Raw genomic sequence first — 72,089 nt, 5'->3', positions numbered from 1 at the left:
ACTACCTCTAAGCTCCAGTACCTCCGACACACCGACTACCATTACAAAACGGACACAACAAATAGAAGCCCAAATCCATCAATTACCGGACACACACAACAATACCCTAGAACTCCAATCCATATCATTAAACACCCAGAATAACTCAAATGTCTCCACAATTAACCATGACACTATTTCCTCTTCCCCTTCTACACCCACAGGTGTTGCTGGTCCCCGGAATGGCGCAAAGGAACAGCGAGGAGCCCCGGTAACCACAACGGGAGGGTCATCAAACATGATGAGCGGGCAATTAAAGGCTAACAATGCCATTGAAACCGTATCTGAGACCTCCCTACCACCACTCCTCCTCGGAAGTCCACCTCCCACCGGTGCCATTCGGGGACCCAGCACACCTTCACTCCCCGACGATAGTCCCGCAGGACCCTCCTCCACCTCCTCCCCATTCAGCTTACCACTATACATTGCCACACCAGGTAATTATCACCCTACATCACACATTGCACGACACACCCGGAAACTCCAGGACTGGTCTTTCAAAGGCCGCAGACCAGTCCTGGTGTTGGGGGATTCAAACATCAACAGAATCCCCCCCCACAAAAACCCAGACTTACAACTTGACAGCTACCCGGGGGCCAACATGTACCACTTTTTAAAGATCTGTGAGAAAACTGTCCCCAACCCCAACACAAAAATAGTGGTCCTCTCCATTGGGATCAATAATAAAGACCAGGACCCCAGGCAGACTTCCTGCAAACAGCTAAAATCCCTTTACAAACAAGCTCAACTTGCCTTCCCTAATGCCGACATATACTTTCCTATCATAAACTTCTCAGACAATCTCAGCAATAAACAACAATACAATTTGAAATATATTAACAACACAATAGCCACCTACTTCCCGTTTTTAGCAGAGATCCCTCATGACACCTTTTTAACAGAAAAGGACAACATCCATTGGAAGCCGGCTACTGCCCAACTCATTTTCGATTATTGGTGTAAACAGTTAAATTTATAGTACCACCCAAACCCAAACCGGGCACAAACGCCACTTCAAACCCTGTGCCCCATACTGACTCTGTAGTCGACTTGGGGTGGAGCTCTACGGCAAATATTCTCAACTTATCCACATTATTTACTCCAACCTTAGATCAGATCCGGTTATTGGAAAGGGGTCTTTCATTCATCCCACGCCCGTTGCAGTTTGACTGGGAGGAATTTCATAGGGACTTACACCAATATAACAGAAGGTTAAAAATCATCAGTCATTTCTATGATAAACCGGACCACATCCAGACACCCTTCATTCACAAGTCTAATTGGGAACCCACCACGGCTCAATCACACATAGCCACAATAAACCTGTTGCAAAAGAACAAACAGGCCCTGCGTTACTACCGGCCCCCAGGGGACGTTGTAGACAACCTCTCGGGGCCGGAACGCAGGGCCTTAGAAGAACTTATCCAAAATCCTAATATCATCATTAAACCGGCGGACAAAGGTTCAAAAATAGTCATCATGGATAGACAGCAATATTTACTGGAGGCAAACAGACAACTCTCAAACACCACACATTATAAACCCATTCTGTCAGACCTACAAGGTCAAACTCAACCACTTCTTCGTAGCATTATACAATCTTTATATGACAATAAAACCATTAACCACAAGCAAAAAATCTACCTGTTTGGCCCCGACCAACCCCGCCCCCGACAGTTCTATCTTTTACCCAAAATCCACAAGGAACCCCCATCATGGACCATTCCCTATGAGGTTCCTCCCGGCAGACCAATAGTCTCAGATTGTAATAGTACATCATACCATATTTCAGAATACATCGAACACTTCCTAGGACCCCTTTCCAATAAACATCCAAGCTACATCAAGGACACTTATCATTTTATAGATACTATCCGGCCCATGGTTGTTCCAAATCAGTCTCATTTATTTACAATAGACATAGACAGTTTGTACACAAATATCAATACACAAATCGGTATCAAGGCTATCATATCCACTTTCAATAACAACCCCGACAACAATAGACCGGACAATGCAATTATTCAACTTCTTACCATCTGCCTCAACAATAACGACTTTTCATTCAATAACAAACAATTCCTGCAAATCCACGGAACAGCCATGGGCCAACGATACGCCCCGTCATACGCTAATATTTACCTGAGCGAGTGGGAGCGAGAGGCATTAGCCAAGTGCACCCATAAACCCCTCACCTACCTCAGATTCTTAGATGACATTTTTGGAATATGGCAACACGACATTTCTTTATTTTCTGATTTCATTGACACATTGAATAGCCACCACCCGTCCATTAAGGTTAAGTACATCATAGATCCATTACAAGTTAATTTTTTAGATACAACTGTTTTTTTTGACCGGTCAAATAATTTGTCATACTCAAAACTACTTACCAAGGTTTACTTTAAAACAACAGACACACACGCCCTTCTTCATAAAACTAGCTACCATCCGAAACATACATTTAAAGGCATTATTAAATCACAAATCATCCGTTTTTATAGAATATCATCCCGTGTAATAGACCTGCATTCTTCCATTTCCATCCTGTTTTTTAGTCTCAGATCTAGGGGCTATTCTAAACGCTTCCTCCGCCAAATCAAGACCAGCACTTTGGCGTCTCTCGCTCCTACTCGTTCCATTCCCCGTATTGCTCCACCCCAGGTCCCGGTACCATTCATATCTACCTTCTCACACAAAATCAAAGGACTACATAACATCATCAAACAGAACTTCATCCATACTCAAACCCTACAGCCGGCTTTCAAAAATCACATCACCATATCAGCGTACAGGAAAAACAAAAACCTCCACAGTTTACTAATACGGTCTAAATATTCAGATAACAAACCACCAACACAAACCCAATACCACACACACTATAAGAACAGAAAATTTATCTCAAACCTTCACAGCAATACAGCATTTCCCACATTAGGCACATTTACACTCCACACCACCAACGTCATTTACATCATTACATGCACCACCTGCAATAAACATTATATCGGCGAAACAAAACATTCCATACTCACCCGACTAAAACAACACATATATAACATTGGGGAAGGCAAGTTGACCACCCCCCTCATTAACCACTTTCAGCTCCACTCCGTCAATAACCTCATAATTTCCGGTCTGGAATCTGAAGACCATTGGACCATTGGGCAGAGAAAGAGGGCCGAAAAATTATGGATTTTTAAGTTAGGCACAATCACGCCAGCAGGCCTCAACGATAACTAATCATACTCATAGGACACCCACCCGACAATCCGTTCAAAGTTCTCGCTCATGTAGTCTTCCTTCTCAGCTCCCCCGTTCGTTTTTCCCCCCCCCTTTTTTTGGTTTTTCTCCCCTCTATGGCTACCCATGCTGCCTGGGTCCACTCAGGCCCCCCAAGGCACCACTTTAACACACATGCCTCGGGGGGAATCGATCAAGGGTTCTTTGGACCAGGGGCGTCATCTCTGCCACTACGCTACTATTCATTTTACATTTTTGGTTTCATAAATCCCCATTTTCTATTCTATTCACTAATATATGATATTACAGTATTAAATAAAATCACTTTCATAGTTAAAATTAATCCCTAACCGCGTCCACCTAGTCTTTTATTTTACTTTTATTTATTTGTCCTTCCATAAATTATTCAGACAGAATGACGCCCATTATTACTCCAACCCAGGCAGCAACTTTATTTACCCTTTCTCTGTCCCGTGGTCCTTGCAGACGTGCTCTGCCTGGGGATCATACCCTGGTCCCCCGTTAGAGGGAGCGGAGCTCTTCCAACCTTGTCACCACTACTCAACAGATCAATAGGCCAGTGCAAACAAATCATAATCATGAACCCTGAATCCAAACCCAAACCCAACCCTAACCCAGCCCGTGCCATTGATCTGGACACACAATCCGTTTTAAAACTACTTAAAAATAAATGTAAGAACTACTGTACATACAAAAACCTAAAGAATAATCCCCCAACCAGTCTAAATACAGGGGTCTGGGCATTTTTTAGCTCTAATGGGGGAGTTTTTAGGGGGGTTGAACCCGGGTCCTCCACATGAGAGACCGGGAGCTATCCTGGTAGGCCACAGATGGTCTTAAACATTCAACCAGAATACAGAGTTTTCTCTCTAAAACCGTCCAGCCACCGCCCCCTAAGGGAACCAATCGACAGGGACAACAACTTTCCCTCCAAAATTCAAAAATACTGGAGGGAAACCCTACAAAATGGCCGACCCTCCTAGCCCTATCACATCAGATCCACCCACACATACATTTACTGATTGGTGGCTTGAGCCTTGGGGGAGGGGCACACTTCCCTTCCTCCAACACTTTATAACCACCCGAGCTGTTAGTCCTATTACACAATCCTCTGAAGAAGCAGAATCCCTGCGAAACGTCAGGATTTTAACACTACTTAACGGTACGTCAGCTTCGACTTTTTGATCTTTTAAAAACTCTGGTTTTAAGCAACCTTGCTTTTAAACTATTTTAAATTTGTTTATAATTATTAAAGTTAGTATTTTTGGATTGTCCTGGGGGGCTGCTACTATAGGCCTGGTTAAGTCTTAAAACATTTGACTCCTTTGTTTTTTTTAAAAAAACTCTGGTTTTAAAGCAGCCTGGCTCTAAACCAGTGGGAGCCTTGTTTTTTCAAACTGAGGCTACAAATGTTTGTGGAAAACATCTGATAGTTATCGGCCTAGGCCTTTCCCCGGGTTTTTTTTTTTTAAACAGTTGACTCCCTCTCTAAAAACTCTGGTTTTAAAGCAGCCTGGCCTGGACCAGATGGGGTCTTGTTTGTTCTAAAAACTAACAGTTTTAAACACCTGAGGAAACACTACCTAGGCCGTCCTCCTGTTTTCCAACAGTAGACTCTGGCCTCAAACAAACAAAAAGGACGGTTTTTTCCTTTTTTGCACTTAAGATTACAAACCTCTTTTCTTGGGTTCCTCCTCCCGGCCGGGACGAGGACCCACATCAGAGACATATTTTTATATTTTCTTTTTAATCGTTTCTGGATAAAAAAATTTTTTTTAAAAAAAACTAACTATCTGGAAATCTCCCTCTCGCTCTTCTCTGCACTGAGACGTTTTTTTCGGAGTTCCCTTCTGTTATTAGGTGACCCACCTGGCTGCGGGACACCAAAGGCACCTGAAACCACATCCTTCTGGACTACTGCCTTAAAAACGCCACCCCAGCTCCACCTAGGGGGGACCCAGGAACAAGCAGTCAGCAGAGTACTACGGGACCTAGGAGACCTCCACCTACACCACCAGAGAGACCCACGTGGCAACAGGACACCAAGGCACCCAAACCTCACCCTACTGGACCACAGCCCAAACAACAGCCCAGCTCCAGCTAGGCGAGGCCTAGGCACAAGCTATCAAGCTACCACGCCATCTACGGGTCCAGGGAGATCTCCACCTACTAAACATCAGGGTAAGAGCTCCCTCCAGTGATTTTCCAAAATGTCTTTTAACAGAGTGAAGCCCGTACCGTCGAGTGGTTTAGGACACAGACCACAGCTCACACATGCACACACAAACACATCCCCACAACCCCTGATGTCTGTAGGCACGCACTTAGCATCATTATGCAAGCATGGCAAACCACGCAGGATAACAGGCATGGACACAACACCCACATACACTTTACATCAGGCACCAGACCCGGCAACCCGAACGGCGTCAAAACAAATATTCCAGCTAATACAGGCTGTACACCACAAACAGGTAACAGACTATGCAATTTCTAGCAACACTTTCCCACCCGGGATGATGCGCCAAGTAACCAGATTAACAGACTTCATCAAACCGGCTACACCATCAGACACCACACGTCATAAGGTTCGAAACAATACAGACAACTGGATGAGAACTAACATGGTGATACTACAGGAACATTACACAAATACAATACATACCCTCGGTCATACAGCACACAACCCCATAGCCTTTCAAATAGCTTCTGGATGGGCGAGGAAACGTTATGGCCAGAGACTCCGGCCAGATACCATAACAACAACAGAAGGTATTTTGAACAGGCATAGGCAACATAACAACAGCAATAACAATAATAAACCTTCTACCACAACAAAGACCAGGTTGGAGGGCTCCCTCTCCACCATCCCGGAACTATCGGATGAAGACGAATTCCCACCACTACCAGTCAGCAGTAAGTTACCCCCTACAATTCAACCTTATTTAATTCCACAGGCCCGGACACCACTTCTCCCCACCCCCACCCAGTGCCAGACAACACTGGATGGCATACAACCTCAACCCCAACGATTGAGACAGGACCGCCCATATCAGACCAGCAGACAGATGACACTTCCTGTACCCCAAACCAGGCCCCCCCTACAACCGACACTACCTGACCACCCCATACCCAAACCACGACGTAGAATACTGAATGGACTACCGACCCACCCTAACCCTAACCCTTACCCTAACCCTAACCCTAACCCTAACCCTAACCCTAACCCTTACCCTAACCCTTACCCTAACCCTAACCCTAACCCTAACCACTACAAGGGCCCTCGACAAACCCCGAGGGCACCTGTACCTGTACTACCGACTTCCAGACTAACCCCTCCAGACCCAAACACCTCCACCCCTCCCACAGTGAGGGGCAAGAAAGTAGTCTCCTGGGGACCCGAACCGGTCTCCCAGGAGACAGGAGCTATCTTAAAACTATACCCCAAACTCTCCCCTATCGTACCGGCAGTGACTAGACGGAACTCCCTTACCACACGACTACCTCTAAGCTCCAGTACCTCCGACACACCGACTACCATTACAAAACGGACACAACAAATAGAAGCCCAAATCCATCAATTACCGGACACACACAACAATACCCTAGAACTCCAATCCATATCATTAAACACCCAGAATAACTCAAATGTCTCCACAATTAACCATGACACTATTTCCTCTTCCCCTTCTACACCCACAGGTGTTGCTGGTCCCCGGAATGGCGCAAAGGAACAGCGAGGAGCCCCGGTAACCACAACGGGAGGGTCATCAAACATGATGAGCGGGCAATTAAAGGCTAACAATGCCATTGAAACCGTATCTGAGACCTCCCTACCACCACTCCTCCTCGGAAGTCCACCTCCCACCGGTGCCATTCGGGGACCCAGCACACCTTCACTCCCCGACGATAGTCCCGCAGGACCCTCCTCCACCTCCTCCCCATTCAGCTTACCACTATACATTGCCACACCAGGTAATTATCACCCTACATCACACATTGCACGACACACCCGGAAACTCCAGGACTGGTCTTTCAAAGGCCGCAGACCAGTCCTGGTGTTGGGGGATTCAAACATCAACAGAATCCCCCCCCACAAAAACCCAGACTTACAACTTGACAGCTACCCGGGGGCCAACATGTACCACTTTTTAAAGATCTGTGAGAAAACTGTCCCCAACCCCAACACAAAAATAGTGGTCCTCTCCATTGGGATCAATAATAAAGACCAGGACCCCAGGCAGACTTCCTGCAAACAGCTAAAATCCCTTTACAAACAAGCTCAACTTGCCTTCCCTAATGCCGACATATACTTTCCTATCATAAACTTCTCAGACAATCTCAGCAATAAACAACAATACAATTTGAAATATATTAACAACACAATAGCCACCTACTTCCCGTTTTTAGCAGAGATCCCTCATGACACCTTTTTAACAGAAAAGGACAACATCCATTGGAAGCCGGCTACTGCCCAACTCATTTTCGATTATTGGTGTAAACAGTTAAATTTATAGTACCACCCAAACCCAAACCGGGCACAAACGCCACTTCAAACCCTGTGCCCCATACTGACTCTGTAGTCGACTTGGGGTGGAGCTCTACGGCAAATATTCTCAACTTATCCACATTATTTACTCCAACCTTAGATCAGATCCGGTTATTGGAAAGGGGTCTTTCATTCATCCCACGCCCGTTGCAGTTTGACTGGGAGGAATTTCATAGGGACTTACACCAATATAACAGAAGGTTAAAAATCATCAGTCATTTCTATGATAAACCGGACCACATCCAGACACCCTTCATTCACAAGTCTAATTGGGAACCCACCACGGCTCAATCACACATAGCCACAATAAACCTGTTGCAAAAGAACAAACAGGCCCTGCGTTACTACCGGCCCCCAGGGGACGTTGTAGACAACCTCTCGGGGCCGGAACGCAGGGCCTTAGAAGAACTTATCCAAAATCCTAATATCATCATTAAACCGGCGGACAAAGGTTCAAAAATAGTCATCATGGATAGACAGCAATATTTACTGGAGGCAAACAGACAACTCTCAAACACCACACATTATAAACCCATTCTGTCAGACCTACAAGGTCAAACTCAACCACTTCTTCGTAGCATTATACAATCTTTATATGACAATAAAACCATTAACCACAAGCAAAAAATCTACCTGTTTGGCCCCGACCAACCCCGCCCCCGACAGTTCTATCTTTTACCCAAAATCCACAAGGAACCCCCATCATGGACCATTCCCTATGAGGTTCCTCCCGGCAGACCAATAGTCTCAGATTGTAATAGTACATCATACCATATTTCAGAATACATCGAACACTTCCTAGGACCCCTTTCCAATAAACATCCAAGCTACATCAAGGACACTTATCATTTTATAGATACTATCCGGCCCATGGTTGTTCCAAATCAGTCTCATTTATTTACAATAGACATAGACAGTTTGTACACAAATATCAATACACAAATCGGTATCAAGGCTATCATATCCACTTTCAATAACAACCCCGACAACAATAGACCGGACAATGCAATTATTCAACTTCTTACCATCTGCCTCAACAATAACGACTTTTCATTCAATAACAAACAATTCCTGCAAATCCACGGAACAGCCATGGGCCAACGATACGCCCCGTCATACGCTAATATTTACCTGAGCGAGTGGGAGCGAGAGGCATTAGCCAAGTGCACCCATAAACCCCTCACCTACCTCAGATTCTTAGATGACATTTTTGGAATATGGCAACACGACATTTCTTTATTTTCTGATTTCATTGACACATTGAATAGCCACCACCCGTCCATTAAGGTTAAGTACATCATAGATCCATTACAAGTTAATTTTTTAGATACAACTGTTTTTTTTGACCGGTCAAATAATTTGTCATACTCAAAACTACTTACCAAGGTTTACTTTAAAACAACAGACACACACGCCCTTCTTCATAAAACTAGCTACCATCCGAAACATACATTTAAAGGCATTATTAAATCACAAATCATCCGTTTTTATAGAATATCATCCCGTGTAATAGACCTGCATTCTTCCATTTCCATCCTGTTTTTTAGTCTCAGATCTAGGGGCTATTCTAAACGCTTCCTCCGCCAAATCAAGACCAGCACTTTGGCGTCTCTCGCTCCTACTCGTTCCATTCCCCGTATTGCTCCACCCCAGGTCCCGGTACCATTCATATCTACCTTCTCACACAAAATCAAAGGACTACATAACATCATCAAACAGAACTTCATCCATACTCAAACCCTACAGCCGGCTTTCAAAAATCACATCACCATATCAGCGTACAGGAAAAACAAAAACCTCCACAGTTTACTAATACGGTCTAAATATTCAGATAACAAACCACCAACACAAACCCAATACCACACACACTATAAGAACAGAAAATTTATCTCAAACCTTCACAGCAATACAGCATTTCCCACATTAGGCACATTTACACTCCACACCACCAACGTCATTTACATCATTACATGCACCACCTGCAATAAACATTATATCGGCGAAACAAAACATTCCATACTCACCCGACTAAAACAACACATATATAACATTGGGGAAGGCAAGTTGACCACCCCCCTCATTAACCACTTTCAGCTCCACTCCGTCAATAACCTCATAATTTCCGGTCTGGAATCTGAAGACCATTGGACCATTGGGCAGAGAAAGAGGGCCGAAAAATTATGGATTTTTAAGTTAGGCACAATCACGCCAGCAGGCCTCAACGATAACTAATCATACTCATAGGACACCCACCCGACAATCCGTTCAAAGTTCTCGCTCATGTAGTCTTCCTTCTCAGCTCCCCCGTTCGTTTTTCCCCCCCCCTTTTTTTGGTTTTTCTCCCCTCTATGGCTACCCATGCTGCCTGGGTCCACTCAGGCCCCCCAAGGCACCACTTTAACACACATGCCTCGGGGGGAATCGATCAAGGGTTCTTTGGACCAGGGGCGTCATCTCTGCCACTACGCTACTATTCATTTTACATTTTTGGTTTCATAAATCCCCATTTTCTATTCTATTCACTAATATATGATATTACAGTATTAAATAAAATCACTTTCATAGTTAAAATTAATCCCTAACCGCGTCCACCTAGTCTTTTATTTTACTTTTATTTATTTGTCCTTCCATAAATTATTCAGACAGAATGACGCCCATTATTACTCCAACCCAGGCAGCAACTTTATTTACCCTTTCTCTGTCCCGTGGTCCTTGCAGACGTGCTCTGCCTGGGGATCATACCCTGGTCCCCCGTTAGAGGGAGCGGAGCTCTTCCAACCTTGTCACCACTACTCAACAGATCAATAGGCCAGTGCAAACAAATCATAATCATGAACCCTGAATCCAAACCCAAACCCAACCCTAACCCTAACCCTAACCCTAACCCTAACCCTAACCCTAACCCTAACCCTAACCCTAACCCTAACCCTAACCCGGAACAGCCATGGGCCAACGATACGCCCCGTCATACGCTAATATTTACCTGAGCGAGTGGGAGCGAGAGGCATTAGCCAAGTGCACCCATAAACCCCTCACCTACCTCAGATTCTTAGATGACATTTTTGGAATATGGCAACACGACATTTCTTTATTTTCTGATTTCATTGACACATTGAATAGCCACCACCCGTCCATTAAGGTTAAGTACATCATAGATCCATTACAAGTTAATTTTTTAGATACAACTGTTTTTTTTGACCGGTCAAATAATTTGTCATACTCAAAACTACTTACCAAGGTTTACTTTAAAACAACAGACACACACGCCCTTCTTCATAAAACTAGCTACCATCCGAAACATACATTTAAAGGCATTATTAAATCACAAATCATCCGTTTTTATAGAATATCATCCCGTGTAATAGACCTGCATTCTTCCATTTCCATCCTGTTTTTTAGTCTCAGATCTAGGGGCTATTCTAAACGCTTCCTCCGCCAAATCAAGACCAGCACTTTGGCGTCTCTCGCTCCTACTCGTTCCATTCCCCGTATTGCTCCACCCCAGGTCCCGGTACCATTCATATCTACCTTCTCACACAAAATCAAAGGACTACATAACATCATCAAACAGAACTTCATCCATACTCAAACCCTACAGCCGGCTTTCAAAAATCACATCACCATATCAGCGTACAGGAAAAACAAAAACCTCCACAGTTTACTAATACGGTCTAAATATTCAGATAACAAACCACCAACACAAACCCAATACCACACACACTATAAGAACAGAAAATTTATCTCAAACCTTCACAGCAATACAGCATTTCCCACATTAGGCACATTTACACTCCACACCACCAACGTCATTTACATCATTACATGCACCACCTGCAATAAACATTATATCGGCGAAACAAAACATTCCATACTCACCCGACTAAAACAACACATATATAACATTGGGGAAGGCAAGTTGACCACCCCCCTCATTAACCACTTTCAGCTCCACTCCGTCAATAACCTCATAATTTCCGGTCTGGAATCTGAAGACCATTGGACCATTGGGCAGAGAAAGAGGGCCGAAAAATTATGGATTTTTAAGTTAGGCACAATCACGCCAGCAGGCCTCAACGATAACTAATCATACTCATAGGACACCCACCCGACAATCCGTTCAAAGTTCTCGCTCATGTAGTCTTCCTTCTCAGCTCCCCCGTTCGTTTTTCCCCCCCCCTTTTTGGTTTTTCTCCCCTCTATGGCTACCCATGCTGCCTGGGTCCACTCAGGCCCCCCAAGGCACCACTTTAACACACATGCCTCGGGGGGAATCGATCAAGGGTTCTTTGGACCAGGGGCGTCATCTCTGCCACTACGCTACTATTCATTTTACATTTTTGGTTTCATAAATCCCCATTTTCTATTCTATTCACTAATATATGATATTACAGTATTAAATAAAATCACTTTCATAGTTAAAATTAATCCCTAACCGCGTCCACCTAGTCTTTTATTTTACTTTTATTTATTTGTCCTTCCATAAATTATTCAGACAGAATGACGCCCATTATTACTCCAACCCAGGCAGCAACTTTATTTACCCTTTCTCTGTCCCGTGGTCCTTGCAGACGTGCTCTGCCTGGGGATCATACCCTGGTCCCCCGTTAGAGGGAGCGGAGCTCTTCCAACCTTGTCACCACTACTCAACAGATCAATAGGCCAGTGCAAACAAATCATAATCATGAACCCTGAATCCAAACCCAAACCCAACCCTAACCCTAACCCTAACCCTAACCCTAACCCTAACCCTAACCCTAACCCTAACCCTAACCCAACATCATTCCACTTGGACAGATATGGAACGGAAAAAAGTGGAGAGAAGATGGATCTTTCTCCTTGATACGAAGGAGCCAATTGGCTTAAATATGACTTATTAGACTAAATAAGGCCCTGACATGGCATATTGCCCTAACCCTAACCATTTTTTAATCTATGCCTAAACCTAAGTCCCAGTTACTATTGCCCTAACCCTAACCATTTTTTAATCTATGCCTAAACCTAAGTCCCAGTTACTATTGCCCTAACCCTAACCATTTTTTAACCCATGCCTAACCTTAACCAGGAATTCTAGCCCTAACCCTAACCACACTTGACCCTTGCCTAAACCTAAAATGTAATACTTTCTAACCAGAAAAAAATAGAAATCTTTTTTAAAAAAATCATAAAATTAAAACTCAATTAAGTTTTATGTATTAAAAAAATCTAATTACAAGTTATTACAGGGCTTATTACAATAACAACACATGGACAACTCAAATAAATAAAAAAATATGTAGTTAATGGCATAAATTTAAAAGCTCAATTTATTGTATATATTAAAACTCAATTCATAGTTATTACATGGTTTATTACAAATAACGACAATTAAAATAAAAAACATGTAGTTAATGGCATAAAGTCAAAAAGCTCAATTTATTTACAAAAAAATTTTTTTATATATAAAAAGTCAACTCAGAGTTATTACATGGTTTATTACAATAACGACAATTTAAATAAATCACATGCAGTTGATGAATAAGTTAAAACAAGTCCAGTTTGACTCTAAAGTACTCTGTTTAAAATCATAAGTTATAATTTAATTTTTAATTTTTTAATTTTGTATTTTTTATAAACAAATAAATATATACAGATATATATATATATATGATATGGATTCATAGATACACGGTATCATGAAGATTCACAGCCACAAGAAGTGAAGGATCACAGTGGAAGAAACAAGGGGGAGGAGTTTCTGAGGGGCAGCCTATAAATAGAGGAGCCCTCAGTCTCCTCTCTCATTCTTGCTCTGATCACCGTAGTGGAAGGACCTCACTGCTCAGACTTGAAGCCTTAACCTTTATAGAAAACGTGCCTCATTTGACCTGAAGAAGACCCAAGAGGGTCGAAACGTAGTCAGGCGGCACGTCACACAGTGACTCGGTCACGTGTTTTTCAATTTTGATTTTATTTTATTTTTGAGTTTTTTTTGAGTTTTGGATTTAAATCATAAATTTGACCCTTTATATACAAATTATTTCACTCTTTATTAAATATACCTACCTAATAAATAAAACACACTATTATTACTATATTATAAATTATAATTCATTATATAAAAATACCAAAGGCGATATCACAGACAACCCACAATGGGTTATGAACCGAATAATGGTGGATGGACGACTGTGGCATACGGGAGGCGACAAGGTCGTCCCCGTCAACGCAACTGGGTCCAGGGAGCCCCCTGGAGGAAGGACCGTGCACCTTCCGCCACCTTTAAAAGGAGGCGGATCATTTTCCCCTATCCTAACCGGCCAGTGCCTCCTCCAGGTCCTCGCTACCTGGGCCCTCAGTCCAGGACTTACGCGGCTGTAACCCGCCAGGAAAATAACAGGCCGGTTTTCAGATTCACGGCCCCTGGGGGCAACAGACCGCAAAATAATCACAATGCACACATACCCAGCGACCCAGCTTTTGGCAAACTGGTTCGAAAAATGCATTTGGTTATTAAACAAGTGCATCATCTGCAGAATGTGGCAGTAAAACCGGGGAAAGCGGAACCCCAAATGATTTCTCGAATGGTTGAAACCTTGACAACAATGATTAAACCAGCGGCACCCACTCCTAATACATTAGACTTGATAATGGGCAATGCCAAGAATTGGGGTTATAACACTCTTCTCATTCTTGAGCAGCATTACATAGATGGCCTGGAAACAGCCATCAAAGACATCTCTGGCGATCTGACCCCTGGTTGGAAAACAGCCTTCCAGGTGGCCACTAAATGGGCCCGCAGAAACCTATCAAGAATCACACAGGAGGTGATAGACCACGCAGAGGCGCTGCTCACGACTTACGAGAACGGGCAGGCTGTATCAGACACAGAACAGCCTGCACCGGTACGAATGATGCAACAAACACCGCAACGAACTGAACAAGTGGTGGCACAGGCCCCAAGACGACACATCCTACCTGACACAGTGACAGACAGGAATGACACAGGGACGGACTGGCCAGCGGTCACGGCTGTGCCGGCGGCCCAGCGGTCCCCCAGACAACGGAGGACAAAACACAGAGGTGTCAGAATAAATACCTGCGTTATGTCAGAAGATAGCTCGGCATTGGATATTGAAGAGAGTGATGACTCTTCAATACCTCTCCGTTCAAGACGGAGGACTCGACCATTGTTGGAGGACTCACCACTTGAGGCCAATGATGGGATCAGAGCAGACATAACCCCAAACCTGATTCCTGAAAGAGTGCCTAACACACAAACAGTTAGTAGGGACATACAGGTCTCAGCAATGGTCCACCGACTTCCGGTTCCCCAAGGTGACACATCACCAGAAAATAGTGATGTGGAAGATCTGTTACTAGATCTGACTCCATCACCCGACCCACCAACATTTATGGTGACGAGACACATGATTACGGACAGGAAATTAATGGATTGGGAGTTGACTGTGTCCAAGAAGTGGCTCATCCTGGGGGACTCAAATCTGTCTAGGATACCGCCCTTTTCAATTCCGGACCTGCAGATTGAGAGCTACCCAGGGGCCAACTTCCGCCATGCTCAGGCCATTATAGCAAAAGCTACGTGCAAAACTGTGGTGGAAAAAGTTATCTTAGCATTTGGACTGAATTGCAGGGGTCAGAAGGCCAAGAACACCTCTGTCAAACAGATGCAGTCGGCATTAAGATCCGCTAAATTGCAATTTCCCTTTTCGGAAATTTGGATTCCGCTTATAAATTTTTCTACAGCTCTGCCGGGTTCAGAGCTAAGCTGCCTACGTACGCTCAACGAACACATCCACAAGAACATGCCGTACCTCAGTAAACTGGAGGACAAATTGTTCTTCACAGAGAAGGACCATATTCACTGGACCAAGGCAACCGCTGAGGCGATGTTGGTCCACTGGTCCACCATTTTAAACTTCAAGGCCCCACGAGCCTTTTAAAGGAGGGGGTTAACAGTTTGGCATCTCGTACTTCACAAAATGTGTTAGTATTGGCAAAAGATTTTATCCTGTCAAAGCCACAACTGGATCTTTTAAACAAAGGCTTGACCTTTATACCCACGGTTAATATAAACAAAAATCAGAGGAGACAATTAGAAACAGATATCCAAAATTACCATAGGAAAATAAAGTTGGCCTCATATTTTAAAGAATCACAGCCCAAAAATCTTCTGCCTTACATGGCCCCTTCAATTTGGACACCACCACCTGACAAGGTTCCACCACAGGTGAACTTATTAATCCAAAAAGACCAAGACACTTTTAAAACACATTTTAAACATTTCAAAGAAAAGGGTAATTTATCATATGATGAAATAAAGGCTATTAGACAACTGAGTCAAAACAAAAGCATTATTATTAAACCCGCTGACAAGGGCAGTGTGGTAGTTATATTGGGAAGAGAGCAGTATATAATGGAGGCCCATAGGCAATTAGATAATACAACATATTATAAGAAACTGAAAGAACCCATATATTTGAAAACAATACCTGTGGTTCATAATATTTTAAATGAGTTACATAAGAAAAAATATATAAATAGTAGACAAAAACAGTATTTAAAAGGGGAGTGCCAGCCAAGAGCTAGGAGATTTTATATGCTCCCAAAAATTCATAAGGATCCACAAACGTGGACTGTACCACTCGAAGTGCCTCCAGGCAGGCCTATTGTTTCTGACTGTGGAAGCGAAACCTATAAAACAGCAGAATATATTGACTATCATCTCAATCCCTTGTCAATCAAACATCCATCATACATCAAAGACACATATCACTTTATAGACATTGTAAAAAATCTACAAATCCCTCAAAATTCATCATTTTTCACCATAGATATAGACAGCCTGTATACAAATATTGACACCCAGGCTGGATTATTGGCTGTAAGAAACATAATGACAAAGTATCCTAATATCAAAAGGCCGGATCAGGCGCTATTAAAACTACTGGAAATAAACCTTACCAAAAATGATTTTGAGTTTAACGGACAATTTTATTTACAAGTTAAAGGTACGGCAATGGGGAAAAAATTCGCACCGGCCTATGCCAACATTTTTATGGCGGATTGGGAGGAGAAAGCCCTGGCAAAATGCCCCAAAAAGCCACTCCATTATTATAGATATTTGGACGACATTTGGGGGATTTGGACCTACTCTAGGGAGAATTTTGATGAATTCATTAAAATATTGAATACACACGATGCTTCTATTACGTTGAAGTATGTTTCAAATGATCATTCGGTGGACTTTCTAGACACTACAACATTTAAAGGACCAACATTCACACACACACACAAATTGGACATCAAGGTTCATTTTAAGGACACGGACACACACGCACTGCTCTTTAAAACGAGCTTTCATCCTACACACACATACAGGGGATTAATAAAATCACAGCTGTTGAGATTCCGCAAAATATGTACACGTAGTTCGGATTTCATAACAGCAGTCAAACTACTGTTCAGTGCTTTAAGACATAGGGGATATTCCAGATCATTTCTAAGACACTGTTTAAAAAACTATGAAGAACAAAAACCAAAAATAGACACAAACATGATTCCTCTGATTACAACATTTTCTACCATAAGTAGAGTAATGAATAATAAACTTAAGGACAATTTTAAAACTATGATTCAAGACCAGGGACTACTGGAAAGTTTCCAAGTCATTTCGGCCTATAGGAGGAATAAAAACTTAAAAGATCTATTGGTTAAAGCAACACTTACACCATTACATCAGAAGACAAACAAGATTTTATTGCAAGTGTTTTGCAAGCTTAACTTTGTCAGAAACATGCACACCAAGACAAATTTTATTATTAAACAACAATTCACACCACAGACGTCTAATTGCGTGTACGTCATATTCTGTAAAAAATGTGGAAAACAATATGTAGGGGAAACCAAAAATTCAATTGCCACAAGAATGACACAGCATAGATATAATCTGAGACACAAGATAAACACAAATACTCCTCTGGTAAAACATTTTATATCACATGGACCAGAATCAGTTAGGATAGCTGGCCTCCAACATCATTCCACTTGGACAGATATGGAACGGAAAAAAGTGGAGAGAAGATGGATCTTTCTCCTTGATACGAAGGAGCCAATTGGCTTAAATATGACTTATTAGACTAAATAAGGCCCTGACATGGCATATTGCCCTAACCCTAACCATTTTTTAATCTATGCCTAAACCTAAGTCCCAGTTACTATTGCCCTAACCCTAACCATTTTTTAATCTATGCCTAAACCTAAGTCCCAGTTACTATTGCCCTAACCCTAACCATTTTTTAACCCATGCCTAACCTTAACCAGGAATTCTAGCCCTAACCCTAACCACACTTGACCCTTGCCTAAACCTAAAATGTAATACTTTCTAACCAGAAAAAAATAGAAATCTTTTTTAAAAAAATCATAAAATTAAAACTCAATTAAGTTTTATGTATTAAAAAAATCTAATTACAAGTTATTACAGGGCTTATTACAATAACAACACATGGACAACTCAAATAAATAAAAAAATATGTAGTTAATGGCATAAATTTAAAAGCTCAATTTATTGTATATATTAAAACTCAATTCATAGTTATTACATGGTTTATTACAAATAACGACAATTAAAATAAAAAACATGTAGTTAATGGCATAAAGTCAAAAAGCTCAATTTATTTACAAAAAAATTTTTTTATATATAAAAAGTCAACTCAGAGTTATTACATGGTTTATTACAATAACGACAATTTAAATAAATCACATGCAGTTGATGAATAAGTTAAAACAAGTCCAGTTTGACTCTAAAGTACTCTGTTTAAAATCATAAGTTATAATTTAATTTTTAATTTTTTAATTTTGTATTTTTTATAAACAAATAAATATATACAGATATATATATATATATGATATGGATTCATAGATACACGGTATCATGAAGATTCACAGCCACAAGAAGTGAAGGATCACAGTGGAAGAAACAAGGGGGAGGAGTTTCTGAGGGGCAGCCTATAAATAGAGGAGCCCTCAGTCTCCTCTCTCATTCTTGCTCTGATCACCGTAGTGGAAGGACCTCACTGCTCAGACTTGAAGCCTTAACCTTTATAGAAAACGTGCCTCATTTGACCTGAAGAAGACCCAAGAGGGTCGAAACGTAGTCAGGCGGCACGTCACACAGTGACTCGGTCACGTGTTTTTCAATTTTGATTTTATTTTATTTTTGAGTTTTTTTTGAGTTTTGGATTTAAATCATAAATTTGACCCTTTATATACAAATTATTTCACTCTTTATTAAATATACCTACCTAATAAATAAAACACACTATTATTACTATATTATAAATTATAATTCATTATATAAAAATACCAAAGGCGATATCACAGACAACCCACAATGGGTTATGAACCGAATAATGGTGGATGGACGACTGTGGCATACGGGAGGCGACAAGGTCGTCCCCGTCAACGCAACTGGGTCCAGGGAGCCCCCTGGAGGAAGGACCGTGCACCTTCCGCCACCTTTAAAAGGAGGCGGATCATTTTCCCCTATCCTAACCCTAACCCTAACCCTAACCCTAACCCTAACCCTAACCCTAACCCTAACCCTTACCCTAACCCTAACCCTAACCCTAACCCTAACCCTAACCCTTACCCTAACCCTTACCCTAACCCTAACCCTAACCCTAACCACTACAAGGGCCCTCGACAAACCCCGAGGGCACCTGTACCTGTACTACCGACTTCCAGACTAACCCCTCCAGACCCAAACACCTCCACCCCTCCCACAGTGAGGGGCAAGAAAGTAGTCTCCTGGGGACCCGAACCGGTCTCCCAGGAGACAGGAGCTATCTTAAAACTATACCCCAAACTCTCCCAAAAATTATGGATTTTTAAGTTAGGCACAATCACGCCAGCAGGCCTCAACGATAACTAATCATACTCATAGGACACCCACCCGACAATCCGTTCAAATTTCTCGCTCATGTAGTCTTCCTTCTCAGCTCCCCCGTTCGTTTTCCCCCCCCCTTTTTGGTTTTTCTCCCCTCTATGGCTACCCATGCTGCCTGGGTCCACTCAGGCCCCCCAAGGCACCACTTTAACACACATGCCTCGGGGGGAATCGATCAAGGGTTCTTTGGACCAGGGGCGTCATCTCTGCCACTACGCTACTATTCATTTTACATTTTTGGTTTCATAAATCCCCATTTTCTATTCTATTCACTAATATATGATATTACAGTATAAAATAAAATCACTTTCATAGTTAAAATTAATCCCTAACCGCGTCCACCTAGTCTTTTATTTTACTTTTATTTATTTGTCCTTCCATAAATTATTCAGACAGAATGACGCCCATTATTACTCCAACCCAGGCAGCAACTTTATTTACCCTTTCTCTGTCCCGTGGTCCTTGCAGACGTGCTCTGCCTGGGGATCATACCCTGGTCCCCCGTTAGAGGGAGCGGAGCTCTTCCAACCTTGTCACCACTACTCAACAGATCAATAGGCCAGTGCAAACAAATCATAATCATGAACCCTGAATCCAAACCCAAACCCAACCCTAACCCTAACCCTAACCCTTACCCTAACCCTTACCCTAACCCTAACCCTAACCCTAACCACTACAAGGGCCCTCGACAAACCCCGAGGGCACCTGTACCTGTACTACCGACTTCCAGACTAACCCCTCCAGACCCAAACACCTCCACCCCTCCCACAGTGAGGGGCAAGAAAGTAGTCTCCTGGGGACCCGAACCGGTCTCCCAGGAGACAGGAGCTATCTTAAAACTATACCCCAAACTCTCCCCTATCGTACCGGCAGTGACTAGACGGAACTCCCTTACCACACGACTACCTCTAAGCTCCAGTACCTCCGACACACCGACTACCATTACAAAACGGACACAACAAATAGAAGCCCAAATCCATCAATTACCGGACACACACAACAATACCCTAGAACTCCAATCCATATCATTAAACACCCAGAATAACTCAAATGTCTCCACAATTAACCATGACACTATTTCCTCTTCCCCTTCTACACCCACAGGTGTTGCTGGTCCCCGGAATGGCGCAAAGGAACAGCGAGGAGCCCCGGTAACCACAACGGGAGGGTCATCAAACATGATGAGCGGGCAATTAAAGGCTAACAATGCCATTGAAACCGTATCTGAGACCTCCCTACCACCACTCCTCCTCGGAAGTCCACCTCCCACCGGTGCCATTCGGGGACCCAGCACACCTTCACTCCCCGACGATAGTCCCGCAGGACCCTCCTCCACCTCCTCCCCATTCAGCTTACCACTATACATTGCCACACCAGGTAATTATCACCCTACATCACACATTGCACGACACACCCGGAAACTCCAGGACTGGTCTTTCAAAGGCCGCAGACCAGTCCTGGTGTTGGGGGATTCAAACATCAACAGAATCCCCCCCCACAAAAACCCAGACTTACAACTTGACAGCTACCCGGGGGCCAACATGTACCACTTTTTAAAGATCTGTGAGAAAACTGTCCCCAACCCCAACACAAAAATAGTGGTCCTCTCCATTGGGATCAATAATAAAGACCAGGACCCCAGGCAGACTTCCTGCAAACAGCTAAAATCCCTTTACAAACAAGCTCAACTTGCCTTCCCTAATGCCGACATATACTTTCCTATCATAAACTTCTCAGACAATCTCAGCAATAAACAACAATACAATTTGAAATATATTAACAACACAATAGCCACCTACTTCCCGTTTTTAGCAGAGATCCCTCATGACACCTTTTTAACAGAAAAGGACAACATCCATTGGAAGCCGGCTACTGCCCAACTCATTTTCGATTATTGGTGTAAACAGTTAAATTTATAGTACCACCCAAACCCAAACCGGGCACAAACGCCACTTCAAACCCTGTGCCCCATACTGACTCTGTAGTCGACTTGGGGTGGAGCTCTACGGCAAATATTCTCAACTTATCCACATTATTTACTCCAACCTTAGATCAGATCCGGTTATTGGAAAGGGGTCTTTCATTCATCCCACGCCCGTTGCAGTTTGACTGGGAGGAATTTCATAGGGACTTACACCAATATAACAGAAGGTTAAAAATCATCAGTCATTTCTATGATAAACCGGACCACATCCAGACACCCTTCATTCACAAGTCTAATTGGGAACCCACCACGGCTCAATCACACATAGCCACAATAAACCTGTTGCAAAAGAACAAACAGGCCCTGCGTTACTACCGGCCCCCAGGGGACGTTGTAGACAACCTCTCGGGGCCGGAACGCAGGGCCTTAGAAGAACTTATCCAAAATCCTAATATCATCATTAAACCGGCGGACAAAGGTTCAAAAATAGTCATCATGGATAGACAGCAATATTTACTGGAGGCAAACAGACAACTCTCAAACACCACACATTATAAACCCATTCTGTCAGACCTACAAGGTCAAACTCAACCACTTCTTCGTAGCATTATACAATCTTTATATGACAATAAAACCATTAACCACAAGCAAAAAATCTACCTGTTTGGCCCCGACCAACCCCGCCCCCGACAGTTCTATCTTTTACCCAAAATCCACAAGGAACCCCCATCATGGACCATTCCCTATGAGGTTCCTCCCGGCAGACCAATAGTCTCAGATTGTAATAGTACATCATACCATATTTCAGAATACATCGAACACTTCCTAGGACCCCTTTCCAATAAACATCCAAGCTACATCAAGGACACTTATCATTTTATAGATACTATCCGGCCCATGGTTGTTCCAAATCAGTCTCATTTATTTACAATAGACATAGACAGTTTGTACACAAATATCAATACACAAATCGGTATCAAGGCTATCATATCCACTTTCAATAACAACCCCGACAACAATAGACCGGACAATGCAATTATTCAACTTCTTACCATCTGCCTCAACAATAACGACTTTTCATTCAATAACAAACAATTCCTGCAAATCCACGGAACAGCCATGGGCCAACGATACGCCCCGTCATACGCTAATATTTACCTGAGCGAGTGGGAGCGAGAGGCATTAGCCAAGTGCACCCATAAACCCCTCACCTACCTCAGATTCTTAGATGACATTTTTGGAATATGGCAACACGACATTTCTTTATTTTCTGATTTCATTGACACATTGAATAGCCACCACCCGTCCATTAAGGTTAAGTACATCATAGATCCATTACAAGTTAATTTTTTAGATACAACTGTTTTTTTTGACCGGTCAAATAATTTGTCATACTCAAAACTACTTACCAAGGTTTACTTTAAAACAACAGACACACACGCCCTTCTTCATAAAACTAGCTACCATCCGAAACATACATTTAAAGGCATTATTAAATCACAAATCATCCGTTTTTATAGAATATCATCCCGTGTAATAGACCTGCATTCTTCCATTTCCATCCTGTTTTTTAGTCTCAGATCTAGGGGCTATTCTAAACGCTTCCTCCGCCAAATCAAGACCAGCACTTTGGCGTCTCTCGCTCCTACTCGTTCCATTCCCCGTATTGCTCCACCCCAGGTCCCGGTACCATTCATATCTACCTTCTCACACAAAATCAAAGGACTACATAACATCATCAAACAGAACTTCATCCATACTCAAACCCTACAGCCGGCTTTCAAAAATCACATCACCATATCAGCGTACAGGAAAAACAAAAACCTCCACAGTTTACTAATACGGTCTAAATATTCAGATAACAAACCACCAACACAAACCCAATACCACACACACTATAAGAACAGAAAATTTATCTCAAACCTTCACAGCAATACAGCATTTCCCACATTAGGCACATTTACACTCCACACCACCAACGTCATTTACATCATTACATGCACCACCTGCAATAAACATTATATCGGCGAAACAAAACATTCCATACTCACCCGACTAAAACAACACATATATAACATTGGGGAAGGCAAGTTGACCACCCCCCTCATTAACCACTTTCAGCTCCACTCCGTCAATAACCTCATAATTTCCGGTCTGGAATCTGAAGACCATTGGACCATTGGGCAGAGAAAGAGGGCCGAAAAATTATGGATTTTTAAGTTAGGCACAATCACGCCAGCAGGCCTCAACGATAACTAATCATACTCATAGGACACCCACCCGACAATCCGTTCAAAGTTCTCGCTCATGTAGTCTTCCTTCTCAGCTCCCCCGTTCGTTTTTCCCCCCCCCTTTTTGGTTTTTCTCCCCTCTATGGCTACCCATGCTGCCTGGGTCCACTCAGGCCCCCCAAGGCACCACTTTAACACACATGCCTCGGGGGGAATCGATCAAGGGTTCTTTGGACCAGGGGCGTCATCTCTGCCACTACGCTACTATTCATTTTACATTTTTGGTTTCATAAATCCCCATTTTCTATTCTATTCACTAATATATGATATTACAGTATTAAATAAAATCACTTTCATAGTTAAAATTAATCCCTAACCGCGTCCACCTAGTCTTTTATTTTACTTTTATTTATTTGTCCTTCCATAAATTATTCAGACAGAATGACGCCCATTATTACTCCAACCCAGGCAGCAACTTTATTTACCCTTTCTCTGTCCCGTGGTCCTTGCAGACGTGCTCTGCCTGGGGATCATACCCTGGTCCCCCGTTAGAGGGAGCGGAGCTCTTCCAACCTTGTCACCACTACTCAACAGATCAATAGGCCAGTGCAAACAAATCATAATCATGAACCCTGAATCCAAACCCAAACCCAACCCTAACCCTAACCCTAACCCTAACCCTAACCCTAACCCTAACCCTAACCCTAACCCTAACCCTAACCTCTAACCTAGGCCCCAATCCTAATCCTAACCCAAACCAGAACCCTAACCCTAACCCTAACCCTAACCTAGGCCCCAATCCTAACCCTAACCCTAACCCTAACCCTATTAACCCTACTAACCCTAACCCTAACCCTAACTCAACCCAGAACCTAAACCCTAATCCTAACCCTAACCCTAACCTAGGCCCTAACCCTAACCCTAACCCCAACCCTCTCTCCGAGACCACAACCAATCATCCTCCCAATAACCCTGAAATCAAACCCATATTAATTCCATTCATATCTACATTCTCTCATCAAACAACCAGACTCCATAACCTCATTAAACAAAACTTCTCCCATACCAAAACAATACATCCGGCCTTCCATAACCACCAGACAATTTCCGCATATAGAAAAAATCAAAGTCTCCATAGCCTTCTTATCAAATCCAAATATACAGACAATAGACCCCCCATTCAAATACAATATAATACACATTACAAAAATAGAAAATTCATATCCAACCCCCACAGCACAACAGCATTTCCGACACTCGGCACATTCTCCCTTAATACTAGTAACGTAATATACATTATCACATGCACCACCTGCCATAAACATTATATAGGAGAGACTAAACATTCAATACTTACACGCCTCAAGCAACATATGTATAACATTGGGGAAGGCAAATTAACCACCCACCTGGTAAAACATTTCCAGCAACACCCCACCAATAAACTAATAATCTCAGGTTTGGAGAGCAACGACCAATGGACTGTTGGGCAGAGAAAGAGGGCAGAAAAATTATGGATCCATAAAATGAACACCATTGTGCCTACGGGCCTGAATGATGACACCATCCAGTTGCGACAGGCCCGTAGAGTATCCTGACCTGCCCCTTTCTCTGCCCCATGGTCCTGACTGTTGTGCTCTGCCTGGGGATTGAACCCTGGTCCCCGGGATGGTGGAGCTGTACTCTACCAACCTGACTATCACCACACTATCAAATTTCCAACCGGTTTGAACGAAATAGGTCATTAGGCCAGTGCCACAAAAATCAAACCCCTGAATCCTAAACCCCAACCCTAACCCAAACCTAACCCTAACCCTAACCCTAACCCTAACCCTAACCCTAACCCTAACCCTAACCATAGGGACCCCCTACCTAAACCTAACCTTTGACCCCTGGACAGAACAAGTGACCTGAGACATCTCACCTAACTCCTTTGAGATTATTGACCAAAAACATAGTTTCCACAACCAGTTGGTTTGTAATTCTTTAATTTTGGGCAAGTACAGTACAGGAAGAAAGACCTAAAAAGGCAGTAAGACCTCAGAGAGAAGGCAATTAGTTCCCTGGTATACCCCACCCAACTGTGTTGAATATTTAGAGGACAAGAGATCCCTATAGGTGTGTGATTGGAACCTATTTTAATGGAATTGATGGAAAAGGAGTATGGGAATGAGTGCTTGTTGGAGTGCTGTGATTCGGAGGGACAAGGAAACTTCACCAGGGGGAGGAGCTAGATGGGCTATATAAATGATTGCAACTCCTCGGCCAGTCTCAGACAAGACAAAATGCCTCATGGAGCAAGATCAGGGACAAGCTCTCCCAGAGACCCACCATGGGGATGACTTACCTCTTAATTCGACCTGACCTACTTACCTGCCCTAGCCTGATGAAGATAAACAAATTTCGAAACGTCGCGACAGGGCCTCCGGACTTTAAGCAAAAATGACAAATTGTACTTACCTGACTAAGCCATTTACCCTCCCTCGGCTGAGCGGAGAGACTCAAGACATATTTGTAAATTTGTATATAGTTCATTGGATGTTTATTTAGCTGTAATGACAACATGTTTAACACAACTGTAAAAATCAGTGTGTTATTACGACATTATTAGACAATACTTACGGTTATTTTACCCCAGCATGCTTCACATACCTGTAAAAAATCAGTGTGTTGCTGCAACATGATTAGTGCATACTTATGGTTATTTTACCAAGTGAGGGGCACCCCAGTCCCAGGAGAGGCCCGTGCATAACGTTTGACCTGACTTGTCGGGTCAACGGATATTACCGTTTTCACCTAACCCTGGCCAGTGCCGCCTGGGACACTTAATGGGATGCCCCTCTAAACATCACTACTTACCTATTACTTCCAATATTGGAGAATCGACTCCCATAAAAGCAGCCAAAATGATATAGAAACCTGGAATGACAGGAATTAACGGGCCCAGGACCCGGTTTCTACACCCTCAACCCACCTCTTACCTTCACCCTTACCCCCATCCCATTTTGGTTCAGGGCACGATGCCATTGGAAAATAATAAATGCTGTTTGTAGTTGATATGGAGAGTAATTTAACTCAGGACCACACAAAATTTAATTTGAACCTATACAAACCACACCAATTTGGATTCCCTTAGTCAGTAGTTATGACCACTTAGTCATCAATATCCCTAATCAGGGTCCCACTACCCTAACCCTAACCATAGGGACCCCCTACCTAAACCTAACCTTTGACCCCTGGACAGAACAAGTGACCTGAGACATCTCACCTAACTCCTTTGAGATTATTGACCAAAAACATAGTTTCCACAACCAGTTGGTTTGTAATTCTTTAATTTTGGGCAAGTACAGTACAGGAAGAAAGACCTAAAAAGGCAGTAAGACCTCAGAGAGAAGGCAATTAGTTCCCTGGTATACCCCACCCAACTGTGTTGAATATTTAGAGGACAAGAGATCCCTATAGGTGTGTGATTGGAACCTATTTTAATGGAATTGATGGAAAAGGAGTATGGGAATGAGTGCTTGTTGGAGTGCTGTGATTCGGAGGGACAAGGAAACTTCACCAGGGGGAGGAGCTAGATGGGCTATATAAATGATTGCAACTCCTCGGCCAGTCTCAGACAAGACAAAATGCCTCATGGAGCAAGATCAGGGACAAGCTCTCCCAGAGACCCACCATGGGGATGACTTACCTCTTAATTCGACCTGACCTACTTACCTGCCCTAGCCTGATGAAGATAAACAAATTTCGAAACGTCGCGACAGGGCCTCCGGACTTTAAGCAAAAATGACAAATTGTACTTACCTGACTAAGCCATTTACCCTCCCTCGGCTGAGCGGAGAGACTCAAGACATATTTGTAAATTTGTATATAGTTCATTGGATGTTTATTTAGCTGTAATGACAACATGTTTAACACAACTGTAAAAATCAGTGTGTTATTACGACATTATTAGACAATACTTACGGTTATTTTACCCCAGCATGCTTCACATACCTGTAAAAAATCAGTGTGTTGCTGCAACATGATTAGTGCATACTTATGGTTATTTTACCAAGTGAGGGGCACCCCAGTCCCAGGAGAGGCCCGTGCATAACGTTTGACCTGACTTGTCGGGTCAACGGATATTACCGTTTTCACCTAACCCTGGCCAGTGCCGCCTGGGACACTTAATGGGATGCCCCTCTAAACATCACTACTTACCTATTACTTCCAATATTGGAGAATCGACTCCCATAAAAGCAGCCAAAATGATATAGAAACCTGGAATGACAGGAATTAACGGGCCCAGGACCCGGTTTCTACACCCTCAACCCACCTCTTACCTTCACCCTTACCCCCATCCCATTTTGGTTCAGGGCACGATGCCATTGGAAAATAATAAATGCTGTTTGTAGTTGATATGGAGAGTAATTTAACTCAGGACCACACAAAATTTAATTTGAACCTATACAAACCACACCAATTTGGATTCCCTTAGTCAGTAGTTATGACCACTTAGTCATCAATATCCCTAATCAGGGTCCCACTACCCTAACCCTAACCATAGGGACCCCCTACCTAAACCTAACCTTTGACCCCTGGACAGAACAAGTGACCTGAGACATCTCACCTAACTCCTTTGAGATTATTGACCAAAAACATAGTTTCCACAACCAGTTGGTTTGTAATTCTTTAATTTTGGGCAAGTACAGTACAGGAAGAAAGACCTAAAAAGGCAGTAAGACCTCAGAGAGAAGGCAATTAGTTCCCTGGTATACCCCACCCAACTGTGTTGAATATTTAGAGGACAAGAGATCCCTATAGGTGTGTGATTGGAACCTATTTTAATGGAATTGATGGAAAAGGAGTATGGGAATGAGTGCTTGTTGGAGTGCTGTGATTCGGAGGGACAAGGAAACTTCACCAGGGGGAGGAGCTAGATGGGCTATATAAATGATTGCAACTCCTCGGCCAGTCTCAGACAAGACAAAATGCCTCATGGAGCAAGATCAGGGACAAGCTCTCCCAGAGACCCACCATGGGGATGACTTACCTCTTAATTCGACCTGACCTACTTACCTGCCCTAGCCTGATGAAGATAAACAAATTTCGAAACGTCGCGACAGGGCCTCCGGACTTTAAGCAAAAATGACAAATTGTACTTACCTGACTAAGCCATTTACCCTCCCTCGGCTGAGCGGAGAGACTCAAGACATATTTGTAAATTTGTATATAGTTCATTGGATGTTTATTTAGCTGTAATGACAACATGTTTAACACAACTGTAAAAATCAGTGTGTTATTACGACATTATTAGACAATACTTACGGTTATTTTACCCCAGCATGCTTCACATACCTGTAAAAAATCAGTGTGTTGCTGCAACATGATTAGTGCATACTTATGGTTATTTTACCAAGTGAGGGGCACCCCAGTCCCAGGAGAGGCCCGTGCATAACGTTTGACCTGACTTGTCGGGTCAACGGATATTACCGTTTTCACCTAACCCTGGCCAGTGCCGCCTGGGACACTTAATGGGATGCCCCTCTAAACATCACTACTTACCTATTACTTCCAATATTGGAGAATCGACTCCCATAAAAGCAGCCAAAATGATATAGAAACCTGGAATGACAGGAATTAACGGGCCCAGGACCCGGTTTCTACACCCTCAACCCACCTCTTACCTTCACCCTTACCCCCATCCCATTTTGGTTCAGGGCACGATGCCATTGGAAAATAATAAATGCTGTTTGTAGTTGATATGGAGAGTAATTTAACTCAGGACCACACAAAATTTAATTTGAACCTATACAAACCACACCAATTTGGATTCCCTTAGTCAGTAGTTATGACCACTTAGTCATCAATATCCCTAATCAGGGTCCCACTACCCTAACCCTAACCATAGGGACCCCCTACCTAAACCTAACCTTTGACCCCTGGACAGAACAAGTGACCTGAGACATCTCACCTAACTCCTTTGAGATTATTGACCAAAAACATAGTTTCCACAACCAGTTGGTTTGTAATTCTTTAATTTTGGGCAAGTACAGTACAGGAAGAAAGACCTAAAAAGGCAGTAAGACCTCAGAGAGAAGGCAATTAGTTCCCTGGTATACCCCACCCAACTGTGTTGAATATTTAGAGGACAAGAGATCCCTATAGGTGTGTGATTGGAACCTATTTTAATGGAATTGATGGAAAAGGAGTATGGGAATGAGTGCTTGTTGGAGTGCTGTGATTCGGAGGGACAAGGAAACTTCACCAGGGGGAGGAGCTAGATGGGCTATATAAATGATTGCAACTCCTCGGCCAGTCTCAGACAAGACAAAATGCCTCATGGAGCAAGATCAGGGACAAGCTCTCCCAGAGACCCACCATGGGGATGACTTACCTCTTAATTCGACCTGACCTACTTACCTGCCCTAGCCTGATGAAGATAAACAAATTTCGAAACGTCGCGACAGGGCCTCCGGACTTTAAGCAAAAATGACAAATTGTACTTACCTGACTAAGCCATTTACCCTCCCTCGGCTGAGCGGAGAGACTCAAGACATATTTGTAAATTTGTATATAGTTCATTGGATGTTTATTTAGCTGTAATGACAACATGTTTAACACAACTGTAAAAATCAGTGTGTTATTACGACATTATTAGACAATACTTACGGTTATTTTACCCCAGCATGCTTCACATACCTGTAAAAAATCAGTGTGTTGCTGCAACATGATTAGTGCATACTTATGGTTATTTTACCAAGTGAGGGGCACCCCAGTCCCAGGAGAGGCCCGTGCATAACGTTTGACCTGACTTGTCGGGTCAACGGATATTACCGTTTTCACCTAACCCTGGCCAGTGCCGCCTGGGACACTTAATGGGATGCCCCTCTAAACATCACTACTTACCTATTACTTCCAATATTGGAGAATCGACTCCCATAAAAGCAGAAAAAATGATATAGAAACCTGGAATGACAGGAATTAACGGGCCCAGGACCCGGTTTCTACACCCTCAACCCACCTCTTACCTTCACCCTTACCCCCATCCCATTTTGGTTCAGGGCACGATGCCATTGGAAAATAATAAATGCTGTTTGTAGTTGATATGGAGAGTAATTTAACTCAGGACCACACAAAATTTAATTTGAACCTATACAAACCACACCAATTTGGATTCCCTTAGTCAGTAGTTATGACCACTTAGTCATCAATATCCCTAATCAGGGTCCCACTACCCTAACCCTAACCATAGGGACCCCCTACCTAAACCTAACCTTTGACCCCTGGACAGAACAAGTGACCTGAGACATCTCACCTAACTCCTTTGAGATTATTGACCAAAAACATAGTTTCCACAACCAGTTGGTTTGTAATTCTTTAATTTTGGGCAAGTACAGTACAGGAAGAAAGACCTAAAAAGGCAGTAAGACCTCAGAGAGAAGGCAATTAGTTCCCTGGTATACCCCACCCAACTGTGTTGAATATTTAGAGGACAAGAGATCCCTATAGGTGTGTGATTGGAACCTATTTTAATGGAATTGATGGAAAAGGAGTATGGGAATGAGTGCTTGTTGGAGTGCTGTGATTCGGAGGGACAAGGAAACTTCACCAGGGGGAGGAGCTAGATGGGCTATATAAATGATTGCAACTCCTCGGCCAGTCTCAGACAAGACAAAATGCCTCATGGAGCAAGATCAGGGACAAGCTCTCCCAGAGACCCACCATGGGGATGACTTACCTCTTAATTCGACCTGACCTACTTACCTGCCCTAGCCTGATGAAGATAAACAAATTTCGAAACGTCGCGACAGGGCCTCCGGACTTTAAGCAAAAATGACAAATTGTACTTACCTGACTAAGCCATTTACCCTCCCTCGGCTGAGCGGAGAGACTCAAGACATATTTGTAAATTTGTATATAGTTCATTGGATGTTTATTTAGCTGTAATGACAACATGTTTAACACAACTGTAAAAATCAGTGTGTTATTACGACATTATTAGACAATACTTACGGTTATTTTACCCCAGCATGCTTCACATACCTGTAAAAAATCAGTGTGTTGCTGCAACATGATTAGTGCATACTTATGGTTATTTTACCAAGTGAGGGGCACCCCAGTCCCAGGAGAGGCCCGTGCATAACGTTTGACCTGACTTGTCGGGTCAACGGATATTACCGTTTTCACCTAACCCTGGCCAGTGCCGCCTGGGACACTTAATGGGATGCCCCTCTAAACATCACTACTTACCTATTACTTCCAATATTGGAGAATCGACTCCCATAAAAGCAGCCAAAATGATATAGAAACCTGGAATGACAGGAATTAACGGGCCCAGGACCCGGTTTCTACACCCTCAACCCACCTCTTACCTTCACCCTTACCCCCATCCCATTTTGGTTCAGGGCACGATGCCATTGGAAAATAATAAATGCTGTTTGTAGTTGATATGGAGAGTAATTTAACTCAGGACCACACAAAATTTAATTTGAACCTATACAAACCACACCAATTTGGATTCCCTTAGTCAGTAGTTATGACCACTTAGTCATCAATATCCCTAATCAGGGTCCCACTACCCTAACCCTAACCATAGGGACCCCCTACCTAAACCTAACCTTTGACCCCTGGACAGAACAAGTGACCTGAGACATCTCACCTAACTCCTTTGAGATTATTGACCAAAAACATAGTTTCCACAACCAGTTGGTTTGTAATTCTTTAATTTTGGGCAAGTACAGTACAGGAAGAAAGACCTAAAAAGGCAGTAAGACCTCAGAGAGAAGGCAATTAGTTCCCTGGTATACCCCACCCAACTGTGTTGAATATTTAGAGGACAAGAGATCCCTATAGGTGTGTGATTGGAACCTATTTTAATGGAATTGATGGAAAAGGAGTATGGGAATGAGTGCTTGTTGGAGTGCTGTGATTCGGAGGGACAAGGAAACTTCACCAGGGGGAGGAGCTAGATGGGCTATATAAATGATTGCAACTCCTCGGCCAGTCTCAGACAAGACAAAATGCCTCATGGAGCAAGATCAGGGACAAGCTCTCCCAGAGACCCACCATGGGGATGACTTACCTCTTAATTCGACCTGACCTACTTACCTGCCCTAGCCTGATGAAGATAAACAAATTTCGAAACGTCGCGACAGGGCCTCCGGACTTTAAGCAAAAATGACAAATTGTACTTACCTGACTAAGCCATTTACCCTCCCTCGGCTGAGCGGAGAGACTCAAGACATATTTGTAAATTTGTATATAGTTCATTGGATGTTTATTTAGCTGTAATGACAACATGTTTAACACAACTGTAAAAATCAGTGTGTTATTACGACATTATTAGACAATACTTACGGTTATTTTACCCCAGCATGCTTCACATACCTGTAAAAAATCAGTGTGTTGCTGCAACATGATTAGTGCATACTTATGGTTATTTTACCAAGTGAGGGGCACCCCAGTCCCAGGAGAGGCCCGTGCATAACGTTTGACCTGACTTGTCGGGTCAACGGATATTACCGTTTTCACCTAACCCTAACCCTAACCCTAACCCTAACCCGTTTGACCTGACTTGTCGGGTCAACGGATATTACCGTTTTCACCTAACCCTAACCCTAACCCTAACCCTAACCCTAATAAATAAAACACACTATTATTACTATATTATAAATTATAATTCATTATATAAAAATACCAAAGGCGATATCACAGACAACCCACAATGGGTTATGAACCGAATAATGGTGGATGGACGACTGTGGCATACGGGAGGCGACAAGGTCGTCCCCGTCAACGCAACTGGGTCCAGGGAGCCCCCTGGAGGAAGGACCGTGCACCTTCCGCCACCTTTAAAAGGAGGCGGATCATTTTCCCCTATCCTAACCCTAACCCTAACCCTAACCCTAACCCTAACCATTTTTTAATCTATGCCTAAACCTAAGTCCCAGTTACTATTGCCCTAACCCTAACCATTTTTTAATCTATGCCTTAACCTAAGTCCCAGTTACTATTGCTCTAACCCTAACCATTTTTTAATCTATGCCTTAACCTAAGTCCCAGTTACTATTGCCCTAACCCTAACCATTTTTTAACCCATGCCTAACCTTAACCAGGAATTCTAGCCCTAACCCTAACCACACTTGACCCTTGCCTAAACCTAAAATTTAATACTTGCTAACCAGAAAAAAATAAAAAAAATTTTAAAAAATCATAAAATTAAAACTCAATTAAGTTTTATGTATTAAAAACATCTAATTATAAGTTATTACAGGGCTTATTACAATAACAACACATGGACAACTCAAATAAATAAAAAAATATGTAGTTAATGGCATAAATTCAAAAGCTCAATTTATTTTATATATTAAAACTCAATTCATAGTTATTACATGGTTTATTACAAATAACGACAATGAAAATAAAAAATAAAAAACATGTAGTTAATGGCATAAAGTCAAAAAGCTCAATTTATTTACAAAAACAACTTTTTTTATATATAAAAAGTCAACTCAGAGTTATTACATGGTTTATTACAATAACGACAATTTAAATAAATCACATGCAGTTGATCAATAAGTTAAAACAAGTCCAGTTTGACTCTAAAATACTCTGTTTAAAATCATAAGTTATAATTTTATTTTTTATTTTTTATAAACAAATAAATATATACATATATATATATATATATATATATGATATGGATTCATAGATACACGGTATCATGAAGATTCACAGCCACAAGAAGTGAAGGATCACAGTGGAAGAAACAAGGGGGAGGAGTTTCTGAGGGGCAGCCTATAAATAGAGGAGCCCTCAGTCTCCTCTCTCATTCTTGCTCTGATCACCGTAGTGGAAGGACCTCACTGCTCAGACTTGAAGCCTTAACCTGTATAGAAAACGTGCCTCATTTGACCTGAAGAAGACCCAAGAGGGTCGAAACGTAGTCAGGCGGCACGTCACACAGTGACTCGGTCACGTGTTTTTCAATTTTGATTTGATTTTATTTTTGAGTTTTTTTGAGTTTTGGATTTAAATCATAAATTTGACCCTTTATATACAAATTACTTCACTCTTTATTAAATATACCTACCTAATAAATAAAACACACTATTATTACTATATTATAAATTATAATTCATTATATAAAAATACCAAAGGCGATATCACAGACAACCCACAATGGGTTATGAAGCAAACAATGGTGGATGGACGACTGTGGCATACGGGAGGCGACAAGGTCGTCCCCGTCAACGCAACTGGGTCCAGGGAGCCCCCTGGAGGAAGGACCGTGCACCTTCCGCCACCTTTAAAAGGAGGCGGATCATTTTCCCCTATCCTAACCAGTAAACCCGGTGCCTAAACCTAAGGCTTTGAACCCGATGCCTAAACCTAACCCTAACCTTAGAACTTAACCCTAACCATAACCTTAATCCTAACCATAACCATTTAAACCGATTGCCTAAACCTAACCAGTTGATCCTAAATAAAACTGTGAATCCTTTTCAAAATTACCTTACAATTAGATTACTATAAACTTAGTGGGACACACCCTGGGGTTTGATCAACCTCAGCGGGGCCTTCCTTGGGAGAGGGTGTCTGGTGGTAATGGCCGAAACATCCAATGACCCTGAGGTACACTACTGATGATGTGTCACCTAATAAATAGATTTAGAAAAACAAAAAATAGCTAAAAATAGTCCAAATTGTTTTTTACAAACAAAATAATACAAAAACTTGAAGTCAAAACAACTCCTTAAAAACTTCAATATAGGACAAAAACAAAAATGAAAATCAAAACCTATCAAATAAACAAAAAAGCACTTTCATCTAAAGACCAAACCTAAACTTACATTAAAAAACGAATAAGAAAGCTATTGCGCTAAAACTACGGTTTAAAACCAATTCGGTAAAGGGGATATGTGAAGAAGGGGGAGTATTGATGACGTGCGTGGGCCAGTGCATTGCCTTTGGCTCCCTATTCCAAACCGCCCAGTCGTTGGATGAAGCGGGGGGAGTCATCGAGATAACTCCAAAAACCTAACCCTAACCTTCCACCCTACGCCTAAACCTAACTACTTAACTCTAGCCCTAAAACCACGAATCCTTCCTAAATCATCTTAGACTTAGATTACTATAAAACTTAGTTGGACACACCCTGGGGTTTGATCAACCCCGGCAGGGCCTTCCTTGGGAGAGGGTGTCTGTTGGTAATGGCCGAAACACCCAATGACCCAGAGGTACACTACTGATGATGTGTCACCTTTTATATAGTATTTGAAAACAATATAGCCAAAAATAGTCAAATTTTTTTTTTTCAAAAAACAGAACAATACAAAAATAACAAATACATTAAATCAAACACAAATCCTTAAACTTCAATTCAGGACAAGAACAAAAAAGAAAACCAAAGCATGCCAAATAAGCAATTAATTTTATTAAAAATCCAAACTAACCTAACTTACAATAAACCGAATGAAATAAAAAAATAATAAAACTACAATAAAAATAAAAAAAAAATTGGCAAAGGGGATATGTGAGAAGGGGGAGTATAGATGACGCGCGTGGGCCAGTGCATTGCCTTTGACTCCCCAGACCAAACTGCCAAGTCGTCGGACGAAGCGGGGGGAGTCATCGAGATATTTTTTCTAAACCTAACCCTAACCACCCAAATGATTCTTAACGACCACTATTTTGAGGGCATGCAAGTTACACTTTCAGAACTGGAACCCTTACTCACCACAGACTGGCCTTTAGCTTTCAGTATAGCCACCAAATGGGCTAGAAAAAAATTCCAAAAAAGGATGATGCCTTAAACTATTGAGCAGACTGAGGCGCATATTATAGCCATAACCCAACAAGAAGAACAGATGCCCCAGGCAGAAGCCATAGGCGAGACCTACCCTATACAAATCACGAACACAGACAAACCACCCAAAACCTACACCAGACGGGTTAGAAGAGAGTCACAGGAACAAGACACCATTACCATGGATGATTTTCCACCTCTCACCCAGACGAACGGGGGAACCTCACCCCTAACACACCAACTTAGACCTTCACAGACACCCCCAAGGACACCCAGTCCCAAAACACAGCGAAGACATAAAACTTCGAACCCCTGTGTCACAAGAGAGATCACCAACACACTTATTTTAGAACCAGTGTGCACAGAAAAACCCACGACACCCAGAAGAACGACCATCGACTTACCACCACATCTGGACAGGATGGTTCAGGTTCACCAACCTGTTGAGATTGACCACACTTCCTCGGGGGAGGATCTCTCCATGGATGATTCTCCTTCACACTTTACCACTTACCTGGAGGAACCTGTGGAAGATGAACAAAATCCGTCAAACGTGTCTGAACAACCAGAAGACAATGACAATAGTGACACATCAGACACTGTCTCTATTCGGAGACCTCATGGACACTCACATGTTTTTAAAAAACATGTGCAATGGAACTTTGAACCCCAAGGAAAATGTATCATCATAGGTGATTCAAATGTACTCAAGATTCCCGAAATCCAGATTCCACATCTTCATATCGATATTTACCCTGGAGCAAAATACCCCCACATTGAGGCCATTTTGAGCAAATGCCAACCTACAACTTCAGTAGAAGAAATGATCATTTCAGTTGCTATAAAACATAGGGAACAAAAACCCAAAGAGACTTCCATCAAACAACTTCAGAAGGCTCTCAGAATGGCCAAAATCCAATTTCCATCCGCCAAAATTATTCCACTGCCCTGCCCATAAATGAGAAGGACAATCTTAAGATCCTTAATACACACATTGAGGCTAACATGAATTTCTTACCCCCTTTACCAACCCAAGATTTCGCCACAGAGGTTGACAACATACATTGGACAACAACCACAACTGCCGCCATGTTACAGCACTGGGTCAAACATTTAACCTTAAATGCCCGCTAAGGCCCATTATTAGGATGGGGCCGCCTAAATTGGATTCAGCCGAGAAAAATATTGTCCCACATCAAAATTCTGATCAAACAAATAACCCAGATAATGGTAAAGGGTCCACATCAAAGAATGTAGTTGTTTTGGCCAAAGGCTTCCAGCTAACCCAGCCTGAATTCCTGGTGTTAAATAAGGGCCTTACCTTTATACCCACAGCAAAAATTCATAGAGGTCAAAAATCACAAATGTTAGTTAATATCCAAGAATATCACAGACGAGTTAAACTCGCAACTTTCTTTGAGAAGAAAAGGACTAAAGAACCTTTACCATTCACACCCAAGTCCAACAGTACACCTAAATTTAGTGCACTACCCCGCTCAATACGCTCTCTGGTCCAAGCAGACACATATGCCACCAAATCATTCAACTGGTCAATCAGAGATAAACTTAACTTATCCTATGAAGAGGCACAAGCACTAACCCAATTGAAACACAACAGACAAATTATTATAAAACCAGCCGACAAGGGCAGTGCTGTGGTGATCATGGACAGAGACCAATACATATGGGAGGCCAAAAGACAACTAAGTAATTCCAATCACTATAAAAGACTTCCCGGACCCATCTTTTATGATACCATTCCTATGGTAACCGAAATTATCAATCAAATGTGCAAGGAAGGCTATATAAACTATAAACAGAAACAATATCTCTTGGCTAACACTAATTCCCGCCCAAGAATATTTTATTTATTACCCAAGATCCACAAGGATCCTGCAAAGTGGAGCAAACCCTTTGAAATACCTCCGGGCCGTCCTATTGTGTCAGACTGCAACAGTGAAACTTACCTCTCTGCAGAATTCATAGAACACCATTTAAATCCAATCTCAACAAAACACCCTAGTTACATTAGACACTTACGATTTTTTAGATAAAATCAAAAAGATTAAAATACCTACCAATTCTTACCTCTTCACCATAGACGTCGACAGCCTGTACACAAATATTGAAACTAAATCTGGCATTGAAGCGGTTAAATTATGGATGAATAGATTTCCCAATCACAAACGACCTGATAGTCACCTTCTTAAATTACTAGAGATCAATTTAATCAGAAATGATTTTGAATTTGATGGTGTCTTCTACTTACAAACCAGTGGCACAGCCATGGGTAAGAGGTTTGCTCCCTCCTATGCCAACATTTTTATGGCTAACTGGGAGGAATCAGCTCTGGCCAAATCTCCACTCAAGCCACTTCACTATTACAGATTTTTGGACGATATTTGGGGAGTTTGGACTTATTCAAGGATGGAATTCGACCAATTTATTGACCTATTGAATCACCACCATCCAACTATTGCAGTAAAATACGAGATAGATAACACTTTGGTTAATTTTTGGGATGTCACAACATTAAAAGGAGACAAATTCACCACAACAGGACTTCTGGATTTTAAAGTTTATTTTAAAGATACAGACACACACGCCCTTCTCTGGAAAAATAGTTATCACCCACTTCATACTTACAAAGGACTAATCAAATCCCAACTACTTTGCTTCCACAAAATCTGCAGCCAACCGCAGTACTTTGAAGAGGCCAAGACAAAATTTGTTTCAAGCCTTAGCACACAGAGGTTATTCACGCTGGTTTTTAAGAAGCATCTATGGGACTTTCCTTGCCCCCAAACAGACAGTGGAGGGGAATAAACAACAAATAATCCCCCTTATTACAACATACTCAAAACAGAGCTTGGGCCTGAATCACATTGTACAGCAGAATTTTATTAAATTCTTGGGAAACACCCGGAATCTACAAAATCATGTTATCACAGCATATCGCAGAAATCCTAACTTGAAGGATTGGCTAGTTAAGAGTAAAATAAGACCTCTAACAGACATTGAAAAATCTCCATGTGTGGAATACCAATATGTAAATTTTGTGACCAATCTGCAAACCAATAAGGTCATAAAACTCGGACCACCGATTGATCCAAAAACTAATAATTGTATATATTTGATATATTGCTCTAGGTGTAACATGAAATATGTTGGTGAAACCAAGAAATCAATCAGAAAGAGATTGGCCCAACATAGATTTAACATCAAATACGGACAAAAAATGGACACACATTTAATACAACACTTTATTTCACATAAAGTTGAATCACTTAAGATTACCTTAATACAAGCCGGACCCTTGTGGACGGATTTCGTTAGGAAAAAACAAGAAAAACACTGGATTATTACATTAGGAACCAAATATCCTTATGGTCTAAACACCAAGTGAGGGGCACCCTATGTCCCAGGTGAGCCCGTGCACTACATTGGACCCGACATTGTTGGGTCAATGGATATTACCGTCCTCCCCTAACCCTAACCCTAGTCCAAACTGCCCAGTCGTCGGACGAAGCGGGGGGGCGACATCGAGATATCTTTTCAAAACCTGACCCTAACCCCGCAGCCTATAGGCGTCGCCATCCTGTCAGGTCAATTAAAACATCCTGAATGGGGAAAATAACACTTCAAAAACTAAAGAGCTTTATAAAGATTTTACCCCGTTACACATATCCCCCTCCTCTCATTGTCGGCAAATGGAACACCCTCCTGAGACGAAGTCTCTGCAGGGTTTTTAAAGTTAGCTGGAATATAAAAACACACCATTACATAATGACAGAGGTAACACAAAGTAACAGAGAAATGCGGCGGAAGTTCAACTGGATGACATGTCTGAACTATGGCTGAAGAACTCCCACTCCTGGCACCACCGACATCTGGTGGTGGACAAACGGAACCCTGAGCAGCGACGGTGACAGACGAATCCTCGATTCAGGAAAAACAAGCAGATGATTTAACATTTTTACTCAATAAAAAAGACTGATGACCACAGATGAACTAGAGGCTGAACATTTTATTGATTTCTTGGTAACATGACAAACACAACAGTAACATCGAAATGCATTAATAAAACAACGATTGCAGAGTAAAAGTTACTAATCACGTTTCGCTGGATCTCACCTTTTTGCAATACCTTGAATTTACACATTATTAACCAATCCGGCTGTTGAACTAAACCTGTGTCTCATTTATTCTAATTAATATTTCAACAAACACTTGGTTCAAGGATATGGTTTGTTACATCATATCAAGTCTTTTAGATTGTATCACTTTGTTCTTGTCTTTCGTTATAAAAATAAGATACTGACAATTTCATCTCTGAATAAATTAATTAAAGACACTGATCACATGACTGATGGAATAAATCATTATATTAATCCAAATGTTACTGATCCTGTAGTAAAGTTTAGTATGGTTCACTAAACTGATAATGAACTGAAGTGTCTCATTGACTCTGCATGAAACAACACATTCAAATTACTTGTGACTGGATCATCTGTTTCACATCCGAAATTTTGAATGACTGTCGACAGCTGAACGATAACAATCAGAAGAAAAAACTCAGAAATGTTTGGATTTAAGTGGAAGGGTTAGGGTTAGGGAGGGTTAGGTTTAGAGTTTTCATTTGTGAAAGTGAGTATCTATGAAGTGAGGGCGACCCAGGGTTTGAACTTGTGTTTATACAACAGTCTAACTTTTTATTGTCTATTGTATCAGACCCACAGGAGGCACAGAAATTACTGGTTCAATATATACCTGATGAAGTGATATCAGACAATCACTTTCCAGATGTTACTCTTATTTATATTATAAGTATTTCCCTTATATGTTCATAACTTCATTGTGCTTTCCCAACGATTACAAATCTTGAGGTTCCACCAGTTTTATTGCATTTGGCTGAAAATGTTTCAATGGCTAAGAAAATATCCTTAAAGCACAGCGTTTGAGGTAGAGTTGGTGTGTGTGTGTGGGGGGGGGGGGTGGTGTGTGTGTGTGTGAATATTATTTTTTGTTTCTTTTCTGTCGGTCCAGAAATTTTTGTCGTCTCTCAACTGGAATCTCATCAAGACTGATACCATGGTTACTGGCCCTGAGAGATAGAGACAGACATGATGGACAGAGAGAGACAGAGAGGGACAGAAAGACAGACAGAGAAAGTTAACATATATTTAAATACAAATGATCATGTGTTTACATTTAAATAAACTCTTACCCTCCGATCACATCTGGAGGAACTGGAAGAGGTTTAGTGAAACCATCTTGCCCAGTAAGCCAATAGGTGTCCTCCGAGCCCTTCACCTGAAAAAAAAAACATCATCCACTTCATCATCAGTAATTTCAGCTGATGAAATATATATATATATGTAAAACAGATGAAAAACAGATGAAAGGTGAGAGTAGTTAATCAGACCTGAGCTTTCCTGGTTTCGAAGTGATATCCCAGTTTGAGGCTGGTCAGAACCTTCATCGTGGCCAGACTGATGTGGATCCTATAGGCTGGACACACAAAAAACTTACTTCAATAAATGTCATTCATCAAGTTCACGTTTCATGTTGACTCACAATCTTTCAAACTAGAGAAACAAAAGAAAATAAACTCAGATCAGAGTGTTTATACATACGCAGTCCAGAGGCTTCCATGTGTGATGCTGTGGTCACTGTGTCTCCAAACAGACAGTACCTGGGCATCATGAGTCCCACCACACCAGCTACGAGTGGACCTAAGCACATACACAGGTCACGTGATCAGTCAACACACCCACAGCGTGTGGAAGCTGGGACATATGTTTCTGATTCATCACATTTCATTAAGCTGACTCTTTTATCCAAAGCGATTTCAAATGAGTGCATCAACCATGAGGGAACAAACCAAGAATCAAGAAGGTAACATTTTTCTTCAAGAAAGCAAAATTACAAAGTGCGACATGTAAGCGACATTAGTGCTACTATTTTATTTTTTTAATTCAAGGTATAGTCGGAAGAGTTCTGTTTTTACATTGCGTTAGAAGATGTGTATACTTTCTATCCTGATGTCATTGGGGAGCTCGTTCCACCGTTTAGGAGTGGATCCCCCGTTTCCCCCCTTGTCTGTTCCATTTGGGAGTGCCAGAGGTGAACTGTCCCCCGCGCCCCCTCCCCTACCCCCGTCTCACACAGCATCAAGCAGGGAGCCTGCAGTTGCAGGGGGCGCCAATTTGCCCATTCCCCACACAGTGATATGATAGATAAAAGAAAACCGCTTCGCTGGCCAGATGATTTTTTTTCTTTTTATGTGCTCGTGCCGCCCCCCCACGTGACATGAAAAAGTGCGGCTGCCCGGTTCGCCTGTGCCCAAAACCGCCACTGCCTCCTTGACCTGTTATCTCCTGTCCTACATCTGGTCAACCTGTGGTCACCAGATTATTCTTCAATGAGACTCATCCTCATCTGCAGGCACCAAAGCTGACCAGTTAACCAGCTGACCAGTTATACAGCTGACCAGGTCACCAACAAGCACCAGGCCACAACAGAGCTGACAGTCAACCAGAGAGTTGGTCCAGAACTAATGTTCACTGTGCTTTGAGCAGTATGACGCCATGTTGACGACATGTTAACAACATGACGACATGTTAACGACATGTCGGGGCTGAGTGAGTATTACCTGAGTGCAGGCCAATGCGTATCTTCACTTTGATCTCAGGCATGTGTTTGATCTTAAAGGCTCCGATCGAGTGCAGGATGTCCAGAGACATGTTGGACACTTCAGCTGCATGTCGGGTTCCGTTCCGGTTTGGGACGCCTGACGCCACCATGTAGGCGTCTCCGATCGTTTCCACCTGAAAACAAAGCTTTGATGGATGCTCTGACTCTGTGGTGCATCATTAGACTTCAGTCAATCAGGAAGAAGAACAAACACTGATCTCAGTAATTCTCTAGTCATGTAATCTTAGTTAAAGGTCAAAGGTCACTTGTGTTAAGTAAGAGCAAATGTGTATGTGGAGTTAAACAGTTTACCTTGTAAACATCATGACTCGCAATGATGGCATCAAACATGGTGTAGAGGTCATTCAGGAGGTCAACCACCTACACACACACACACTTTTAGTTAAAAATGATCTCCTATAAAACGAACATCTAAAATCAACTAGACTTGTACTATATTTATTTACATTACATTTGTACTCTTGGAGAATCTCTAGTTTAAATGAAGCTCGGCCTCAGACTTTAACTGGATTGAATCAGCAGCTCTAAGGTTCAGGTGTTTTGGACAGGAGGAAAACTGAGAATTCAGCTCCCAATAAAATCCTTCTCAACATTAACACTGAAGGAATCCTAACCCAGGAAAAGACTACAACTCCCAACAAAACAGGAAGTAAGAGAGCAGATACCTCGATTGGCTCGCTGAGAGCTGAGATGGTTGTAAATCCAACGATGTCACTGAAGTAAAGAGTCGAATCGGAATAATGTTCAGGTCGAACGGGTTTCCCTTTTTTCAGAGCTTGAGCCACTGATCTGAAACAATGAAACATATAGATCATATCAATATACATAAATATATATACACACATACATACATTAGCCACCAACCTGAATAATAAACATATATCGGCTGTTTCCAGATCAGAGCAGAAGCAGCAGTTTGTTGGGATCTGTATCTGTCTGGAGGATTGACACTGACAGGAGACAGTCCTCCAGACTCTAACCTGCTCTCACTTTACACTTTAACAATGAACACGCACACTCATCACATCTAATTAGGACCAGAACAGAACAGAAGTTTGTTTGATTCACTCCAGAGTTGAGAATCATACACACTCTGTTCCCCTTCCACACACAGTCAGCACTTCAGGGTCAAAGGGTTAGGATGCGATCTGGAATCATAATCTAAAATCAATTAATAAGTTATTCACAGCCACCAGGTGTCACTGCTGTGTCAGACCTGTGTCTCATTCAAGGTTCTACTGCTGTCGTACTTGGGCAGGAGTTGTCCGATCAGTTTATCCGTCTTGCTCCTCTCGACCTCCAGCTCGTCTGTTCGTTCTCTGATCAGATCCTCCAGGTTTGAACTGTACTGCTCCAACATCCGCAGCATGGAGTCGATGATGTTCGCACGCTTCCCTCGATTTATGCCCCGAAACTGCAGATACACAATCAGATCAACACGTTAACAAAAAATACACAACACACAAATCACACAATCCCACAACATTAGAGTAGATGATGTTCCCCCACTTCCCTCGATTAACGCACTACCACATAATGTACATACAACACAAAACACACAATCGTACAAAAACACAATACACAGAAACACACACATATTCATCATCATGTAAAATACCAACTGGATTTTGTGTTGTATTGTGCAGTTTATCATGTGGCCAGCAGGGGGCAGCTGTTCCCACCTGTTTGAAAATGTCGTCGAAGCTCGGCCTCTTACTCGGATCTTCATTCCAACATTCGTTCATCAGACTGAGACATTCGCTCGGAGCTTCGTCCACCGAAACCACCGGCCTGAAGAGCGGAGGGGGCGTCTTTATACGCTCCACGATCTCTATCAGACAGACAGGCAGAGAGAGACAGGTGAGAGAGATGGGGGAGAGACAGACAGAGAGAGACGGGTGGTGCCTGGACCATCCTTTCTCACCGTGGGCGGGCATGTCCATCATGGCATACGGCAACGTGCGTGAGATCACTTCCTGTATGATGATAGAGAAACTGAAAACATCTCCGGCAAATGAACCTCCACGGACCGAGTTCCTCAGAAGCTCCGGGGCGGACCACAGCAGCTCTGAGAGAGAGACATGTTGAGAGAGAGAGAGAGACAGACAGACAGGTTGAGTGAGAGAGAGAGACAGGCAGAGAAACACTGACTGACAGAAAGACTAATTGCTCTTCTCTCTGTGTTACCCCGCCCCTTATGATGGCACCGCGAATGGCTGCCACGGTGTTGCGCTCTCTCGTGCTTTTCGGGTTTTTGTTTATTTGTACGTCTTCAGCACTCCCTCTACGATACTTTCTCTGGAGAAGAACTCCGACTGTCCGACGTTCCATTCCTCAAACCCTTTCACCGGACTTTACAGACCCAGACACTTTTTTGGAGATTTTGGTCGGAAGAGCAGCAGCTCTCTGTGGAGCTTGGAGGAGACGCAGGTGAGGGAAGCGCGCTGGAGCGCTGGTTAGACTGGTTAGACTGGTTAGACTGGTTAGACTGGTTAGACTGCAAGAGCGGGGGTTCCGAACTCCGCTCCCGGCGTTACACCTGGCAACTGTCCGCTCTCTGCCCAACAAAATGGATGAGCTGCTGCTCCTAAAGAAGATAAACAGGGATTTATCCGGATCTTCTGCTCTGTGCTTCACTGAAACCCGGCTTGGTGAGAGCATCCCTGACAGCATCCTTCAACGGCCGGGCTTCCAACTCCACCGCGTGGACCACGTTGTAGCAGATTAGGGAAAAACTCAAACAAAGGAGTATGGAGTGTAAACAAGTGAAGGAGCGTGACGGTAGGAAGGAGAAAAAAACCTGCTAAACAAGTAAAGAAAGATGACCAAGAACTGGATGGAGTGATGGCACCAACGTCCTGGACCCTGAGGAACAGAAGCTAATCCCTGGAGCCGGAAGTGGATTTTAAACCCATGGACCCTGCTCGGATCAGAAGGCGATTCCCTTAGTCCTGGATGGAACCAGCCAGATAAGTCCACTCTTAAACCCTCTCCTGGCTTCACCAAGCTCGCTTGCCTCTGGAAAATACCCCCTTCTCTTCCCTCTACCTGGAGATAAAGGCCCTCCTAAGCAAAAGAACAAACATTTCCCTTACTGCACCTTTTTCATTGGACCCTAACTCCCCTCTCCAACAAAACCCCCCACACACACACCAACAAACATTTGAACTTGAACTCTTAATGAACGTTTCTTCCACATGTTTACACAAAAGGACGGTTAATTGTTCTTATTTTGAAAAGAATTTGATTTCATGGTGTACTGAAGATTTTGGTTGAAAATTGTTATTTTTCTGTTGGTCTATCTATCGTACGTATTGGATTTGATGTTAACCTGAGTAAATTATATAATTGAAGATATACTGATTAACCTTATTTATGGATTCGATTTATTTTCCTATGATGTTTTGCGTAGCTAGGTACATGAGCTATCCGGGTTACCTCTCATACCGGGATATATTGTAAATATTGACAGGCTAAGAATCCCTGTCTGGAGCCCAACTTTTATTTTTTCTCCATTTAGAAAACCTACGCTACAGCGTTACGGAACTAACGGGGAAAACGAGGGGAGGAGGAATCTGCTTTACATCAACGAAAGTTGGTGTACAGTTGGTGCCACAGTGCTATGGAAAAAATGCACTCCTCAGCTAGAAGCCATTTCCATAAACTGCAAACCATTTTACTCACCGCGGGAGTTTTCCTCCTTTATTCTGGTCGGCGTGTACATACCACCTCAAGCCTGCGTGAGCGAGGCACAGAGGCACCTGGCTGCTCCAGCAAGGAGCCAAATCACCCGGACTCTCTTCTGATTATTCTTGGGGATTTCAACCAAGCAAACCTCAACCGTGAACTGGCAAAATACAGGCAGCACATTAAGTGTCCCACCAGGGACAAGAACACACTGGACCATTGCTACACAACTCTAAAGAATGCATATCGCTGTGTCCCCCGAGCAGCTTTGGGACTCTCCGATCACTGCCTGCTTCATCTCCATCCAAGCTACAGGCAGAAACTAAAATCTAGACTAAATCTAGACTCGTTGGTCCAGGAAATGGACCAACGAGTCTAGATTTAGCTGGAGCTACAGGCCTGCTTTGACTGCACTGACTGGAGTGTTTTTGAGGCTGCATCTTCATCTTCATCACTGGACAAACTCACCGACACTGTGACGTCATATATCAGTTTTTGTGAAGGCATGTGCGTACCCACTAAAACATACTGCATCTGTAATAACAATAAACCGTGGTTTAAAGCAAAGCTCAAGCGGCTTCGTCAAGCCAAAGAGGAGGTCTTCAGGAGTGGGGACATGATCCTGTTCAACCAGGCCAGGAACACACTGACTAAAGGCCGGCGAAAGCTTCTGCAACTGCGTCGGCGGCTTTTCACGCAGCTGTGTCGCAGGACTCTTTTTCATTCCTGCTTCCCAAAGCGCTGAGCATCTTACACAGCAGTTCCCCGCCAGAACACTAGGCAGAGTAATGTTTTTTGTCGAAGACGACCTTAGAGACGCCTTCTTTCTTCTTCGTCGATTGTTTATTAACATCGCCGCTGCGGCTCCTCGTAGCCTTTTTCTGGCGGATAAATCCTCCAGTCAGTGACGGGTTATACAAGTGGTCATACATTCAGATCTCTTCTGCCAAACGCTCTTCTATTTGGTCCATATTCGTTCTTCTAAATCTTCCGTTGTTTCTGCGGTTATAATGTGGAAACCGGAAATGCGACTCCGGAAAGGATGTAGTTAGCAGACCAATCACAGCCTTGCGGGCTGCGAGAGGCTTGCGGAGCTTTGCCGTCTAGTTAGAAAAATTGGGCGACGCACGTAAGCACGTAAGGGGCCCCGAAGGGCTCTTGCGCTTGCGGGGCCGTGAAAACGCAGAAGCATGTGCCGGCCTTAAGGAGATCAGAGTGGCAAAGAGAAGCTACTCGGAAAAACAGGTTTTCAGCTAACGACCCTGCATCAGTGTGGAGAGGCCTACAGGACATCACTAACTACAGGAAAACCTCCCCCCGCCCCATGGAGAACCCTAAACTGGCTGAGGATCTGAATGTGTTCTACTGCAGGTTTGATCCCCCCACATTAACACCTCTCACCCGCTCCAACCCAGACTTCACACAACCATCTGCACCCCCTTTTATCACCTCCTCCCTGACTCCCCACCAGCACTGAGGGTCCTTGAAGAGGATGTGTGCCAGCTCTTTCAGAGACAGAAGACAAGGAAGGCACCAGGCCCAGACGGTGTGTCCTGTCTGAAAGCCTGCGCAGATCAGCTGGCCCCCATCTTCACACGGATATTCAACAGATCTCTGGAGCTGTGTGAAGTCCCCTCCTGCTTCAAACACTCACCCACCATCATCCCAGTCCCTAAGAAACACTGCATCACCGGACTGAATGACTACAGACCCGTCGCCCTGACGTCTGTGGTCATGAAATCATTGGAAAGACTGGTGTTGACCCATCTGAAGGACATCACAGGCCCCCTGCTGGACCCCCTGCAGTTGCCTACCGGGCTCACAGGTCTGCTGTTCGTGGACTTCAGCTCAGCGTTCAACACCATCATCCCAGAAGTCCTCCTCATCAAACTCATCCAGCTCACTGTGCCTGCCTCCACCCGTCAGTGGATCACAAACTTCCTGATAGACAGGAAGCAGCAGGTGAGGCTGGGTGAAATAACATCCAGCACCCGGTCAGTCAGAACTGGTGCACCTCAGGGATGCGTGCTCTCCCCACTGCTCTTCTCCCTCTACACCAACGACTGCACCTCAGGAGACCCATCGGTTAAAATCCTAACATTTGCAGACAACACTTCAGTCATCGGCCTCATCCAGGATAATGATGAGTCTGAATACAGGCGGGAGGTCGAACAGCTGGTCCTGTGGTGCCGTCGCAACAACCTAGAGTTGAACACACTTAAAACCGTGGAGATGACAGTGGACTTCAGGAGGAGCCCCCCAGTACTGCTGGCACTCAAAATGCAGCCCATAGTAGATCTTACTGATCTTCATATGAATACTGCTTATAATAATCAGCTCCCTCTATTTCTGTGACGGTGACATGACGTCATACAAAATTGCACCACCAGAAATTTCAGGCTAAAATCGCCACTGGTGTGAACGCATCATTAGTGTCGACATGGAGGGTTAGGGTTAGGGGGGGCACTTTCAGATGTGCCCCACAAATCTGCCTAGCAACTTGACTTGAATAACTTGAAACGCGACTCCAGGTCCACCCAGCAGAGAGAAGTGTTAGAGTTGATGAGTGTGTTTGGAGAATAAGCTCCACCACGTTAGATTTCTAATTGTGTGTAAAGTTGTTTCACTCTTCAACCCATTTGACTTGACTACGTTACACAGATTATTATTCTGCAGAAACAGATTTACTGTGATCAACTGAAACGTGATTATTTAAAGTCACATTTTAAGAGCAGCTGTTTAAAGTAGCTTAACGTCTCCTAAAGCTCTTTATTCAGAGTATTGATGTTGACGTTGATGTGAAGCTATGTGTCTGTCTAATCTTTTACTTTGTTGCAGTCATTTTACTTTAATGCTGTTTTATAGACAACATCTTTGTGTGGCGCAGAGCGCTAAAGCATGTGAATTGTATTTGAAATATGATTTCTGCTTACTTCTGGCACTCAAAATATAGCCCATAGTATATCTTTCTGGACTATATAGGCCGACTGCTTATAATAATCAGCTCCCTCTATTTGTATGACGGTGAAATGACGTCATACAAAATTGCCACACCAGAAATGTCAGGCTAAAGTCGCCACTGGTGTGAACGCATCATTAGTGTCGCCATGGAAGCATACCTAACCCTGACCATTTTATCCAGGGGTTATATAAACACATGTTAGCATATATAAACATAAATCAAAATAAAAAAATAGAAATAAACATGTCTTACCTTGTGGATCCTCAGAGAGACTGAGGCTCTGAGAGTGAAGGATCATGGGAAGTCCGTAATCAGTGATTTTCAGAACAAAACGTCCATCAACTAAACAGTTTGTTGACTTCAGTCGACCGTGACTCAAACCTCGAAGATGAAGATACTTCATACCCTGAGACACACACACGATTGAATTATTATTATTATCATTGATATTATAAACATGATTATTATTATTAGTGTCTGAGCAGCACCTTGATCAGGTCCATAAGCAGCGAGGACTTGAACATCCAGTCCAGCCTCATGGTGGCCTCAGCGAGCAGATCAGCCAAACTCCCTCGAGGACAATGTTCAACAACGAGAGCGAAGATCCCAGAATCCAGAAAGAGTCCAAGATATAAGTTCAGGTTCTCATGTCTCATCTCCCGTAACTGAACATAGCACAGAGCATTTTAACATCTCCATCTGAAAACTTCAAAACGTATCAATATACTAAATAAATGAATCAATAGTTACTATGCTAATATTTATATTAACATTATATCAACTTATTAACTGATATACCAGTGGTCTGGCGGCCTGTGATATCATTCCAGATGATTCGATTTTTATCAGACTGACACATTCACAGGAGCTGATCTCCATCATGACAACAATATTATTTCCTCTTCATCAATTTGTCTTCAAAGTAAAAGCTCCAGATTCACTTTGTGGCTGTAAGGCTTTATACTGAGCTGAAGGACAGAGCTGTTATTTTGAAAGGTTTAGAACTTGGTCTGAAGATTGTGTCGGTTGTTTAACAGATGTATGAAAAGAGCTGTTCAGTAAATAGTTCAAATTTATATATAAACCACAAACTCGTCAGTGCAGATAATCTGTGAACACAAAGTTTTCTAACTTCACTCGGCTCCATAGCATGTTTATAAAGTCCAGCACCCCCTGCTGGGTGCAGCCAAACCTACTGGCCAATCCCTGAAATATTGTATGTTAATCAATATACAAATCAATATATTGATCAATAATTAGTCATTAAGTCAACGTGAAATCTACGTACATGGTTAAACAGACTCTGGGTGTTTTGATTGACAGCCGTCATCGTCTTTCCAGCAGGAATCTTTTTCATCCAAACCCAGTCGCCCTGGTAACAATGCAACCAATCAGAGAAAGAGTCAGTGTGTCAGTGAGACAATACAAACAATACACAATAAGACAGACGTGCACACACAGTGCGACAGTGAGACATGTGCATAGTGAGACAATTAGAGGTGGAGGAATTAATCGTTTTTTGATGCATCAGGTGAACGATGGATTCAGAGACTGAACATAATCGATTCATGTTTCCTGCCACGCCCGTTTATCCAGGAACATAAATATGAATTCATCAGGTTTTTATAAAGATCAGTTCTAAGTGTGATTATTAGAAAACATCAGAGGAGCAGAATCTCTTGTTGAGGAGTAATGCTCCTCGATTCAGCCAGGGGGAGCCACACTGATACAGACTTAGGACGTAGCACACGTGGAGATCACTGACCACCAGTGTTGCCATAGTTACTTTGAAAAAGTAACTTAGTTACTTTACAGGTTACTTGATTGTAAAAGTAACTCAGTTACTTTACAGATTACTTGATTTTAAAAGTAACTAAGTTAGATTACAAGTTACTTTATTAGTAACATTCAGCAGCAGCCGACAACACCCCCGCCGCCTCAACATAAAAATGACAACCGGTTTTGCCAACACTCACTTTATTAGAAACCGCCAGAGGGGGCCCCCCACACGAACGGAGGGTTCCCCCAGCGGCGCCGTAGCTGAGGTGATCCGCAAGACGGGATCGACACGCGCAGTGGCGGTTCTACATGGAATGTGACCCCTTCCGAGCGCCCCCCCCCCACACACACACACACACACACACACACCCCACCCCGAAACACAATTCTGCACAACACAGTATAAGTTACAACATCTAAGTGGAAAAAAGTTAACAAAACATAGATAAAATATTATGAATAATTTATAGGTTTTTGATGGCAGGTCAGGGAAGTTCTTAATATGTTTTTGTTTCTAAGAGTCTTCTTAATTTGTTGGTTCTCATAGAGTTTAGAGACATAAATTACACACTGGTCTCTCCTCATGTCCTACCACATTGACTGTGAACCAAAGAGCGAGACAGGCTTCATCGTTCTTTCTTTCAACCCTAACCCTAGCCCCGGGGACTGTGTGTGTGTGCTGTCCGCGACACACACAACACTGTTCAGGAAGCCACTGCAGAGGGGCGGCTCTTCAGTCAATCTTCCTGTCTACGGTGAAAGAGCGATTTGTTTACTGCTCCGCCGTTAAAGAGATGCGGACGTTAAAACATTGGGCGCGCCACACAGTTTGATAATCACTGCTCTACACAGTGGACCCCCCCCCCCCACCCCCCCCTTGTCTGTTCCATTTGGGAGACCAAGAGGTGAACTGTCCCCCACGCCCCCTCCCCCTCCCCTTTCTCACACAGCATCAAGCAGGGGCACCAATTTGCCAATTCCACACACAGTGCAGTGTTAATTTTGGCAGCTATTTTTGATTTAGTCTTAGTCTTAGTCTTTTGACGAAAATGCAATTTAGTTTTAGTCACATTTAGTCATGTTTATCCTTCTTAGTTTTAGTCTAGTTTTAGTCGACTAAAACAAATATGGCGACGCCTGCGAGCTAGTTCTGGCAGGCAACTCGAGCTGCGCTCGGCTCGGTCCTTCAAGATTCACTACATGGGAATCGGACGTCAAGCGTCTGCGCCACGACTCCCGCGGGCCTCTCAGCGCGCACCACATCCTGGAGGAGCTGCGCACCCGAAGCGTTTAATTCATCGGGTCTGAGCCACGAGATAGTTTCAACTACTTCTTGACTGAAGGCGGCTCCGCGAGGCCGAACAAACGCTGGTGGCAGCGTCACTGACGGCAGCTTCGCTGACGGATTCTTCCCGGGACATCTCTGCTCTACCAACTTCTCCCTCACCGCGGGATGTTGTCCCTCGGAGGCAGAGGAAGCGCGCCTGGATCCGCTGGGGCCGCTGGGGCTTTCATCCTGTCTCCTCTGCTGAATGAAGTCTGCACTGAACGTTATAAATGAAACAATTCAGGCTGGAATCACACGCCATCTTCCCTGCACGTGATGTAAACAAATTACGGGACCGGCTCGTGTTATAGTACTTCCTGGTACGTCACTCCAGCAGGATTATGGGATTGTAGTCCATTCTCCAGCCATGGGTCTGAAGCTTCTGTCTCCTGACGACAGTACCTTTCCCAAAGGAATCAAATGCTAGCAGGTAATATGTTTTGTTATTCCGGAAACTTTCAATTATATAATATAGTATATATGTGGGTGGAGTGGTCTTCCTCCAACCAAGGGTTGGGGTTCAATCTTGTGCAGGGTGCTGGGCCCTCAGGTGGGCCCTCATAGATGTTGAATGCAATAATTGTAAATAACTTGTATATATGACTTTCTTATGACTTCTGGCATGCGATGATTTCGCAACGGACGTGCCATGTGCTATATTTATCGCATTGCACATGCCCGAGTTTCAGGGATAGGAAGGGAGCGAAATGGCTCACTCCTCAGCTACTTCCATCAGCACCTCCGGTAAAACAAAGTTTATTACAGCTGCGCGAATAACACGCGCATGAGGTAACTAACGAATGATCGAATATTAAATTCGCGGGCAACTATTTTGTCTTCGGATTGTCAACTACAATCGGGTGCACTTTGAGGAAGTGCACCAGAAAATTCTGGACATCCTTCATTGGATGTGAGAGAGTGGTGGTTTACTGTTGTGTCAAGACACCACAACACTTCTGTGCGCAGCGTTGTCGTAAGGCCTGCATGATTATGGCCAAAATCATAATTACGATTATTTAGATCAATATTAATATCATGATTATTCATACATTTTAGGAACAATATATTTTTATAGCATTTTCATGTTTAAAGGCACAAGAACACTGCTTCACTTCCATGTTGTGCTACATTCCAGCTAATGTACACATCTTTCATTAGGTCCTGGGCAATCGACTCTCCTGTCGGTTCTTATGGGAAAAAATTACGTCTGTAAGCATTGACTCTTCATTGCAAATTACAATCAATGCAGTGAATTGTCAGGGACATGTACGGCTCCATTGTTGTGCTTGATCATTGCTCACAGTATATATTGGACACATGTCTTTGGCCAAATGAAATGCGATCGCATCAGTTATTCCAGTGTGTCTTCGGGAAGGGGATGGATACGCTGTCGCACCATGCTTGGTCGTTTATGGTTTTCTCTGTTGACGTTGGACATGGACGGAGATTCAGGGAGGTAATGTTAGTTTTGGCCTTGATGCACTTGTTGTACTATGGTTTGTGGGTCGTTTTTTTCAGGTGGTTAAACAAGGTAGTTGTATTGCTATGCGGCGCAAACACAACTCTAAACGCACTCTGGCATGATTTGTTCTTGGTTATCATCACTTGCCCTGAATTCCAAAACTACCATACAACGGTTGATGATCCTTTTCGAAGGACTAGCTCCTCGCCTTCTGCTCCTGATAATTGATTCACCTTTCACACGACACCGTGATTGGCTACTCTCTGTCTCTACTCTCTAAGAAATACCGGAACTGGCTGCAGACAAAACGTTGTTCTGGCTACCGCTGCAGGGTGCGTGCATGACAACTCCCATTTTGTTCTCCCTCTGGTGGTTAGCGAATGTTAGTCGAGAAAGCGCTTGATTTGATATGTAGCAAAGCACGCATTTTAAATGTCAATATTGCTGACGATCATGCAATTCGATTAATTGTGCAGCCCTAGTTGTTGTGGCTCCCTTTGTCACTCTGAGGTCTGTAAATAGATAGATAGATAGATAGATAGATAGATAGATAGATTACTTTATTCATCCCCGAAGGGAAATTAAGTCGTCATAGCAGCCGGTACATTTGATTACAATAAAATACAATACAATAGAATAAAATATCGAGGTAGAAAGAATAAAAACAGAAACACAAGATAAATAGGTAGATAGGGTGCAGTGGCAGATGATGGTAATAGTACTGATGATATGATGGTAATGTTATTGTTAGATAGTATATAAAAATTGTATAGTGTATATATATAATATATATTTATATATGATAGTAATTATACCAATATAATAGCAGTATATAGTAATAATAGCAGGAACAGTATATATAATAATAGTCAAATATAATAATAATAATAATCATAACATGTACACATGTATAAATATGTGTATATAGACTTATATATACAAAGAATATACAAAGAGTATGATATAATATATAGTACGGATATAAGTATTTTGCGATGCAATAGATAATATAATGTACTATGAGTGTAAGAATATGTAGACAGAGTGTGCAAAAGACAATATTATTGTATAAAATGATGAATTGAGACAGGTATATTTAATTTAGTTCAGTGATGGTGGCTCTGACAGAGGTAGATGCGTTGTACAGTCTCATTGCGGTTGGGAGGAACGACTTCCTGTATCGTTCCTTAGAGCAGCGGGGTTGAATGAGTCTTTGGCTGAAGCTGCTCCTTAGCTTGTCCAGTGTTTTGTGGAGGGGTGAGACGGATTGTCCATGATTGCCAGCATTTCAGGTGGTTTGCTGGACTTAGAGTGTTAAATTCTGGGGTATAGGTTGCCATGTGCCAAGTTCACAATATATTCTCCGACAGCCAGGGCAGTTGGGGGGAACCTCACCAGGCAGTATATAGTCTCCCGCGACAATGTTCCTACAGCGAATGACCACACCACGGGGGTGCATGGTGCGCATCACAGTTTCACAGGTAGCATATTCTCCTGCAGGCATGCGCCATGGAGAATGGCCCCACCGCGGCGGTGAATGGCGCACATAATCAGTTTCACAAGGTAGCATATTCTCCTGCAGGCATGCACCTATGGCGATTAGCTACACCGCAGTGGCATGGCTCACATAACAGGCTCACTAGGTAGCATATTCTCCAGCAGGCATGCGCCTATGGAGAATAGCCACACCGCAGTGGCGTGGAACACATAACAGGCTCACTAGGTAGCATATTCTCCAGCAGGCATGCGCCTATGGATAATAGCCACACCGCAGTGGCGTGGAACACATAACAGGCTCACTAGGTAGCATATTCTCCAGCAGGCATGCGCCTATGGAGAATAGCCACACCGCAGTGGCGTGGAACACATAACAGGCTCACTAGGTAGCATATTCTCCAGCAGGCATGCGCCTATGGAGAATAGCCACATCGCAGTGGCGTGGAACACATAACAGGCTCACTAGGTAGCATATTCTCCAGCAGGCATGCGCCTATGGAGAATAGCCACACCGCAGTGGCGTGGAACACATAACAGGCTCACTAGGTAGCATATTCTCCAGCAGGCATGCGCCTATGGAGAACAGCCACACCGCAGTGGCGTGGAACACATAACAGGCTCACTAGGTAGCATATTCTCCAGCAGGCATGCGCCTATGGAGAATAGCCACACCGCAGTGGCGTGGAACACATAACAGGCTCACTAGGTAGCATATTCTCCAGCAGGCATGCGCCTATGGAGAATAGCCACAACGCAGTGGCATGGAACACATAACAGGCTCACTAGGTAGCATATTTTCCAGCAGGCATGCGCCTATGGAGAATAGCCACACCGCAGTGGCGTGGAACACATAACAGGCTCACTGGGTAGCATATTCTCCAGCAGGCATGCGCCTACGGAGAATAGCCACACCGCAGTGGCGTGGAACACATAACAGGCTCACTGGGTAGCATATTTTCCAGCAGGCATGCGCCTATGGAGAATGGCCACACCGCGGCGTTGAATGGCGCACACATAACAGATACCGATTCATCCGTCAGGCTCCAAATCTGTGCAGTGTTGGGGGGTTACAGTATTAGCGCATCACTCTCATCATTCCTGTGTTAGCATTTGGGGAGTGATTAAGTTGGAGCCTAGACGCCAAACACAAACATGTTCTACTGTGAATAATAAATATCGTAATAAATAAGATAAATAATCAAACGTGAGTTGTCGGACTGAAATGGAGCGAAGCCAGCGAGCTAGCTCTGGCAGGCAACTCGAGCTGCGCTTCTTCAGTCATGTGCCATACATCAGGCGACATAAATCATGTGACATATATCAGGTGACATACTTCAGTTGCCACAATAAGCCACAGCACTCATCCACCGCATTAGGCGGTCTGTTTAAGCAGAGGGAAATCCCATCTGTCCAACCATACCCGAGCGTCTTGACCCCATGGTATTCATCCAATTCCTACAGAACAGTGAATAGATCAAGAACCAATAACCTTGTCATGTGTCAATGCTGCTACAATAGAAAAGCTATGAATCCTCAATGATGACAGTCTTACCTAACATTTACCTTGGCTTTATATTTCCTTATTACTGAATTGTTGTCAAGGTGAGTCAGAGTATACGATAACGGAAGCAGTCTAATAGGAAATCTGACAAGGACGCTTATTTAATCCTCTACATGACCTTATCCTCTCTAGTCTTAGAAGAACACATGTTCACAACAAGTCTGATAGATCTTGTCGAGACTTCTGAATTGTCATTGTTAAGAATAATACTGCTTTCTGTTCTTTCTCCTCTATGATCAAACGCTTGCATCCCTCTTCGACCAATCAATGGTCGAAAATGCATGACGAGATCTCCTCAAAGCTTCGCCATCCCTGCCAGAGCTGAGGCCTAACACCTGGATGCTGTCCCCGCACTCACTAAGATGTTGCACCACTATGACTGCAACACTCCATCATCAATGCTACTCATGCTATGTTGGACACCACAAGAAGGAATATTGACTCTCAAACATCATCTGCAGCCTTGATGTTTTAATGTGTAATCTCCGCTGCATAAATCCTTTGTTGCATGTCAGATCTCGGGATCCATCACGTATCCGCGTCCGGAGTAGTCACAGGCATGTTTCGGCGCGCCTTCATCCCCTCAAATGGTGACGATACAATGCGAACGATGCCAAGGGATTCATTGCACCCTTGCCATGGCATACATCTGTTCCTGTCCATCCTGGGAGAGGGATCCCTCACATGTGGCTCTCTCTGAGGTTTCTACTTTTTCCCCTGTTTATGGGGTTTTTTTGGTAGTTTTTCCTTACTCTTGTCGAGGGTTAAGGACAGGATGTCGCATTTGTTAAGCCCGATGAAACGATTCATGTTTTGGATATTGGCGATACAAACAAAACATGTGAATGAATAATTTGTATGTGTTTTGCTGACTGATTATTTTATTGCATTTCAGGTGGTTTGCTGGGCTTAAAGGTGAAATTCCGGTGCATATGTTGCCATGTGCCAAGTTCACTATATTCCCGTATAGGGAACCTCACCAGGTAGTATATTCCCCCGCAGACAATTTGGCTACAGCGAACGACCACACCGCGGCAGTGAATGGCACACATAACAGTTCACTAGTTAGCATATTTTCCTGCAGGCTAATGCCCCTACGGAGAATGGCCACACCGCGGCGGTGAATGGCGCACACATAGCAGATACCGATCCGTACGTCAGGCTCCGACTATGTGCAGTTTTGGGGGGTTACAAGTATTTGCTCATCACTCCCATCATTCCTGTGTAATCATATAGGGGAGTGATTAAGTTGGAGCCTAGACGCCAAACACTAAATCTGTTGTAATAAATGTATTACATGATCAAACGTGAGTTGTCTGACAGAAATATGGCGACGCCTGCGAGCTAGTTCTGGCAGGCAACTCGAGCTGCGCTGCGCCAATCACGTGACATACATCACGTGACATACATCATGTGACATACCTCAATCTCCACAACCAGCTATAATACACACCCACCTTATCAGGTGGTCTATTTAACCAGAGAGACATTTCCCATCAGCCCCTCTTTCTCGCACTGCTGCTGCAGTATTGCTACCTGTTGCTTCAGTCCCTCCACCACCCCAGCATCCACCTGTAGGCCCAGCATCCACCTGTAGGCTCCAACGGGGGGTTACAAGTATTTGCTCATCACTCCCATCATTCCTGTGTAATCATATAGGGGAGTGATTAAGTTGGAGCCTAGACGCCAAACACTAAATCTGTTGTAATAAATGTATTACATGATCAAACGTGAGTTGTCTGACAGAAATTCCATTTTAGTCTAGTTTTAGTCACATTTAGTCATTTTTATCCTTCTTAGTTTTAGTCTAGTTTTAGCCACATTAAACTCCTTTTCTATAAAAACATATAGCTGCAGCCTAATAGCTTAAAAATATATATTTAGTTTTAAATGTGAAAACAAATAGGGAGAGCAGGTCAGACTGGAGCTGGACACCGAAACTGAACATCGGTAGAAACCAACTGCAGCTTCTGCTCTGATGAAGAAGCTGAGGGGCTGATCTCTGATCAGCTGAGACCAGAGAAACAACTGAGACCAGAGAAACCCTGTTTTCATGGTTTCCACTGTTGAGAAGCAGTGAGTCACTGAGAGGCTGCTCCACGAGAACGAGCTCTGCTTTCACTGTGTCTCTGAGCGAGTGCGCGGGGCGGGGGGCGGAGCCTCGGGACCGGTGCGCTATCTGGGAGCGCTATCTGGGGCGCACACACACACAGACACACTCACTCGCCCGCTCCTAATACTTCATGACGGCCTGATACGATGATGTTTTAAAAATTATTGTGACTTAGTCAACCACCAACATTTTCGTCTCGTCTCGTCAACGAAAGTTAAAATAGATTTAGTCATAGTTTTTATTTTCCAAGATTCGTTTTCGTTACGTCTTCGTCTCGTCTTCGTCTCGTCTTAGTCTCGTCTTCGTCATGGAAAAAGGGTCGTTAACGAATATATTACGTCATCGTCTTCGTCAACGAAATTAACACTGACACAGTGATATGATAGACAATAGAAAACTGCTTCGCCGGCACGATGACTTAGCTAATTAATTAACTAACCCTACACTAAGTGACAAACAGGTTCTTCTCATGAAGTGAATCCTGTTGTGTTGATGTGTTCAGTTCCATCAGCATCTGTTGGACTTGTGTTCTGGGAGAAGATCCTCACATGAGACTGAGCTTCATTCACTGATCATAAAGTTTCTCTGTAGTTTGACTCTAGTTGAGTTAAGAACAGAGGAAGTTGATCCTTGTTAACATCTATGAGACAAACTTTGAATATGAGACATATAACATGTGTTTGATCGACCGACAGTTGCAGAGTGAGACAGGTCCACATTGAGACAGTGAGACAGGTCCACATTGAGACAGTGAGACAGGTCCACAGTGAGACAGGTCCACATTGAGACAGTGAGACAGGTGTACCTCCAGTATTCCGATGTTGGAACTCTCAGCTGACGTCAGGATGTAACTTCGAGCGATCGAGCGAAGCGGAGTTTTAATTTCCAGAAGACTCCTCATGATCGACTCGTCGTTCAGCTTCTATGACAACAACAACAACAACAACGTGATCAGCAGCTCGTTGTTGTTTACCTGCAGACGACCAGGTGATGACATCACCACTGACCTTCCTGCTGACTTGAGTGTCGATGAAGACGATGTCGTCCAGAGTCAGGATCAGTTTGGTGACATTCGTTGATCTCTTGTACTTCCTGTGCAGACGTCACCATTATTTGTATTATTATAATCATTAATAATAATATCATTGTGTGTGTGTGTGTGTGTGTGTGTGTGTGTGTGTGTATCCTTGACCTGATCCAGTAGAGAAATGCTCCAATCAGAGCAAAGAGCAACAGGAAGATGAATATCATCGTCACCGTGTCGAGACCTGCACAAACAGGAGATTACCTACCATGTGACAGCAGGGGGCGCTAACCCTCTACATGTACAAACATGTGACATGGTATGAGTAACTCACCGCCGCTGCACGTCTCCTCTGGACTGAACCAACAGAAGCTGGCTTTGGGGGGTTTTCCTCCGGGGAAGATGAACGAGCGGCTCAGGGGTCTCAGAGCTCCGACCAGCCCGTCTGTGTCTGTCGCAGCGAGCGAATGTGTCGGCACAAGTCGATCGCCATCGCTGTCCAGCACCACGTACCTGGCCTGCAGGCCACGCCCCTTTTTACCTCCATATAAAACCTAAGAAAAACAACATGTTAAACAGAGGAAGGTGATGATGTCATCTGACTAGGATCAAGATCAGGGCCAGGCCATCATCATATCCGTACAGTCAGAAGTCCTAGATGATCTATGAACTTCTTTCTATTATCTATTAATTATCTATAACTTTTTTTAATCTACGAGATTCATCTGTTGAGTGAAAGTCGCTAACGTCGACTGTAGTATCTGATTCGTTGTTTTGAAAGACCATATCTTTAATTCATTTGTTTTCATTTAGTCTCTGCATCAAACTACTTTTAATGTCTGACCTGATTAAAGCCTTTGAAATCAAAGCCTCCATCTGATTGGATAAGGTGGTCACCCGTCACCCAGTGCCCACCTCCTGCCTGACGACGCTCCTCCACCGCCTTAGCAACGAAATACACCATGTTGAAGATGGTTCCGAACATCGGAGAAACCTGCGGAAAACATTCGACACCGAACTTCATCTGGTGATTTTATACTGAAATCCTGTGACACAACTTCAACGTCTCGTTGTCAAGCTAACTCATGCTAACTCAAGCTAACTCACGCTAATTCAGGCTAACTCAAGCAAACTCACGCTAACTCAGGCTAACTCAGGCTAACTCACGCTAACTCACGCCAATGATGACACATTAAGTTCCTTTCTTCGTTACATGTAAACTGAAATCCTCAGAGGTTCTAAAATAGTTTTTCACTGCTTAACTAGTTGAGTCAAAAATTAGGAATGAAATCATTTCTGTTGATCCAACTTGTACACTTAACATCTCCACCCTCATGTTTTGTTGTAGAAGTTGTGTATTTGTGTTGTTTGTTTACCTCTGTTGCAGAGACAGCTGACCGGATCTCTCGGCTGATTTGAGCCTCACGGAAAGCTTCGTAGAAACTCTGGTCGGACGCGATAGTGACAGTCAGGACGGAGCTGTAGGCGTGACGCAGCTGCGTGTTGTTGGTCAGCTGAGGGAACACTGTGTCCTGATTGAGCAAGAAAACACAAAAGGAACCAATCAGAACTAAGTTTCAAACATTTAAACACATTTAAAAGACAAATTGAAAAAGGGTTTGAGTTTCTTAATACACACACACACACAGACACACACACACATTCAAAGCCTTAACAGAGATATAAACTCTCTGTGTGCTCTCATAGTTGATTGATCACTTTAGTATAACATTGATAAGTTATTGACCTGTTTTGATTGAAGTTGTCACCTGTCAATCACTCACCTGGTACGGCATGGCGTACAGCAGAGTGTCGTACGGTATAAACACATAACCATCAGAAACCATCCCCATGTCCAGAGCAGCCAATAGGAGCTCTCTCTGATCCTCTCCACCAATCAGAAGAGAGCTCATGCACATGATCACAACTGCAACAGAAACAATAACAATCGTTTTTAATGTTATCCGGATTTAACTGTGACAGAAATAAAACTTTTACTCTAAATCTACTTTATTTACTTGACTTTAAATTGGTGTGGGAACTCAAATGAATTCTTAATTATTTTTTTAAGTTTAATATTAATTTAATTTAATCAATATCTGTTTTATAAGAATTATTGTTATACATTAGTAATATTATTTGATTCTATCCTCGATACTAAAAGAGGAGGCTACTTGGTCTGTTGTTAGTTTTGGTTTGTTGAGGATTTTGATTAAACATTTTTAACCTTTTCATTATTTTTAACGTTCTTCAGCGTGTTCTGGATCATCAATAAACCCACTCATCTCCACATGACCCACAACTATACAACCAAAATCAACACTTTAATTGATGAGTTCATTGACTGGAAATGAATTGGCAATAAAGATTAATGTCTCACATTAGAAATGATTCACTGAACAATCGACTGATTATTAAAACAATGAAACATTGCTGATATGAATAATAAAAATGAAACAGTTAAACGTGTTACCTGATGTTTTTCTACAGAACCTGATGTTGATATTTAACTTTAGATTTTCAACTCATTCATGATTCATCTATGATTATAGATAATAATTCAAAACAATAAGAATATTATCTAGAACCTGATGATGTGAGGTTAATTAACAGCATCTACAGTCTCGTTGTTTATATAAGATCTTTCAGCTCTGACCTTTGACCTTGTCGGCCTCTTTGATCTCTTTCAAAGCCTCACGAGCTCCGACTTGGGTCCTCGTTTCCATGGTAACCACTGGGCCAATCGGGAGGCCCATGGCCCGGAGCGCAGAGGCCACTTCCTGCCCGGTGCTCTCCCATAGGTTGGAACGAGCTGATGAAGACGATGAAGAGGAGACGCAAACACAAATTAAACTTCTTTTATTTATGGAAATCACTGTTTTTATGTTCATAATAATGATTTTACAAAAGTATACAGAATATATATATTGATGTAATAAAATGTTTATAAATATAATATCTACTTAAAGTACTGTTAATACAACATAACATTTACTCATTTAGATATTATAATATCGATTTATATCACTGGATTGTTTGTAGTATATTTATTTTTTATTTTTCTCTTCTTCGACAAAAACATGTAAATAAGTAAATTCAATTTCATATTAAAAATGAAGTTAAAGTTAAACCCTGTGAAAACTATGTTTTAATACTGTAAACCTTATTTAAATTACCTCAGATCTTCATTATATAAAGTGTGTATTCAAACGATCATATACACACAATATAAATAATATAAACAAGTATAAATATTAACCCAACCTTTATCAAGTTAAAATATTTTACAATAAATGTAATCATTTTTTATTAATTAATTTTTAAGTCATATGAGGCGAAACTGAAACGAGACCACTCCCACCATATGATGTCATATGTCACCTGAGATAACGCCGACATGCGCCCATTGGAAGGACTTGAGCACGGTGAACAGAACCCTGCTGGGAGGAGTGATGGGCGGGAAATTCGGCCAATTAGCATCTAGACAGCCGGGAGATGCAAGCCCCACCTCCCAGTGCTCAGCCAATAAGGATGCCGTGTGACAGAGGGCGGGGTTAAATGGTCCAATGTAGGCGTGGCCATAACCCTCCATCTCTCCAAGTTCTGTCAGAGCTGAGATAAAACCAGAAAAAGTTAAATCATAGCGATAGTTATATATGAAAATGTAAACAGAATTCAGCAAAGTAAAAACTATGCATTTGAAAACTAAGTTCCTAGTTAATTTATTATAATAACACAGAGCTTAGGGTTGTGTGAACAAACCTTTGGAGGTGGAGCAGTCTTCATCCAGCAGCTTCACGTCGTACCAGTAGCCTCGGCTCAGGCTGCTGTCGCTGCGTAGCCGTGACAGCGCCAGGTTAGCTGCCGCCGTGGGCATGGCCCGAGAGAACATGGGGTCACATGACCATGGACCAATCAGAGCCAGTTTGAAAGTAGCCGCCCAAACTTCCGAAATGCTTAGTAACCAAAGACACGCACATAGCAACCTCAGAGGAAGCCACATCCTGACAATCTGGAAAAAAAACATCAACATTTAACTTTTTTGGTTTCCATAGCAACACGAGCGTCATCACCTCTCTGATGAAACTTATCATTTGATTCTGATCGAGCAACACATCGAACAACAGGATCAAGTTCTGATTCAAAATGAGAAGGAGAATGCATTTAAAATAAAAAGACTCAGCCGCCAGGATATTAAACTAAAACTCTAAACTATGAACATTTGAAGAAGGGACAGGAAGCTAAGTCAAAGACACACACAAGAGAAGAAACTTCAAAGTAAAACGGGAAACAACAGAGTCACGGTGAAACAACCAAGATGTTGTTCAAAAAACTAAAACTAAGAAAATAACACCTATAAATATAAAACACTTACAAAACCAAGACCAAACATTATGAAATCTAAATTCGAACAATTGAAAAATAGGTAAAACGCAAAGTTTTTAACAAAACAGTCCTGTCAGAGTCGGTTTCATTTATATTAATATTACATTCAAAATACATTGTTACATTTAGGCAAATTTTTTATTTCATTTAGGTGACATTCATATTACCTTCAAGTTCATATAAAAAAAATTTAAATAACCTTTAAAATACATTACAGAATGCAAACCTTTGGAGTGCCCAAAAAACAACTGCACTGAAGTACTTACAAAATAAAGCAACTAGCTGCAAGGCTTCGTTGAGTTTACTCAACTTAAGGGCTTACGTGCTGTGTCAACTTAACGTACCTATCATATGAAATATGGATCAACTGAAATATTTCTATTCGTTTAAACTTAAAATGTTGCGTTAATTCAACTTTGCTGCCCATCAGTTGAGGCTTCTAAAGACTAAAAGATTCTTCAAATGTAACACCCGTCTCATGTACCTATGGGGCGGGGCCCGAGTTAAACTTATGATATTCCCTTTTTTGTTTTGCTTAATAAATAAAATAAGAATTTAGTAAATGAAAAACACACACAATAGCACTTTAAATGTAAATACCTTCTTTAGTTAGAGGATTTTTTTAGTTCAAAATAGAAAAATAAAAATAGGCAATAATCACTTGGGTTAAGTGACAATACAATTAACGTTCAACAGAAATGATACCCATTTTAAATCATAAAGCCAGCGAATAATGCACACCAGAGGGCGCAGATCCTCTTGATAGGGCTATCCGACTTTTATCAGGTAACAGTCCGTTGACCTACAAACAAGAGCTTTCAGCCTCTAAAAAAAAACTTCGATGCGGTTGGGCTAACTCGTGTCTCCCTCTTTTCCTTCTTTCTTTTTTTTTTTTGCTCTTTTTTCCGCTTTTCTCCCGGAACCACCACAGAGTCTAAATCCCACCCCCTCACGTCAGACTGCTCCCGCGATTGGCCGGAGTCTCCAAGCTCTGCACAAGCCAAACACAGCAAAGACTTTTGTGATCGACAACTCTTAAAACAAATATTGTGTAAATAACGTAATTACACTTGAACACAGTCTCCGATGAACTTACTCTTTTTCCTTTTAGAACACGACATGAGATGACATGAACTTTTAATATTTTTAACACATACTTCATGTAGATTTTAAACTTTTTAACCTTTGTATTTTAACCATATTTATGCATTTTTAAACACATGAATACACAATAAACTTCACATGAATTATGAATCTGTACATTATATTATTATCAAAAATGCAAATACACCCATTACTTTAGCAAGGGCTACGCAAACATGATCTATTTATTATGAACAATAGGTAAACATTTGGTGCAAACCATTATAAAACCAATAACTTAACTGTCACAATATGCAACATTGAAATAGTAGCAGCAGACATTTTGAGTGTCAATATTCATCCTTATGTTAACCTTATGGTTCCATTGCACAATTCTTTTCAAAACACAGTATATGGAAATGCAAGTCACAATGTGGCTGTAACAGAATAAAACATTACACCTTAAGGGATAGTGTATAGGCTATTTGAAATGCACTCAGTATCCATTAACCACTATGCTGATAGAGGGGTGGATAAAGTTTCCAGAGTCCACACAACACTTTTGGATTTTCAGGACTTAACCGTGTTACAGCAGAATCTAATACAACTTAAGTAATTGGGATTCAATTTTTTAAACATAACATGCCCCCATGCTGCTCCTGACCCTTTAAGCACAGGATCATGTGACCATTTGTCTTTTGAGAAACAAATCCAGCAGTGAAGAAACACTGATTACAGCAAAGTTAAAACTACACAAACACATGACTAATGAAACAAACTGACATGAATGTATGCGTGTGTGTTTTCATGGTAGGCCTGAACTTGTGCAGAACTCCCATCATGCACTAGGCTCTTCTCTCTGTCTCTCTGCCAACGCATTGATTTATTAACTTTGTGTTTCGTCCCTCCACAGTTTCTCTCTCTTTCTTTCTGACTCCAGAATCGCAGATTCAGAAAAGGACTATTGTTGTTAATATTATATTGTTGTTAATATTATTATTATTATTATGATAAAAATTATTATGATTATTATAATATGAATTGTAGCTCATTATTAACATATTTGCATCTGTAATTATCACAGTTATTATGTTTATTATGGCTAGTCAGTGCTAAAACCTGATGGTTACACATTACGTTGTAGTTTAATATACATATAATCTGGCAAATGTATTCAATTAAATTCCATTTGATTATATAATGTATTTAATATATATATATATATTATACAGAATATGTATATTAAACCACAAATAGATTATATCTATATATTTTCATGACAGTTCTGTTTCCCCTACACGTCGTCTCTGGCCGTCCACAGTGATTGAACCCAGCTGATTGCTGTGACCTTTGACCTTTAATACTTCAGGCTAACGCTAAGGAGCGCTAAGAAGGCTCAGTATAGCGTCAATGCTAACGCTCTTAACACAAGCAGACAAAGACTAAATGTCTTCAGCACTCTGAGACGCTGACAGCACGACCACGAAGTAACATCATAAGCCTGCCTGATGACATCATTAATCCAACTGATGGTGTTATACACCTGCCTGATGACATCATTAATCCAACTGATGGTGTTATACACCTGACTGATGACATGATACATCAGTTAGACCAGAGATCAGGACCAGATCCAAAAACCAGAGACCAGTTCCAGAGACCAGAGACCAGATCCAGAAACCAGATAAACCAGCTCCAATGTTTTAAACCATAAAAAGTGATGCTGAGTCTTCCCTGAAGTTTTTCGCTGAAACATCAAAACTAATAAATTAAATATAAAAAATTAACAAACAATAGTTTCTATCTTACTGTAAAAACTTGTAAAATAAAGAACTGTTAGATTTACTTTGACCAATCAGCCGTCAGCTTCACTGTGACACTGATTCAATTAATGTTTCGTAAATTTAGAGCTTGTTATGATCTGATGACATCACGGCATCACATCAGCTGACTGCAGGATAATCAATCACAAACTGATCAATCTGATCAATGAAGCCTCTGATTAACTTCCTAAGATCAGCAGGGTTAAGGTAACTGGTTAAAATAACTGGCTACATAACTAGTTTAAATAAGAAGTCACCGTAACACATACTCACACAATTTTACCTCATAGATTCATGTGTCCACAGAAAAAACTTCAGTTTCATCTGAAATGGAAAAAAACCTTTCGACGAAGAGAAATGATGTCGGGTCAAATGAGAGAGAGAGAGAGGGAGTAGGGAGAGAGAGTGGGAGAGAGGGAGGGAGGGAGAAAGGGAGAGAGGGAGAGAGAGAGAGGGGGGGAGACAGACAGAGAAACACAGTTCGAGAGAGAGAGAGAGAGAGAGGGGGGGGGGGGGATATAGACACAGTTAGAGAGAGAGAGCTATAAAGAGAGAGAGAGATTTAGTTTAATCTAGTTAAAGGCTCAGGAGGACGTTTGGCTTCATTATGTAATGAGATGATCACTTTGTGTTCATGTGTCCAGGTGTGTGAAGGTCTGAACTTCTAACCTGATCAATCTCTGACTGATGTCACAGCAGAAGAATCAATCACTTTTCATATCAAATCAAATTGTATTTGTTTATCAATTTTCAGTTTGTTTGTCAACACGAGAAGAAAAACTACAAAAATCCTTTGAGGAAACAGAAAAGTCGTAGTGAAGTAGAAACCAGTTGTTTATCCACGTCATCTGGTTATGATCATAATCCATACTGATTATATACAACACACTAAACTGATACTCAGATTATATACAATATATAAGTTTAAATATTGACAATGTAAAACAATTCAATCTGATTAAATACAACCAATAAAACAAAACCAACTAGTTTAATCTAAATAACGTACAATTTATTTGTATCACTGTGTGTGTGTGTGACAGTGTGTGTGTCAGTGTGTGACAGTGTTTAGTTGCTGGTTCAGTTAATCCTGATGTGGATTAGTTTGATCCTCAGAGCTCAGTTGGTCTGGAGCCAAGAATAGAGGCAGGATTAGACCAACCCCCCCCACACTGACCTGTAATCACCTACTGTAACTAATGAATGAACCTGATTATCATGTATTGATGATTGGATTCATGGATGTGACACATTGTTTCATATTGTTTTTTATTTCTCAGGTCATTTACATATGTATGTTCAAAACAAACTATTTTGAACACACACACACACACACACACACACACACACACACACACACACACACACACACACACACACACACACACACACACACACACACACACACACACACACACACACACACACACACACACACACACACACACACACACACACACACACACACACACACACACACGTCTTCAGAGGGAAATCTTTGTGTTTCTGAAGCTCGAGTTGTCCCTGAAACACAAACACATTGATCAGTCTCAACAGCCCCCCCGATGTCTTTTCTGATATCAGGCTGAACTCAACCTGACAAACACAGTCAGGCTCATTGGTCACATCAACTCGGCAGAGACAGAGAGAAGAGCCTAGTGCATGATGGGAGTTCTGCACTGGTTCAGGCCTACCATGAAAACACACACATACATTCATGTCAGTTTGTTTCATTAGTCATGTGTTTGTGTAGTTTTAACTTTCCTGTATTCAGTGTTTCTTCACTGCTGGATTTGTTTCTCAAAAGACAAATGGTCACATGATCTCAGGATCTCTGACTCTAGATATGAGCATGTGCACATCTAAGGGGCGGGGTTTATGGGATGTGACCAATCACTGAAATGGGCACGTTTGACTGGCACCTGGCTGTGGACAAGATGGCCGACCTCCATCCTCAGTGAGCTCAGGTACAACCGACATACCCGCTCCCGTGAAGGGTTACCCAAATACTTTACACTTATGATCACGTGACTTTGTGCCTTTAATGATCACAGAAGTTTTTCTGTCGTTTTAAATCTTCATCATGTTTATAAACAGTGACGTCATCACTAACATCAATAAGAGCTTCTGTGACTCTGACTCCCACCTGAGGCTGTCGTTGTGAGTCTTATACTCCATGATGGTGTTGGCTGGAAGGTTCAGGACTCGTCTCAACGTGTCTCGGATCCTGGACGTCGTCGTCTGATCGTTAGACGTTTTGTTCCAGATCGACAAGATGTCCTCCTGAAGGACAGACAGATGGGAGACAGACAGGTGAGAGACAGACAGGTCTGAGATCAGGTCTGAGATCAGGTCCGACTCGACAACTGACTGTCACTGTAGTACTACAATACTAGTATAATACTACTACAGTAAGAACTGCAGTAACAGTAAGTAATACTGGATTAATATCATAGGTTCATTGTTTCCCTTGGTGGACGTCTGAGAGCTCTCTTCTGAAATCATTGTTCAGGAAAACTGTATTAAGATAACTTTAGTTTGAGTATTGCTGTAGTATAACTGTAGTATTACTGTAGTATTTTTAACTGGAAGAGGGTTTAGACAGAGAGTGGGGGAAGACATGCCGCGGGTGGGACTCGAACCCGGCCACTATTGGGGGGGGGGGGGGCTATATGCTGCCCCTTCCTGCAGTAGTTTACCTGGAAGCGTATAGAGACCACGGCTCCACAGACCTCCTCTCCCACCATGAACTGCTCGCCCACCATAGCAAGGATGATGTTTTCCCAGAAGCGACTGGCGAGACCTTTTCTCAGACGAATGATCCACTTTCCTCCGCTGCGGTTACAATCATCCTGGGGGGGGGAGGAGACAAACTTATCCCACAATGCATCAGTGACACAGAGGTGGTCATGTTGATCTGACCACGGTAATGTCTTTCTGCTTGAATACAGGAAATGAATGAAGCTTCTTCTGGTTGCATTGGTAACGTGATGATGGCTTCACTAACAGCATCAGTACTCCACAGTACTACAGTACTACAGTACTCCACAGGTCTTATGATTAGAAGGTGGTGTAATCTTACCTCCCACATGGGTTTGATTCCCTCCTTGAACAAGTGGAAGTCGCTGTGTCCACTCAGATCACCTGGTCGCACGAGGTGACTGTAAAACTTCCAGAACTGCTCCACCTGAACAACACAAACACACACAGTACAGTGTGAGTACGGATCATCAGTGACCAGGTCTGTTTGTGACCAATGACACAACATGACAATGCAGACAGTCTCCAGTAGGGGGCGTTACACTGATTATTGATCTACTGATCTGATTATATATTGATGACCAAAAAAACTCTTTCATTGTTCTGAATCAATAAATTTAGTCATTGATACAGAAAGAAAATACTGAATTTCTTCAAAGATAATTTTCTCAAACACGATAAGATTGTTGTTGTTCTGGGTTTGGATAAAAGCGTCAGCTAAATTAACAATGTAGAAAGTGTGTGTGTGTGTGTTTGTGTGTGTGTATACCGATGCCACAGTTCCGATCTGTCTGATGTTTTGTTCGTAGCTCTGTGAACTGGCTGGACGACTGGGAGTTCTTCTACTGAACCAGAAGGTGTAGTTGTACTGAAGAGGATGTTCACCTGCAGCTGGACTCACCGTCTGACAGACAGGTGTGGGGGGGGGGGGGGTGGGGGGGGGGGGGGGGGGGTGTTGTAGAGAGAGAGAGAGAGAGAGAGAGAGAGAGAGAGACAGACAGACAGACAGAGACATGGTTTGTATTAATAAAGATCTTTTCTAGTCTTGATGACACTCAAAGCTCTTTACAGTTCGACCTTCACACACATTCATACAGTTCATCCATTGGCAGCACTTCTTTTCTATGAGGTTCATCAGAGAGCTCCTGCACAGTCTGTGGTGGT

General features: G+C 42.5%; 2 protein-coding genes and 2 long non-coding RNA genes across 4 annotated transcripts in view; 2 read left to right on the top strand and 2 right to left on the bottom strand.

Moving 5' to 3' along the window:
• LOC133950585 (uncharacterized) overlaps positions 1 to 470 on the top strand; it is a 2,353-nt gene extending 1,883 nt beyond the window's left edge. The window contains exon 3 of the long non-coding RNA XR_009920385.1: positions 204 to 470. This is a non-coding gene — a long non-coding RNA (uncharacterized LOC133950585). The remainder of the gene's footprint in view (positions 1 to 203) is intronic.
• A 4,449-nt stretch (positions 471 to 4,919) lies between these two features.
• LOC133950586 (uncharacterized) lies at positions 4,920 to 7,265 on the top strand. Its single transcript, XR_009920386.1, has 3 exons — positions 4,920 to 5,484; positions 6,144 to 6,219; positions 7,006 to 7,265. It is a non-coding gene; the product is annotated as an uncharacterized LOC133950586 (long non-coding RNA).
• Positions 7,266 to 40,766: 33,501 nt separating this feature from the next.
• LOC133950584 (retinal guanylyl cyclase 2-like) lies at positions 40,767 to 64,879 on the bottom strand. Its single transcript, XM_062384643.1, has 23 exons — positions 64,636 to 64,879; positions 64,255 to 64,485; positions 63,530 to 63,685; positions 62,658 to 62,800; positions 62,250 to 62,405; positions 61,718 to 61,867; positions 61,208 to 61,427; positions 61,042 to 61,117; positions 60,857 to 60,941; positions 60,655 to 60,771; positions 51,399 to 51,482; positions 50,599 to 50,775; positions 50,363 to 50,516; positions 45,386 to 45,529; positions 45,144 to 45,292; positions 44,712 to 44,875; positions 44,127 to 44,250; positions 43,753 to 43,821; positions 43,400 to 43,574; positions 42,381 to 42,479; positions 42,170 to 42,255; positions 41,972 to 42,057; positions 40,767 to 41,848 (listed from the first exon to the last, which is right to left on the bottom strand). Exons 1-23 carry the CDS (start codon positions 64,874 to 64,876, stop codon positions 41,761 to 41,763), a joined length of 3,174 nt encoding a protein of 1,057 aa, XP_062240627.1. The 5' UTR covers positions 64,877 to 64,879; the 3' UTR covers positions 40,767 to 41,760.
• Positions 64,880 to 69,433: 4,554 nt separating this feature from the next.
• On the bottom strand, positions 69,434 to 71,829 carry LOC133950587 (eukaryotic translation initiation factor 4E type 2-like; the record flags this gene model as incomplete). Its single annotated transcript, XM_062384645.1, is given in 5 exon segments — positions 69,434 to 69,689; positions 70,312 to 70,448; positions 70,865 to 71,017; positions 71,248 to 71,352; positions 71,695 to 71,829. Coding segments are annotated over 5 exon segments (570 nt in total), but the record flags the coding sequence as incomplete, so codon positions are not given.
• Positions 71,830 to 72,089: the final 260 nt, after the last annotated feature.

This window comes from Platichthys flesus, unplaced genomic scaffold (genome assembly GCF_949316205.1).
Source record: "Platichthys flesus unplaced genomic scaffold, fPlaFle2.1 scaffold_43, whole genome shotgun sequence".
NCBI lineage: Eukaryota > Metazoa > Chordata > Actinopteri > Pleuronectiformes > Pleuronectidae > Platichthys > Platichthys flesus.
This window is presented reverse-complemented; position numbering and strand designations above follow the sequence as displayed.

Excerpts from the sequence above, each read along its gene's own strand:
- LOC133950584 (XM_062384643.1), bottom strand. The coding sequence starts at position 64,876 with ATGTGGCTTCCTCTGAGGTTGCTATGTGCGTGTCTTTGGTTACTAAGC. Across the intron at positions 44,876-45,143 it reads TCGACGACATTTTCAAACAG|TTTCGGGGCATAAATCGAGG; the intron begins GTGGGAACAGCT and ends GTGTATCTGCAG. Across the intron at positions 42,480-43,399 it reads ACGCATTGGCCTGCACTCAG|GTCCACTCGTAGCTGGTGTG; the intron begins GTAATACTCACT and ends GTATGTGCTTAG.